The 68,038-nt window shown below is 43.4% G+C and overlaps 3 protein-coding genes across 6 annotated transcripts; 2 read left to right on the forward strand and 1 right to left on the reverse strand.

The window, feature by feature from the left end:
• Positions 1 to 14,480: 14,480 nt before the first annotated feature.
• On the forward strand, positions 14,481 to 19,987 carry FGF19 (fibroblast growth factor 19). Its single transcript, XM_035552135.2, has 3 exons — positions 14,481 to 14,739; positions 14,824 to 14,927; positions 18,138 to 19,987. Exons 1-3 carry the CDS (start codon positions 14,496 to 14,498, stop codon positions 18,468 to 18,470), a joined length of 681 nt encoding a protein of 226 aa, XP_035408028.1. The 5' UTR covers positions 14,481 to 14,495; the 3' UTR covers positions 18,471 to 19,987.
• A 3,217-nt stretch (positions 19,988 to 23,204) lies between these two features.
• On the forward strand, positions 23,205 to 54,256 carry LTO1 (LTO1 maturation factor of ABCE1). Of its 4 annotated transcripts, XR_007708430.1 has the most exons (7): positions 23,205 to 23,332; positions 23,522 to 23,627; positions 26,074 to 26,144; positions 28,397 to 28,514; positions 28,811 to 28,994; positions 37,292 to 37,364; positions 37,845 to 43,407. XR_007708430.1 is itself a non-coding variant. In XM_035552325.2 (5 exons), the coding sequence occupies exons 1-5, from the start codon at positions 23,265 to 23,267 to the stop codon at positions 28,877 to 28,879; spliced, it is 432 nt and encodes a 143-aa protein (XP_035408218.1). In that variant the 5' UTR covers positions 23,205 to 23,264; the 3' UTR covers positions 28,880 to 29,010. The 4 variants fall into 4 exon arrangements, 1 of the variants encoding a protein (XP_035408218.1); XR_007708431.1 differs by lacking the exons at positions 37,292 to 37,364; positions 37,845 to 43,407 and adding an exon at positions 52,612 to 54,256; XR_004779581.2 differs by lacking the exon at positions 37,292 to 37,364.
• CCND1 (cyclin D1) lies at positions 40,584 to 58,020 on the reverse strand. The gene is made up of 5 exons (XM_035552321.2): positions 57,502 to 58,020; positions 55,767 to 55,982; positions 55,106 to 55,265; positions 49,548 to 49,696; positions 40,584 to 44,018 (listed from the first exon to the last, which is right to left on the reverse strand). The coding sequence occupies exons 1-5, from the start codon at positions 57,697 to 57,699 to the stop codon at positions 43,863 to 43,865; spliced, it is 879 nt and encodes a 292-aa protein (XP_035408214.1). The 5' UTR covers positions 57,700 to 58,020; the 3' UTR covers positions 40,584 to 43,862.
• Positions 58,021 to 68,038: the final 10,018 nt, after the last annotated feature.

The raw sequence follows: 68,038 nt of genomic DNA on the forward strand, positions 1-68,038 counted from the left end.
AAATAATCAGAAAGACTAATCTAGTTTTTAATAAATAGAAGTCCACTACAACATTGGTAATGAAAATATGTGCAACAAAGCATATGTTAAAAATGTTCTGTTTTGCTGCTAGGGAGATTACAAGGTTATCATTTGTAAAATAAGCATATTCCTGATAATTATATTAAGGACACAAGCTGCATAAATCAATACTAATCACAGGAGAGAGGGAGAGGGATGCTGAGTTTCACATGTAATTTGTTTCTGGCTACTTAACAGGGCTATGACAGACATTCGCTAAGTAGAAAGCAAACATTCACTATTTAGCTCATCTATCCAGCTAACAGCTATAAGCCTCTAGTAGCAAAAGCTGCCTCCTTTGGCGCAGTGGATTGTTTGTTTTGAAAAACTTTTTACTGAGATGACTTTAAAAGAGCATTAGCTGATAATTTAAAGATGTATCTGCATTGATCAAGTAACAAACATACAGTTTTATACTTTATACTTGCAGTATATGTTATATTGCAATTCTGATTCAGGTCTACCCAATTGAGTAAGGAAGTTTCCCTTGACTTCAGTGGTGTGAAGTGAAGCTCTGTGGGAAAACAAGCCATACATCCCAAAGGAAGGGGGGAACTCCCTTATAGGGTTAACCCACACCCTGCTCATGCCTGTGCCTAAAACTTGCAACTTCAGCTAATGGCATTCAACAAGGAGTCTTGTATTAGGCAGGCATTAATGCAATGTTGCTAAATGTCAGCTCCAAAAGGGTAGCAGCCAAAACAAAGCAGGAGGAATGCTGTGTCATGGCATAGGCTGCAAACTGGCAGCACACCCTGAAAATAACGAAGTGATTTCACTACAGTTCAGTACAAATGTGTGAGAAGAAGGAAAGACTGACACACATGGATGGAAACTGGCTGTCTGAAAACCTATCTTGCCTAAGATACAGCACTTTTTTGGTCATCCATTACACTGCTTTTCAGAAATTAAAGAATAACATTGGAGATTCCTTCATTTTTGTGTTTATCATTTAAAAAAATAGCAATGGATGAGCACTTTTGTAGTTAAAGCATTGTTTAGATGGCATTTTTACATCATACTGAGTACAACAGAGAGATGAGCTGATGAATCATTACCATACATTTTGACAGTTTGGACTAAAAGGTCTGTAGATAATGTTTTAGTTGTGTAAGTGTCCATCCATTGCATTTTCTTTCTATTTCTGTCCTGGAGAGAATACAACAGGGTAATTAACCACAGGATATTTACCTGTCATATCCACCAAATGGTATCAGAGTTTACACGAGCTCAGATATGGGTTCATTGAACTGCTAACTGGGATGTGTAACTTATTGATAAAATCAGCCTTAGTATCAGAGGAAGGAAAGATAGCAAAAGTGATGTCTGCTTTTGAAAGACTCAAGGAAAAATCAATAAAACTAGAAATCAGTAAATAGTTTGCAGTGGTTGCCTTTTCAGAAGCAATTATGAAAAATTACTAGTAGCCAGAGGGATGAAGACAAAACAATGGTCAGGATGCCACAAAGATTTTACAGAAGAAGGTGATACTTTCTAGTTTCGGGCAAGTCCCCTTGCCCAATACTGCCGTGGGATAAGAGGGAAGTCTTGGAGCTCCTGCTCCCTGGATATATCAACACTTTAATGAGTGCTGAGCAAGTAAAACATTACTCCGCTTGCTAATTTTGTCTTTTTTATACTGTCAGACCATCATTTGAACACTGTGCTTGTATATGGTCTCCAAGAAGGACATAGGCGGGCTGTGCAGAGCGGTAGGTGTAAGGTAGACAGCTGGCAGTAGGAAGGTGGCCAATATAACAATCACCTGGCAAGACGAGGCCAGCTCTCCAAATCAGGCAGCAGCTCAGGTGCAACGATATTTTAGCCAAGTCTGTCAAAAAGCAATGATGGTAACTTCTATTTCTGGATAAGAAAGTACTGGTTTTGAGCTGTTACACTAAGTTTTTCATAGACCACAAAGCAGTTTTTGAATGGTAATGACATTTTGGCACTGCTCATATGGACTAAAGTTGAATCGCGGTGTAAAAGATAACTAAATAAAGGCTAGTGTGACTGAAGACTCGTGTCCAAACAGACCCCGCCATGTCTCCCTTGACTCTCAGGGTATCCCCACTCTCTCATGGAGGGCTGGGACTCTCAGCACCCATAGCAAAGCCTTCATGTACTCCTAAGCGGGTGTCAAGGCCAGCTCCTGAGAGCAAATGCCACCCGAGCCCCAGCTCCCCCACGACAATGTGGTGAATTCTGCGGTGCTCTTTGAAGGTGAGTGAAAGGAAAATGCATGATGCAGTCACCAAAGCAAGTTACAAGCTAATGATGTACAATTTCAAGCAAGCTGAAGGAAAAGAGTGTCACTTGTAAGCGGTATGTGTCTTGCTCTTTTGTAAAGCCAGCTGTGAAACGTAGCTGTGATGCCTGCTTATAGCTAGGTGTGCAGGCTTCCAGATGTGCAAGTATAAAGCCTGTGGACATCAAAAGGGCTAACAGTCAAAAACATTACCTGAACACCACCTTTATGTATTTCAAAGCAAAACCAGCTGAGCTTTCCCTGTAATCACTATCCTGTGACAACCCTTTAATGGATGGGGGGAACCAGCCAGCACAGGATCACAGTGTCAGTGAAATAAGGAGGGTTCTGGTGTTTTCTTTTCTCCTGCGAAGCATTGCTCATGTTCCCAGCATCCCTCATGGCCCTGCTGTTTGTATGGGGACTGAATAAGATTACACAGCAGCACCAGGTGGGAAACAGCAGACCGAGCAAAGCTGTTGAGAGGTAGAAAGGGCAAAATCTGTGGTCATGCACTGGAAGTGTTTGAAGAAGGCCTGAGCTCCAACCTGAGGGTAAGGGGAAACATGAGCTGATAACCCCTCGCAACTGCATCTGGTATTTTGTACCTTGGTAACTTTGCTTTCTGGAGCTTAAGAAGTCACTTCTTAGCTCGGGGTGGTCAAATATGCCATGACAGTAACAAATGTGAGTTTGTGAATTGCCAACAAACAGGTGATGACTCTCATTAATTAATTAACTTGTGATCAGTTGTTCAGCTGGTTGCTCATACAAGCTGGAGCCAGCAGACACAATACAAATCTAGGATTGTCACTGGTACCCTTTTCAAAGAGAAAAACTTGCATTTCCCATGTTTAGAATGTGCAAGTGTTTGGCATTTCCTACCATGCTAGGTGACTTGCACCATCATTCATATCCTGGCATTGCTATGCTTTGGGTGAGTAACCCTCACATTTAAAACTGACTCAGATGTGTGCTTCTAAAGCTTTTGTGATCAACTGTCCAAATGAACATTTTCTTCCTATATAGTGTTCACAGAAAAGTGATTTGGCAATTACGTGTGTAACAGTGAATAACTCAGTGGCCAAAAAAAAGAAATTAATGGATACCTCTTTGCCACTTTATCCATCTCGCCCTCTCTTCACTACTGTGGCACAGAACCAAGAAGGAACACAGTTTTTCTGTAGGATGTTTAAGGCCCACATGAGTCGCATCATTTAACAGAACCATTGAAGTAGTCTCTTATTCTGTGATCCTGTGGAAGTTCATCTCAGAATTAGCACTCCAGATGTGAGGTTAATCTTTTGGGCTATGATTCTATCTATCTTCAATATATTTTGGAGGGGCAGGACATGACACTCAGGACTGTAAGCCAGCTGTAAAGAGAAGCATCAGTGCACAGTATTCCTGAGATATGTGACCTGCCTTGGTTCCCCATTATGACTTGGTACAATTTGCAGCTTTCTGGTTGTATAAGCTGGCATTTTCCCAAGAGGAATTCAGCATTTGTGCCATGGATTTCATACCTTTAGATCCACATTTTTTTTATCTAGCAGCCTGCTTTCCATAGCTACCTTGGTAGCTTTCTCCCAAGTAAATAGGAAGCCAGTGATAATCCCCTACATAATTCCTTGTATCTACACTTCAGAAATTTTAGAATAAAGAGAGAGAAATCACCTTGTAAACAGAAATCAGCACCTACTAGGAGCAGGCAGCCTGATACAAAAGCTCAGGTGTAGGAACTTGTTGAGTTTTGGTTCACATTCTTCTCATTAGTCTAAGCTGTCAGGGTGGTGAATTGGGAGATGAAGGATGGAATCAAAGCATCTGAAGCGCAAAATAAAACATTACCATGTTTCTTGCCAAGCAAAAAAAATGAACGCTGTAGCAGAGTTTATCAAATGCCATGACAAGATTTGGAATTACTGGGCCTACTGTCTGTCATGCACAGAAAAAAAAAAAAAAAAAAGGTAGTTAAGAAGTAAAAAGGTGTGAATATTACAAATTGTCCCATAATTTCGTAGGTGCTGAGACCTAGCATCCATGCTGTACACAGTTAAAGAGGGACTGATTCAGGAAGTCTAATCTGGTTCCATAGGCCCTCAGCCCTGAGAAACAAAAGCTTATTTATTTTCCATTGCTTGTTCAGTCTTTAATAAATAATTAGTAATTAAACTAGAGTATTGTTTTTTGTTGTTGTTGTTTTTGGTTGATTGTTTTTGTTTTTGTTTTTTACTTCCATTTAACTTAAGTTTGTAGGGATTGGGAGAGGTGACTAAAGACCATCCATAGCTCAGCATTAATAAAAGAATCACAGAAACATGGTCTGATGAAATCCTAAAGTTCGAAGCACTCTGTGAGAACTCTGGAAAGAGGAAATGTTTTGCTTTGTACAAGCAGCTGCTGTCTGGCTCATAGACAGGCCCACAGTAGCTTGTTTGAAGAACATTGCAAACACTTTGGACAATGTGCATTTTATTAGGAAAAGGAAGCACTGAGGAATCAGCTATAATATACACAGCAGGAAAAAGTAAACGCATTAACTGAATTTAATGTGGACGAAAATGGTGGTGCAGGGAGAAACTCTGTTTCAGAAAGGTCATTCATTTGCCTCTGCATTCTTTCACCACATTTACATGCTGCTCACTGTATTCATCAAAGGTCTTCTTTATTTTTTCTTGGCACACATAAAACAATCACTTTCATATATAATGACATAATTACTCAAACAAGACAAATGGGGAAAAAAACAGCAGCTATTTACTTCAGATGTTAGCATTTAGCAGCTCTTCAGAAAACATATTTAAAGGACTTGTGCCACATATTTGAAATGGAAGAGTGAGCATCACCTAACAGGGCAGATTTTGATGACAGAAAGCACTGAGGATGCGTCCCTCCCAGCCTGACTCCCCCAGGCTGCCCCAGAGCACATCCCGCTCCCTGCGGACCTCAACAGCTGCAGGGAGCCGTGAACAGCTGCAGAACGAGGACGTTTTCACCGCCGTGCCCCCAGCTTCCCTGTGGTCAGCCCCGGCTCATCCTGCGCTCCCAGGGGCTTTTGGTGACACTAGGAGCTCTAGGGGGGCCAGGGAAACCCCACAACCCTGCCTTGCCTTTAAAGGCTGTTTCTGCTTCGCCATCTCACTCTGCTGTCCAAGCAGCACAAAGATCAGATGTAGTAGGGGGAAATCTTAGCCTGAACATTTGTAAATTAATTTGTAAATTAACTGCCTTCCGTTAATGTAGATTTGCTGTGTCTGAAAAGAGATGTGGTTCAAAAGGTAGGGTATAATGTTTCCTGTTTGTTTTGTAACTTTCTGTGCTATCATACAGTAGTAATGATGTAATCACTACCAGTAAATGTCACAGTCAGTCAAGGAGTCATTCAGAGCTCACATGATTACAGGAAAAATAGATACTGGTGTTGTTATGATGCTTATCAGTGCTGTGTCATATACATACCTATATTAATTATCTCAATTAAAAGCAGTTGATTCTGGGGCCAAGAGTCAAAGCATGAACTTTTGAGCCCTTCAGCACTTTTCCCTACAAGGGTTTATTCTGCTCACTGTTCACATATCTCTGTGAGCATGGATGGAGGATGTCTGCTTGTGTTTTTCCAGAGTAGCCTGCTGCCTATCAGTCCACCCTGCCTAGCACACTGCTTTGGCAGTGCCAGTAAATGCTCACAAATAGCACGCAGGAGTTTGTTTGAGGCCATTATATTCACGTCAATATACACACTTATAGAAAGATCTAGCTCATTTCCTAATTACTAAGCATTTCACACTGGATGGCAAATGAAAGGCTTGAGCCCCAGCGGGATCATATGTGTCTGACCCACAAATAATTGTTTGACATCAGAAGGTTTATTATCTCCAAGCAGGAATGAGAAGCATATTTCTTAATAGGTTCCCTACCCTGGGCAGTGCAAGCCTTCCTTTGAAGAGTGTCTCTATGGTAATTGATGTTAATGAGCAGCAAGCCAAGGAGAAACACTGGGTCACCAGGTAGGAAGCCCCCCAAGAGATAATCTAATTACTCTCCAAAACAAATTACTTTCAACCAAAACAAATTACTTTCAATCACTCTGCAACAGATAAGATCAGTGAAGAGAGCTCAAAGCTGATGACAGCTGGAGACCGAGGCTTCACGAGTTTATGGATTGATCGCTTGTCTCTTTGGTCCGTTTTGTTGAATGACAATGGTGTGACAGAAAACTGGAGCCAAGAACTGAGCTCCCTTTCATTTCATTCAGATGAATGCAGGGGACCTGCCAAGTCGGTGCTATTTGCTGTGTGGCTCATTGATCTAAAGTTGGAAAAGCTGTAGCCATGCATGTTCGCGTACATAACAAGCAAAACTCTCTAGGAATAAATGTACAGACTGGGAGACGATCAAATCCATTCACTGTCTGTGCAACGTTATGCTAGGAAGCCTAGGGTAAAACATTACATCATTGCTTATTTGTGCATGCACATAAAATGTGAGACAATTCCATTAGCATTGGCTAATTTCTTCTACAGTATTATACAATCAATGCCATGTCTGCCTAACTGAATCCAAGTCACGCCGATGGCAATATGTGACCTATTAGTCAAGAGAATGGAAAAAGGGCAACCTATTGTCCAGCAACAGCAGCTCTTCAGCAGAACAAGGCTGCAGTAACAGAGATCGGTAGCTGTGTTTTTACAGGCTTTATCTGCTAGAGACCTCTGATAAAGAGGAATACACAGGTCTCGGGAAGTCTGCGCTACTGAGTGAAGCCTTGGTGCCCCGCATGGAGCTGTGAGAGGGACTTCTGGAAGTCTTCTCAAATAGGTGAAACTCTGAATTAGTTGGGAGACCCATCTTTACAATCCCCTTTGCAAAATGCGTTCCCAAATCAACACACCCATATTCAAGTGTATGCAGACCAGAGGCCTAGTCCTGCCTCCGTATGATTAGTGGAATGTAAGTCACACCTTTCTGTAAGCCAGCAAATTTGAAACAAGCCATATGAAAGAGGCACCATGATTTCACTTTTTCATCCTCAGCACTTTGGTCAGCTTTGTTCACTTCAAGAACTGAGGTGTCCCTGTCATACAAGGGTCTTCCTTGTACCTCCAGCCATGAAAGAACCAGGGGCATTTTGGCTCTTGCTTTGGACAGTCATGTTTAAGGAACTTTGTTTCCAGTAAAAATTAAAAAAAAAAAAATTGAATTTAAAATTAAAACATTTGGGATTTAAAGATGGTAAGTTCCTTCTGACCATTATATGTATGATCAAATTTGTAAATACATATAAAAGAAATACCGAGTGTAATTCTGCTTCTTACTTCAGGTCAAGGTACATAATAACGTGCACAAGAGCCGGGTAGTAGGCGATTTCACATTCCATTTAATATTTGATGTGATGTTTAGAAAGATAAATCCCTCATCTTACTGCAGGTATTTCACTTCACTTTTCAGCAATGCTTCAGATTTTGTCTCAGACTGGAACAAGTTATTTAATGAACCTGAATTACTTTTAGAATCTGAATGTGCTACCTACTAGTTTTATCACAAGTCAGATGTGTAAAACCTAAACAAATGTGAATTACTTTCTAAAGACCAGACAGGCTTTTTCCATGCTGATTTGTTCTGCTTCTCTTACTTTCAAATGGCCTTTTAATTGGCCATTAAACTAGGAAATTATGGCTGATTAGGATCAATCCAAATGCAATGTTTTGGATGGACTAGCAATTTGAATACCATTCTTTTAGATCCCATGTTACTTCTGCTTTGTCAAATAAAGGTCAATTTTAGCTGCATTGGCAGGATGCTTCAGTAACCTTTGCCCTTCAGTTCTTGACCCCAAACGTCCCCCAGCCATGTTTCGTGGTAGCAAATCTGCCTAGTTAAGAAGCTGCAATAAGGAGCATCAGAGAAAGTTACTTACTATAAATTCAGTTTCCAGATCCTTGGCAAATCATGCAGCTACTCCACAGCTGTGGTATAGGCTGTCTTTCAGCAGAAAATTATTTCCTATGATATTCAAGTGGAAGAACAGTTACTAATAGTCTTCATCCCCTTCCTCTTTTGCAAAGCCACTCTCACAACTTTCTACATGACTAATGTCAACTATATTTAAGATTGAGTCTGGGTGTCTTGTGAAGAAGGAGGAAAGACATCACACTTAAAAAAAAAAAACACGAGTGAAGTAACTCTGTCTACTAAACAGGCTTTGAAGGAGTCATACAAGAATTTTATTACTTCTTTTTAAGATGTTCCTCCTTACTTTTAGGTACAAATTAACAGCTGAAATGAAAGGAAGGCATCTACTGATTCAACTTAATCACTTTGCTTTCCAGAAGCTGAGGATATATCTGTGTGTAAAATATTCTTAACAGTCTTAAAAGACGCCATCAGGAAACCTTATATCTTTTTTAAGTTTGCATTTGTTCAGAACTGTTTCGCAAAGCGTTTCATCATTTCACGAAGAGTCCTTCCTGCGGTATCATAATAATTAAAAGTGATGACAGTAGATGAATAAGCATTATACAAACCTCCCGCTTGTGGACTGAATTGAAACTTTGACACTATGTTCACCAGCATTCACTAATCATTTACATTTCTCTGTTTATCCAGTTCTGTTGGTGACTTGCAATTCCTAGGAATGATAAGCAGCAGAGTGTAACATGAAATAATAGGCAGCAAGAAAACTGAGTTTTTGCTGACTTCTTAACTCTCCTTCTCTCTTACTCCACAATGTGGTAAATTGTTGTAATGTACTCAGTACATACCTCAGAATCCTTTTTGCCTGACCTTGTACAAATGTTTGAAGCCCAGATCCCAAAACCCCACAGCTATCTACAGTGGAATATTAGCAAGAGCTCCCCAGACATGTATAATTCTTACCTTCCACATCCACATGCTCAGTCTGAACAGGACTGAGCAATCTGAAACTAATTTTTATAGGAAAAATCAGAAGCCATGCATTACTCCATGTCTGTCCACCAAGAAACTTATTGTGGCAAGTGTCTGCAGATCTTACCTATGTATTAGCAAGAGTGGGATTCTTAAAAAAAAAAAAAAAAAAAAAGTGCCAGCTTCATCAAGCTGGACTAAAAACCTTACAGAACCTTTAGCAGAATACAACAGTGATTTAACGCTAGTCTAGCAAATAAAGAATGTGTATTACTCTGCATCAGTTCAAACCTCTCACATCTTCCTCTCACATCCTCTCCCTTTCTTACTTCTGACCGCCAAAATATGACCACCTTAGAGTCCCGAAGTCAGCATCCTTGTTAACAAAGAAAACAATTTTTCACCTCCTATGAAACGAAGTTGAACCTACATGGAACAAACTCATCCCAGATATAACTCAGCAAAATTGCTTCATGGCCAGGTTTGTTTCAATGTGCCAGTATTGGGCTCATTTCTCAAGTCCTTGCACACTCCAGCTTCCTACTGTGTTCTTTAGCAGTAATTTCATGGCAAGTATCATTGAACAGGACTGATTAAAATCACCTGATTAATTCTGTCTCTGCAGGGTTTTGGATGTATTTGAACAGGACCACAGCTCTGACTACACACTCTTGTGAGTTTGAAGCCTCACTTTTGTAGGAAATGTTTATTTTTCTCCCATGCAATAACTGCTTAGAGTGAGGGAAAAAAAGTGCTTCTAGGCCACTTGAATCTGATGAAACTTTGGTGATCTTTAGAGTAGACTTAATCGCAAGATATCATTTGATTGTGGAAGTTTCAAGTCAATTCCAGACTAAATATTGCTCTCAGGAATGCATTGACTGATAGCAATAGTTAAGAAAGCATTAGATAACAGAACAGTGAGACATGTTTGAATTAGTTGTCTGGCTGTATTCATTAGAAAGAACCAGCGATAACGCATGCAACTACCAATTACAGTAGCAACAATCTCTCCAGAGTGGTGACCACTTGGTAGAGCAGTTTTAGAACAGGGACCCCTCCAGAAGTTGATTATGTGAAAATCTTTAAGTATCTGATGCATTTGGATCCTGCTAATTCACTGGGGACTGCAATCCACAGGATATCTGGGGAGAGCCTTTGTGAATTCCTGCAAGACATCCTGTCAGTGGGTGCATGCAGCAGGAACTGTGGAATCTTAATTCTGTGTTCATTTGCAGCCCAGGGAGAAATATTGTCACCTTTATGCCTCTTAGATTGCAGAAGCAGCTGGGAAGCAGAGCAGTCCTTGACATATGGCGGAGTAACCTCTCCTTCTTAGGCAGGTTTTTTAACTTGTGCTGCGCAGATAAGGCTCTTTATAGAACAACCCCGTGCTCAAATGACTGCATATCACAGTGTACTGTGTCTTCACTTCTGCCATCCCTCATTGCCTGACAGACTCTGTCCTGCCATCCCTCTGCCACTGGAGCAAGTAAAGGCTGTCTTTTTGCTGTTACTTACGGGACAGCGTGCAGGAACGATAGCAGAACTCAGAACTAAAGGAATTAGCACTGACACCCCAGCTCTGCTTGGGACCTTACTCCCCTCAGAGTACTTACAGCCTCTGTAATTCTTCCGCTTCTGAGTTCAGCGAAAAGGGGAAAAGACTTACAGATCTCTACTCAAAAGTAATACTGAATCACATTCATGTAACGCCTACTCCTAAATCTGTGGAAGATCCCAAAGATACCTCAGCAAGAGTAAAAAGTCTTTAAAATTCCTGTACTGTTTTTTTTTTTTCTACAATGACTTGTATACAGAAAGTTTTCACCATTATCTTCTGTAGATATTCTAAAGTTATTCTACTTTTGAACAGATGCCTCTTCATTCTGGATAGACCTAATTCATCACATTTTGACCCTCAGTCAGCCTTGAGTGAATCTCCTACGTAATTTTTCGTTTGATCTCCATCACAAGGTAGCCTCTACTCAGGGGTGGTTTCATGCCCTATGTCTGACCAGTATGTAGCAATCTTCTTTGGACTTATTTCACTTAGTTCCAATAATGCTATTGCCTACTAAGGCACAAACCCTCTGTTATCATTTCGGCATGCTCCAGGATCTCAGGATGTTTGACTTTTAAAACATAGGCAGTCATGTCCTTACAAACTAGATGCAGTTCGGCTTTAGTGTTACACAAAGATGTTACACGGAAGAAGTTTTCGTTCTGCAGAAATTACATAGGGCCACTGAAAACGGCAGTGGAAATAAATGATTCATTACAACAGGTGAAAATGCTTTTTCAGTTGTGTACTATTTGGTCAGGAGGTATTTTTATTCTACAAGACTTTTTCCTTTTTTTTCCTATCCCCAGAAAAATGAAAAGTCCTACACTACCAGGTTTCCTTGCTGCAGGCTCTGTTTATGTAGGGAGCAGATACAGCACTGGAAGTGATGGTGTGATTTCCCCTATAATGTCTCTGGAAATACATCCGTAGAAACACACAAAGACATGTATTTCTATTGAACTTTAGTAAAAGGATTCCAATAAATGATAAAGCTCAGTGATACAGATAGGAACTGACATGAAAATCACACTACAACTATTATATATTGAGAATGGTGAGATTTGTAAGCTCATTTAGCTCTAGCTTAAAATAAGGTACTGAATATGGCTTAATCACTAAGGCTTTTTTTTTCTTGCTTTTTTTTTTTTCCAGAGTCAATAAAGAAATAACTACTTCAAGAGATTGTTTAACTCTTATTTCTTAAAAAGCTGTTTTGAGATAGGAATGGTACTATCCGATCCAGGTAAGTACATGGAGGCTCTTAACCTCAGTCACTAGCTCCAGAGGAACTTGGACAAATGAATTAGATTGAAACATTACTATATTGAGAGGTAATTCCAGAGAGAGAGAGAGAGAGTTAAGCACTTCATTTTCATTTGATCTGATTTGAGACTTTAAAAATCAGTCCATGTAACATCAGCAATAGTAACAACGAAAATAACTTTTAAAAGCTCTCAATCATTAAGCAATTCTCACCTATAGCCAGCTTTTTCACTGATTTGAAGTATCATTTAGTGCAAGTGATTTGTCCTTCCCGCCTCAATTTTTGATCCTCATAAAGGAATAATACCATTAAAATGAATAAACAAGTCAAGCATCAATTCTTTGCTGCTTGAAAGAAGTTTGACATTTTGATGAAGAAAACAGTGTATATTTATGATGGTGAATATTATTAACATGAGATCGTCAGTACACATAAAATAGTTTCTATTCACTGGGATGTACAACAAAATGGACCAAAAAGCCTTTCAGATTCATTTCCGACCATAACCTCTGTGTCTGTGGTGGGTGCTCGATACCTTGAAGAATGCACATGCAGCCAGGATGAGTTACATGCACAAGTGCTGTGGGGCCCAGGGTTGTGAACTGCCTCTGTAGTAGCCATGTAATAATGCAGAATTGTGCAGAGGAAAAAAAATATATATATATAGGGTCTCAGACTCCTTGCTATTATTTACTCTTTTCATAATATTGTGAACTTGTGTGATGTTTGAAAGGACATAATTTCTCAAATCAGCCTGTGATTTGGAGGATGCAGCAGGAGACACCTGAAGGGGAGGCCATCCCGATTTTTGTTAATTACTCATCACCCATGCAGAGAAAACTGTGCTTCCTTCTGGGTCCCTCAAACTGACTATCAAAAAGGAAAAAGAGGTAGTCAAAAGCAGTGGTTGCTTTTGAAACGGCTGGTGACATATAATCCCTTGCTCCAGGGAGTTGGTGATGCAAGGCCCTGATCATTCAAACACTAAATAACCAATGTGGTAACTTCAGTGCTGTAAGGTACACATGATGATTATGCACCATGTAAGCATGTATACATGTGCAGGCCATCGTCCCACAGAGCTCTGTGATTTTGCATGGCCGTGTCTATATGCACAGCCTCACTGAGCTAGGATTAGTCATAAAGAAAAGTTATTTGTATGAGTGTTTACAGGATAGAGATGCAAGTGTACAGACAAAAAGATGAAAGTAAGCAGGTAGTAAAACAGTATTTGGGAGCTGACAGGAAGGTTTTGTTTGCTTGCTTCAGAGAAGTTGCTGGGGCAAGGTTATAGTTCGCTTAACTGTTAGTTTATGTGTCCTGTGGGGGAAAGGTTTTTTCTTTCTTTATGAAAGCCCATCGGTGCATATTTTCTCTCTTGGGATCTGAGAAAATTCCTTTAGTGCTTAGTTTGGATGGACAACAGAAGAGTCAGTAATGATCCCTCTGGCATGCCCCTGAGATGCTGAATGCACCGAGCAGACAAGAGGTGCGTGTCCGCTTCTTTCCATAAAAAGAGCCCACCTGGAAAAAGCTGCTGGTACACGGACCGGGACAAAATCTGCTTCATGCTTATGCCGGGCTCCTGGCCGGGGGCGATGCAGTTTTACTACACAATTTATTTATTTTTTTTCCCCCCGATTTCTAGGTACGAACGGGGAAGGACAGGAGCTGGAGAGCCCCCCATGCAGCAGCTGCCCGACGGCGAGGCCAGCCCGCACTCCGGGTGCCAGGCTCCATCTAGCGACCCGGCGGGGGATGGCCGGGCGGCAATACGGCCCGGAGCAGCCGGGGGGGAGCGGAGGCGGCGCCCCCCGCCCTGCCCGCGCCCGCCGGTGCCAGGCGGCGGCCGGGGAGACCCGGCTCCCTCTCCCAGCCAGGTCGCACAAGCATCCCCGGGGCCGCAGCCGCAGCCGCAGCCGCAGCCGCCTGGTTTCTGACCGGTTAAATGGGAGACGGGCAAGCGGCAGCGCCGAGGCTCGGCTCCGGAGGGTGCCCCGGGGCACCTCCACGCCTGCGGGTCGCGCACCCCCGGCCCCGTGTGCTTCGGGGCTCAGTTCAGGGCAGGGCTGCGGGACCGCCCGGCACGGCCCGATACGGCACAGCACGGCACGGCACGGCCCGGCACGGCCCGTCGGGGCAGCCCGGGGTGGCGGGGAGGGGCGCGGCCGGAGCCCCGACGGGGAATCTCGGAGGTGCGGATGGGGAGGGAGCGCCTTCAGGGTGTCCCCTGCGCCATGATGTCACCCGATCAATATTTTCGGGGGGAGTGCCCGCCCCGGCCAATTCCCGCTATGAAACGGGCTCTATATTGGAGCTGGATGCAGCCGAATCGATCGGGCTGATAACGGAGGCCTATAAAAGGCCGGGGGGCCGGCTTCGCCCGTGCTACATCCCGCGGCACCGCCAGCCGAGGCGAGCGCCCGGCCTCCCCTCCCCTCGCTCCGCGCCCCTCCGTGCCGCCCGCCATGGGGCCGCGCCCCGCCGCCCGCCGCGCCGCCCTGGCGCTGCTGGGGCTCGCCGCCGCCGCCGCCGCCGCCGCCGCCCGCTCGCTGCCGCTGCCCGACGCCGGCCCGCACGTCAACTACGGCTGGGGGGAGCCCATCCGGCTGCGGCACCTCTACACCGCCAGCAAGCACGGGCTCTTCAGCTGCTTCCTCAGGATCGGCGGCGACGGCCGGGTGGACGCGGCCGGCAGCCAGAGCCCGCACAGTGAGTAGCGGGGCGCTGCGGGGACGGGGCGGGACGGGACGGGACGGGTCGGGCTCACGCCGCTCTCTCCCCTGTGCCCCGCAGGTCTGCTGGAGATCCGCGCCGTGGCGGTGCGCACCGTGGCCATCAAGGGCGTGCGGAGCTCCCGCTACCTCTGCATGGACGAGGCGGGGCGGCTGCACGGGCAGGTGAGCTGCGACCACCGGCCCCGGCTCTGCACCGGGCTCGCCAGCTCCCCCATCCCCTCCCCAGGCGCCCCCTTTTCGCTGTAGGACCGGGGGGCGATTCTCGTCGCCTGAAGGGGGTTATTAGAAGGAGGCAACACGAATGCAGCGTGTCTGTTGTATACAGAAAATATAGTATAGACCAGAATTGGGGGCGTTTGAAAAGTCTCATCGATTGGTGGCTGCAGTTCTGACCCAGAAACAGATTAAGTCTGGCCATTGGATCTGAATAATTTCTCGTTGTTCAGCTCAGATATTCCAAAATATATATACATAAGATGCCTCCTTTGGAAGGGAGATGCACCCAGATAGCTGCCACACGGGGTTGCTGACCCCTAGGTAGTACCAAACAGAAACGGGACTCAGGGGCAGGAAGGACTAATCCCCGTTGTCCCACTTCTGGCTTGGGATAACAGCACACCTGCGGGACTCTTGGAGGTTGAGGAGTTTAGTGACTCACTGATCCCACACTGTTAGCTCGTGCTCTTCATCTCAGTACGCCAGCATATCTGCTGGACATTATCAGTGGTATAAACTCGGATTGGTAAGCCACATGCATGAGCTGCTAGGATGTGAGCTCAGAGTCAGTCTTCGTGTAACTGCTCTACAGGAGCCTGAGCTGCACGGAGCGATGGCATTTTACTGTGCTGTAGTAAAGATACAGCTCGGTTCTGCTTTGATAACTCCGGCAAAATTTCTGCTGATTTCAGTAGGGCAAGGACCTGGCCCATTGTCAAAACTCCCGGTATCTTTTATGAGAGCAAGGCAGATAAAGTTATGGACTGAGTATGCAACATAGGATTTAGCCTTTCTTTCTCAATTTCCTTGCTTTTCTGGGCTAGAATCAGACAATCGATGCAGTGATAAGGTGTATAGGCTCAGATGATCTGGTGGGTCAATTATTAGCTTAAAGTTTTAATGTAAATCCAAAGCAAAATGATCGATGAAAGCAAAACAGAGTCCGGGTCCTGCTCCCATTGGAGCTGCTGGCTGGACTTTAGCAGTCACAGAATTTTAAAATAGCTTTCAATAATACCATTTTGAAAGCTAATGAATATCCCTCGACTGGGTTTGTTGCTGTATAGTATTCATTGCAGGTTGTTGGCTTTTTTCTGAGAACACCATAGTATGTAGCCGTGCCATCACATCTTTGTGTCATGGACCAATTTTATTGCCTTATTCTGGGAAATAGTTTTATTGGCTTCAGTGACAATATTCACAGAAGTGAAAGGAATTGAATTTTACAGAGAGAAGTCTTCTCTTAAGAGACACATCCCCCTTTCCTATAGCCACTCTGCTCTAGGGGTGTATTTGGAAGGGAGAAATAGATGGCTTCTAGCATATACCAGCTATATTCATCCGATTGCCAAAGAAACACTGCTGAGACCGTGCCCAGTTCAGGCTGAAGGTGAGAAATCAGGTCGTTCACGACACCTGCTATCTCCTCTCTGCTATCAGCCGGGGCAGACAAGCTCTGCAGGGAAGCCTTTGCCTTATCAGCACCGTCTTCAGCAGTGGAAGAACGAAAGGGCAGATGCAGTGTCTGGGGACTGAACTCAGCGACCGCATGCCCTCCTGAAATGTGCCCCTTTCCAACACCATGTAAAATTGGTCACTGGGGTTGATTCTGAATGTGCAGTGTGCTGGGGCCTGTTCTCAGGAATTCAGTAGTTTAGCAGAAATCTGTTAAACTGCTTAATATACTAACATATTATGAATTCCTCCTGTGGAAAAAAAAAATAACCTGGAAATACCTAAAGTGCATTTGATACTTATTAAAAATAATGCTAGAGACGATCCCAATGTAGTCAAGAGGGGACAATCCAGTTGAGACACGGGGGGCTCAATCAATAACCGTTGTGGTTTGTTATGTGCACTTGCTCAAGAAGCTCTGTTATTTCATCATCCTCGTTAGTGAGGCTGACCACTCGTAGAAATAAAGACAGGCAACAATTCAGCCATAATTGCGTGCTTTTCTGAGATATATTGTGTGTAGAAGGACATATACCATGTAATTTATATTGGAGAAAATGCCTTTTAAAAAAAAATACTTGATTAGTTTAAAAAAGGCTTTTAAACAACAGCCAAATGCAAGCATTTAATTGTACTCCATATTCTTGATGATGTTTGAGGAATGACTGAGAAGTATCAGACGCGTTCTATATTTAGACAGGCAGAGCATTCGTGGACAAACACTTATCTCTGAAGACTGAGCCATTGTCAGCAATTGTCTTTTATTGACCGCGAGTTCAGTCACCTGTGGTGGCTGAGCCTGAAATAACACCAGAGCTGTAAGAAACGCAGTGCTTGTGAAAGGATCTAACCTGGTGATACTAAATCCTAATGTCGGCACAGTATGTCACGCGTGTATTTCTACAAATTCATACCTAAGAAAATATATTCTCCTATACAAGATCTTAACTTGCGATGCTATTAAATTGACAGTTCTAACTGAAGTCCAGTGAGAAAGCAACATTGCATGAATTGGTCTTTTGTTATTTCAATAAATGCTGAGTAAAAAAAAAAAAGGCAGTTACCTTTTAAGTATTATTTTAATCTCTGGCCACATTTGTGTAAATGCTGGTGTTGACAGTACTGCCTTTCTACTGTCCTGATTCCGAAGCCCTTACACAGGCGAATCTCTAACAGCACTAGAGTTTTGTACCGTAGGGCTGTTGGATTAAGTCTCAGACAAGTACTGTCAGCAAGTAAGGACAGTTTATCTAAATAAGCACTGCCAACTGAGGTTCTTTTTCCCTGTGCTCAGGACATGGCCAGTGTGGTAGCTGCAGAGAAGTACACATCCTGGTGCAAAGCATATCTGGTATGACAGACATGCACGAGCATGTCTGGAGTTCATTCAGGAGTTCTGCATTAGGTCTTCTAATGGCCTTGACACCTAACAGGCGTGCTATGTGCAGTGTGGGGAGCTTTAGACTTATCCTGTGGGCCTTGGTCCATAACTCAAAGATCAGCCATCAGAGCCATGGTGAGCACCACAGGTCCCACCTGTGTCCCTACAGCAGGTAGGCAGAGAGGGAGGAGGACTGGTGCCAGAGGTTTAGGCTGTGGTTGAGTACAGTGTACGGTGTGGTTGAGTACAGTGAATTTGTACAGCGAGTACAGTGAATCTGGTGGGCATGTTTGCAATCCTCTTTACTCCTTGCTTTCCAGCTCAGGTATTCCACTGAAGATTGTTCCTTTGAAGAGGAGATTCGTCCAGATGGCTACAATGTATATAAATCAAAGAAATACGGGATATCAGTGTCTTTGAGTAGTGCCAAACAAAGACAACAGTTCAAAGGAAAAGATTTTCTTCCACTATCTCACTTCTTACCTATGATCAACACGGTGCCAGTGGAGTCAACAGACTTTGGTGAATATGGTGATTATAGCCAGGCTTTTGAACCAGAGGTATACTCATCGCCTCTTGAAACGGACAGCATGGATCCCTTCGGGATCACCTCCAAACTGTCTCCAGTGAAGAGCCCCAGCTTTCAGAAATGATGCTGATTGCACACACGGTTTTAAAGAAATGTTGCAGAATATTGCAGGTTGTTAGCTTCTCGTGTAGTGATGTTTCAAACTTTTTTTTATATATTTCATTATGGAGCCAGCCTTTTCTGTACAATGTGTTGTACCGGTAAGAGATGAGTGCCCAGAGGCTATATTCTAAAGAATTGCCTATCCATAGGGGTTTTTTTTGAGAAAGAAGGACTAAATAAAAGCTTAATGCATTCATCGGAGCTCCTCCATTAATGTGGTGGTGATAAAATAATTACAGTTTTTGTACATCAAATTCATTGCCACATATGTTCACCTGTTATTTCTGCTCATGGGAGCAAATGCAGAAAACCTTTTTTGCTGTTCACAGGAAGGTTCACAATCTGGTAGTTTCAGAGGCTTCAAAATCTGGTAGCTTCAGAGGCTAAAGACAAACATTTGGAACAAAACATGATTAAGGAAGACCTAGCAAATGTGGTTATGTGAACTAGAGTTAATGCTGTCTCTTGAAAAGCTGCTGACAAGGTTCTGGGAAAACTTTCTATTGAAAGCATACCACTGAAAAACAATTCTGCCTGTATATTGTGCTTTTTCTTCCCTTAGGAAAGAAGGGACAAAAGGGAAATATTTCTTCCTTCCCTTATTGCTAAGGGGTACTTTGGAAAACTGGATCTTTGATTTCTTGTATAGGCTAGTTTATGTTCACTGTGGGATCTGCATCATCCAGCATAGATTTCTCATTAACATTAGTGGGAATTCAGCATGGGGGTTGAAGTGTGTACAGAACTAGCATTTCTGGTTTTCAGGTAGGGAATAAGCAGTTCAAATCTGTGTTCAAATACAGATTCTGTTGTATATATAAATGTATGTCGAGCAAATGGAGAAAAAGACTGAAAATGGATGATGCGTAGGTCACATCAATTGCAAAGCGGATTTTCATGTTTTATCTGTAACCATCAGCAATTCTTCTAAGTCCTTCCAGGCTTGATTCTGCATCAGTTGAAATCAGTGGAGAGACAATATAGTGATGTAAACGCTGCAGAACTGGGACAGCCATGCCATTCTTCTTGCAGGAAGGAATTGTGGCTACCTTGTGGCTAAAAAACATATGGCCGATGTCTTCAGTTCTGTTCTCCTCTTATAACAATTTGACAAAGGAATAAACAAACTGAAACCAAATGAAAAAAAATACTGTTCAGGGATTTCACTCATTTCTAAAGGTTCACTAGAAATAGAGATTTCTGTACAAAAGCTCTACTGGAAATACTGGTGTTTTTTCTGACCTAGCACTTCATTGCCAATGCAATATTTATAATTAATTTATTGAATACATACATCTGTTTATTTTGTTACTGTTATTTATGCTCAAAATTCTATTTATATACTCTTGAAAGTGGGTTTTTTAGTTGAAACAAATTTTGTGTAGTTTTGTAATCATTAAAGTTTAGGAACAATAGCTTTTTCTGTGCATTATCAGTAGTGTAATGTGTACATTTGCAATAAAAAATCATCTTCGACATGGAAATGTAGCTGACTCTTTTGTAACTGTGAGATAGACACTTCAAGGAGCTTTATCAAACCGTGGAGTCTGGGTCCACAGCACCTGTGTGGAGAGGTGCAACTGAGGTACAACACAGAGCGAGTTTCCCAAAGCCAGTTAGGGCCAATGCTGGATTTCGAGTCCGTCTGCTGCCAGTTGCTGATGAGCTCCACATGAAACTGCAAGTCTAAGAAAAGTAGGTTTGTTATGGAAGGGTTTTGGAAACAGCTCGTTCTTCAGCGAGGATTTGCTGATGGCTGCAGCCAGAGCGAATTTCCAGCACAGGCAAAGCTGCATGCTGGTATGCCAGCATCTGCGCACCGTGGGCTGGGCTCCTCTGTGGTCAGCATGAACCCAACTGAAGGGCATGATTTCCAACCAGACTTGAACCACACTACATGCTCCACGTGTTGATTTTTATATTAATACATCAACCATCCACCTGCAAAACACAAAAATTATGTGGGTAGAAGGCTGCTCTCTTTTACAGAATAGCACCATACTTATCAGTGCACCTGGGGGGGAAAATGGCTGTGTTGCCTGAAAAAGATCTTTATTTCCGGCAGGAAAAGAGGGACTGAACATTTCAGTTTGGAAATGCTGCAAGGGTGACTCACAGGAATTTCAGATTTCTTGGCTGCAAAACATCTCCCATGGTGTTTCACATTCTCCTTTGTGCTGAGCCACTGCCACACATCCAGAGGGTTCCTGCTCTTCATGTATTGGGAGATGCAGTCCTGATTTTCAAGTTGCTTTATTTCAAAAGTTTTTGAGCTTGGGGCATTCTGTTTTTCTGTTTTTCATTTCTGTTTTTGATCAGACACTACAGTTTCTTTGAGCATCGGGTATGCTTTAAGACCCTTTCATAAAAATCAAAAACCAAAAAGCAAAGTAAAATTAACATGAATATTTAGAAGTTGGTCAAAATGTCACTTTTCTGCTAAAAAAAAGTAAAAAAATAAAAATAAAGACAGTTTTGATGGGGAACACAGCAAATATCAGAATTCAGAGGGCACACTGTTTACATTAACCAGTGAGAGATTTTAAAGTAGATTTAACATTGTTGTGAATATTGTCAAAAGCACAAAGTTGAGCATCCTTACTTTTGTGAATAGCATCTTGTGACTCTATTTGCTGACACCTTTGGGTCTGCATCTTCCACCAGCAGCATGGTGTTCCTTACCGTAACAGCATGGTTAGAGGTTGGTTCAATATTTATTCAGACAGAGGGAAGAATGCCAGGAGCTAAATTACCCACACCACTTCCTGAAGCACTTTAGTTTTCCTTGGAGGTTTCCCATCCAAGCTCTGACCAGGCCTGGCTGCTTTGCGTATGAAAAGTGACAAGATCCCTGTGTGAGGTGGAACGATTACTGGAAAATGCTTTCCCTGCCATTAGACACCTGACTCGGTCAGGAACTTGGTGTGCAAAACCTTTGAACACCATTGTTTTCGCTCTGCGCTGTGTGAGCCTTGGCTGGCCATCGTCTCTCAAAGACAGTAAGGCAATTGACTATGCTTTCCTTTGCAGGAGTAGGTTTTACAGCCCTAAACGGTTTTAAAAGGTCAGGTGTCAAATGTCTTCTTGTGAAGTCTCAATTAGAAGCTATGATGTGTAAATACAAGTTGTAAGAGTAGTGAGAAAGCTATAGAAAAGGAGATACTGGGCATCTCCATTTCCACTCTGGGGAAGTGTGAAGAGCTGTAAAACCTTTATTCAGGAACCGCAGTATCAGTGTTACCTCTGCTCCAAGTACTGAAACTATGTTCATGGAAACCCTGGAACAAGGAGAAGGACTATATATAATAAAATATATGTACTTTCTTTCCTCCAAAATGTATGGGAGCCAACCCTCCTTTCAGGCAGCATCAGACGTGATGAAAGCAGAGATACGTTTGCCTTGGAAGTGAATGGAAGTGGGAAAAGACGTCATTTGGACTCTGAATTACGGGTGAATTTGTGACAGTCTAGGCATACAGAAAGTTTCTCAGGAACTCTGACAGATAAAACATTGCTAAGAACACGTAAGAATGCCCCAGAATGAGAGTAGTGTTTGGTAGACTTCTTGCTAGAATACTGTTATATTTGCAACACAGTGAATCAATCCACCTACCGAGATCAAAGCCCTTGTTTCACCTTAACTTCAAAAGATTTAAATTGTAGTCACTAGCTTCAGAGTTACCTTATATTTCCACTGGCATCATAGTGTTAGTGAACAATAGGTGTTTGTGATTGTGAGACAGTACAGTAGATACACACCTCGCAAAGCTTCAGTGATTTAATTTCACGTGATGTCCATCGACATCTAAGCATTAAATTAATGCAGAAAATGAGCTGGCTGACCGACTGCAGTCAATTCCTTATAAATCAATATAGCCTGTTGTGATGGAGCATTTTTAATGAACAGTGATTGGTGCATCTAGTTAGCTAAACCTTTACTAGTATGAATTTGATTTCATTCTAGTGCAGTTTTATTTATTCTGTAGACATGTCTCAGGATGTCGGAGCTGTCTATTCAATCCTCTGCCTTTCTGTGTTTCGCTAACAGACCGGCTGTACCGCTGTTCGGATTGGTGTCCCCAGAGCCACAGATTTCATGAAATATCTCAAGTCTAAATACCTGAAGAACAAATAAGTTAACATATGTATAAATAAGGACAAATGTTTTGCTTTACCAGTGTTTGTTTGTAATAATAAGTGAATGTTGTAATAGACTGGCATACTAACGTTTGGCCATCTAAATACATAAAAAATACACTGTTTGAAAATCAAAAGTGTTTCAGATCCGAACAAAATGGGCTTGTGGTAGTTTCCAGAACTACTTCTGTCAGAAGTTAGCCGTACTCATCACTCTTTGCATGACTTGGTGTTTAACAACCGCCAGCTAGGCTGACAGGAAAACAAACCCAAGGTGGGCCATCCAGAAATAAGGCCGATGGCATAATTAATGGACAATAAGGATCCTTCCCGGTGCCGTGGATCCCGGTATTGTCACGGGAAGGAGGCCTAGCTTCACCCCATCTCCCCGTTTCTTTTTCCCGTCCCACCCCCGCTCTCTCGGCGGCGCGCTGCCGCCCCCTGCTGCCCTCAGGGCCGGGCCGGGCCGTTGGGGCTCACGGCCACGCGCAGCGGCCGCCAAGCGGCTGCTCAGGGAACGCAGCGCCCCGCCCCATTGCCCGCCCGCGGCCCCAGCGGCTTGCCGTCCGCTCCCGGCGTGCCGCGCGCGGCGGGGCCGCGCTCGGGGCCTGGCGGCGTCATGGCGGCCGCCGTGCCTCCGGCCCCCGGCCCGGACATGTTCGAGGAGATCGTGATGGCCGAGCACAGGTAGGGGGCTCCCCGCGGGGCTGGCCGGCGATTGCTTTCTGATCGCAGGTAATTGCGCTCCAGAGGTGGCACAGCATGGGTTTCTGTGCGGGGGTTGCGTGTGCGCAGCGTGGGCTTCTGTAAAGTGGGAACAAATGTCAGAATATAAAATGGAAACAAATGTCAAAAACCATCCTTGTGTTTGTGCAGGTTTCACGGCGAGGGGTATCAGGAGGGCTACGCCGAAGGCTGTCACGTTGGAGCTGCCGAGGGAAGGAGGTATGGATCGCTCCACGGTGCCAAGATGGGGTCCGAGGTTCGTGAGAAGACGCTTTATAATTGCAGAGTTGGTTGGTTTTTTTCATGAGAAAATTGCTGTAGCATGGAAACCGTTGGGTGAAGCCCATGGGTATGGTGAGCTCCAAGGGCTTCATTCTAGGATCGTTCAAAGCAGTTTTTATGCATCGTCCTGAACCTGCTGGTAACATCATACAGAAAACTACACCGGAGGCATCCAGTGAAATTCGGGAGATTGAAATTGAATACATTCTCATAAGCTTTATCAGCATTATGCAGTTTTTTAATGAGAATGGTTTTTTTAATAAGGCAGTACATTTATACTTTTCACTCACGGCTTTATAGGTCTAATAACTTGCAGTGTTATATTGCTATGTCTGTGTCCAGGAGGGCCAACAAAACTACTTCAAAAATTTTATTTTGATTTAAACTATTAAATAGACGTTTTTGCATTTTCTGAGTCTATTTGTTCTGTGGGATTTTGATTTTTTTTTTTCCTGAAAGGAAGGATAAGAGAGAAATCAAATAGACCTGCTCAGAACAAATTGGTGGTGGAGTGTATGTTGACTTCTTTAACCCAGAATTGTGGTAAAGGAACCCCCTGGACCATCCTCTGTGGTTCAGCATTAGGGAAAACCGTGGAATGTTGGTTCTTCACCCAAGTTACTTTCCAACAAGACAATTCTGGTTGTCTGCATTTTGCTCTTTGCTATTTCTAACACTGGGAGGGTTTGTTGCTTGAATATTGCTACTGGGAGAATAGCAGCAGTGATGTTAATCCATTATGAACTGAAAATGGTAAACCCAGATTCTGAAGGGATGGTTATTGCAAAATTTTGGTTTGCACTTGGTGTGATACGGAGATGTATAGCGACGAAATATTTTCCTAGTGATGCTACAGCTCTGAAGTTCTAAGAAAACAGTGTTGAATAGCAACTTCTAAATACAGATGGCTGTATACAAAATTGTCCTATATAGGCCATAATGTAGGAGAAGTGCACTATCTACTTACGTTGGGAAGTTCCTGAAGACACTAAAATTGTAGATAGAGAGTCATGTGAAGGGATGAATTGGGTAGTCTTTGAACTGTCAGCCTCGAGCAGAATTACAGTACTGATCTGACAGGGGCCTTGCTTGATAGAGAATTAGAATAAGATGTTACAAATAAAATGTGTCTGTTGTCCATCACATCACTTAGGTGGTATTGGACACAGTATCCGCTTGGGCTCAAGCAGAAGATTGTGCCCCTGTGGTAGGGCACTGCTAATTATGCTGAGCATACCGCTGCAAAGCGTCCAAGGGCCCGTATCCCCAGCCCGCAGCAGCTTGGTGCAGCTAGGAACCAAGTCTGTGGGTTGTCTCCACTTAACCTGGGGTCTCCAAGAAGTTTTGGTGCACGCAGATGAAATTGCCTCACTTCAAATATGCTTAAGCACTTAATGATATGTTAAGTCCCAAGCCCATGTTTGAGCCTTAAAACAAATAAATAAATAAAATACATAGAATAACAAAAACTGAGCTGTGTACCTTATCAAACACAACTGCCAGAAGACTGGTATTCCCAGATATTCCCACTTTACGCTGAAGTGGTTTGAAGGTTATGGGAACTTCGAAGTTAAACCGTGTTTTGTACGTTTAAATGGCAGGTGTATACACATGCACATATGGACTGAAGTGGGATTAGGCTATAATTTTGGACTTAACTTCCTCAAAGTCTGCTCACTTATGTTTTAGGTGTCTGTGTTGTTTTTCTGTGAATGCTAAATCACTTTGGAAAGAGACTCCAGCAGACTTACAAGCTGGTGCGTTGAAGAACTTATATTCCTATTTGATTTTGTGTCTACAGTTGTAATGAAAAGCCTTCTGGCAGCAAGGCTAGCTTAGTCAGCTTCTTGTGCTTCTTTCGGATTCCATGCTACCCTCGTGAGTTAGGCTAGTAAAATTCTTTTCATATAAACTCAGAAAAAATGTGGTTTCCTGACTGGTTGACTTGGCCGCTCCCTCGGCCAAGCTGGTACAGCTTTTTGTGGGGCTGTACAGGAGCTGCTTAAGCTGACACTGCTGCAAAAACAAATACTTAACCAAAACATCTTAAATAGGTTGTTTTTGAATTGTTTCCCTGCTGCCATACTTCAGTTTCATAAATTTTGAGGTTCAGAGCATGTAAAGTATGGATAGTGTTTTGCAGGATTGCTGTTTATAATGCATTTTAAATATTCTTGTCATTAGATGCTAAACAGATTTCTTACAAGAAGTGTTCCGACTGTTGTACTGGGTAACACAGATATCCCTCATTCATCTTACCCTAATTTACTGAGCCTTTCAACATAGAAATGTGTTTGTACATGCAACGATTTGTTTCCTGAAGAGTGGGATATAATGTAGTACTGTTTGTATACATTTGTTTAATGGTTTGTATGCATATGTTTAATGATTTTTTTCATGGTATTCTTATAAATTCCCAGATTGGCAGCTACCTTGGCTTTGCACTGACCTGGCAGTGTCTGCTCTGCAAATGCACAGATGAAAAGAACAGGTAAGGTTAAAAAAAAAAAAAAGTGTTCCTTCAATAGTTTTTCAGATTATTCAAATTATATTGTTCAGCTTTGCCTCCTCCCAAGTTAAAAAAATATATTGAAAACCGGAAGGGTGAGCAGAGATTCATTAGGATTATATCACATTCTGGACAATGTGATACTGAAAAGAGGATAAGGGAACTTGGTTTCTTCACCCTGAGGAAGAAAAGACAAAGGAGATAGCTAATTTGTACTACTTAAAGGGAAGTCCTAGAGACTTATTCCTTGCAGCAGTGTGCAAAGGACAATAAGCACCTTTCACAAGCTGAAACAATTGAATTTCTGGTGGGGTGTAAAGAGAAGGTCCTTTACAGTGTGAGCAGCTAAGCACTGGAACAGGTTGACCAAATTGACAACAGAAGCTCCATCTTTGTAGATTTTCAAAATATGTTTGGAGATTGTCCCAAGCAGCCTGCTCTGGCCTTAAAATTAGTCCTGCCTTGGGCAGAAGGCAGGCTAGATGACCTCCTGACTTCCTTTCTAACCTATATTTTTCTATGACTTCCATTCTGTTATCTGTATGGAGAGTAAAGCTTATGAAATCCTAGTAACATTTAGCACTTCAGCATCACAAAGAATCAAGTGTACTGACCACTGATAGACCTTTTTTAATTACGTAAAAGGTATGATATTGTTAAAAGGGTAACATGTTAATAGCTAAACAATATTATTGATTAAAAATTAGAATATTTCTTTGGGGTGGAAGAATTGAGATCGTACAGAATCAAGTTATCTTGCACTGCACTTTTGCTGTGTGGTTTATATACCTAAAGGTAGTGTTTATTATGGTGGTGTGTCTCTATTCATCACCCATGTTTACTGTGTTTTCATCAGTAGCTTTCATAAGACAGAGGAACAGAGTAGAGACTTCTTCGAAAACAACAGGAAAAAAAAATCTTATTACATTGATTTATTTGAGGTCTTTTAGCAGCTGACAAAGCTGGTGGCATTAGTAGTTTTTTAATATTTCTGTAAGGTGCTGTGTCCATATGCTTCATGGCATTTTGAAACTAAATATATTCAGGTGAATTAAAAATTTGTCTCTGAGTTCATTGTCTGAAGATGAAATGATGATTTGTTTCCTAAGGATGCTTTAATAGGTGAGAGATACATTTGGTTGAATTCAGTAAAACCTTAACATTTTTAACTGTTAGTTTTCAGCAGATTATTATTAAATATACAGTTTAATTCTAATACAGTATTCTTATCATCTATTTTTTTATTTCTGCTAATTCTTTTTAATTTTATTTAACTGGACAGTTGTAGTGTTTTCCTGACCTATTAAGAAGCTGTTATTTCTGAAATGCTCTAATAGGAATACAAGACTGCATTGTAGGAAGACACCTAATAAACTGTTATGTATGAACAGTATTTAGAATTTGTGAGGACCTGTGTTGAATACTCACTGTGGAAGCATTATATCCCCTAATGGGTATTTTGTTCTCAGAGATACGGTCATCCTGTCATCCAAGACTGACATTCATGTTAAATTGCTACGGTGCTCTTTTGAAGGAGCTGCCATTCTCTCTCAGTTACATCTAAAATTACAGATTTGGTTTCCCTACACCAGTTAGGGCATCAGTGTCTCATGAATAATTCAGATGTTTTTGGTAAGGCTTGCAGACTTTGCCTTCCACATCACAATCGTTATGGTCTCAGCATATTTCATTTTCTGTCCACAGCACAAATAGATCTTGCTACATTTTTTTGCTCCCATCTTCCCCCCTCATTTTTTTCATTTCCTCTGTGTTTTGCTACATAGGTGCATATACTTCCATGTATTGATTACTTTCCTTTGGAAGAACCTAATCTTTTATTTTCTGTCCAGTTTTGATTAATTTATTTGAAAGAATTGCCACTATGCTTTCAGCTATCTTGATATGTGTTCTGGTGAGCTTTTTTTTTTGCATTTCTTTATTTCACTCAGTCATATAATTGGTCATTCCGATGTTTCTTGAATATATCTTCATTTTTGGCAGGTAAGTTAAAAACAAAACATTAAATTTGTCAGTAGTGCTACAGCTTAATTTCTGACTATGCCTTAAACGTGTATTGGATACACACTGAGTTAAATGAGGGAAGTTGAAAGAAGGATGGAAGACCGGATTCTATGCTCTGAATTATAAAATATTAGTATTATTTTCATACTGACAGAAAACTTCTATAGCAGGCTGATTTTTATTATTGTGTTTTGTTTTGTTTTGTTTTGTAGTAAAAAGATAAAGGCTCTGGATTCGTTAATAGGAATGATTCAGAAGTTCCCATATGAAGACCCCACTTACGAAAAGCTTCAAGAAGATCTGGAAAAAATCAGAGGAAAATTTAAACAGGTTTGTAGGATCAAGCTGGTATTTTTAGCACAAAATAGTATTAATTTCTGCAAGGATCTCTAAATCTGTTCAAAAAGCAGTCACAGTATAAAAATACTTAGAATTGGAAATTCCCCAAATGATAGCAAATGCAATTATTTTTATTTTTTTTTAATGAAAGAAATTAAAGGAAAAATATTATTTCAAAATGAATTAGAAGTAGGACCAGAAGAAGAGAAATGGAGGAATTGATAGTTTTATTGAGCATTCTTCTGGAAAACAGACACGTTGAAACACTTTCATGTATTCTTTTTTAGGTTTGTTCAATGCTAAATATTCAGTCTGATTTTAGGGTCAGTACTGAAAGATCTTCACTAACGTTTTGAGTGTAACAGATGAAGATAAACATGGATGAACAAAGAAGAAATATTAAAAGAACAGATAACTGGAAAAGTGCTTACTCATTTTAAACAAAGCGAAGATCTGCTAAATATTAAAGTGGTAAGGGAAAAACAGTGATCTTTTAATAGTTCTTCCTCATATGTCCTTTATCATTTATTCTCTCCAGGCTTTACTTAGGATCATGGAAACACTAAAAACCTGTTAAATAGAAGTGTCTACTTTAATTCATCACTAGCCCTTTCCTGAAAAGGAATGTATTTGCGAAGTTTCCTTACTTAAAGGATGTATGCTATTTAAAAAAAAAAATCTATGTATGTAGATCACTCCGTTTACACGATGTGTAGGTATTTTAGGTGAAGTAAAATATAATCAGTTGCCTGCAGACTTTGCAGTAGCAACCACTTCTGTGGGTAAAGAGTAGAATGACAAGTAAAGTCAGAATGCAAAGGAAGAAGATTTTAAGATACTAGTTCATAAAGTAGCTGCAACTCTGAACTTGAAATTTGCAGTTTGTACTAGTTCTGCAGACTGATCTGGGTGTGGGGAGGGGGGGAGGGGGGAAGCAAAACCTAGCAATTTAATTGATCAGTGATAGAAACATGACTACCACAAGAGTTGTGATACTGCTATCAGTATTTACTAGTACCTTTTATCAGGGAAAGATTTCATTTTCTACTCTTAAATATGCTGTTTAGTCTCTATTTATTCAACTATATTAGTTTGAAATACAGTCAAATATTTTACCTGAAAGTTGTTTTAGGTTGGGCTGTTAGATGTCTTTGCACATTATTTGCAATACAGTCATACAATGAATTCTAGAAGGCCTTTCATCAGCTGTAATGTATGCCTGTCTGGCTAAGTTTACATGGCTTAGTTTAGCTTCATGATGAGAAATTTGACTAGCATGCATATTGGAAGCTATATGCACAGCAAACGCTCTCAGGTGAAGGAAATGTGTTAGTATTGCCATATTCTTGAATGGCACTTGGTGCCATCTAGACCTCATGTCTGTTTTACTTGTATAGCTTTTTTTATTATACAAGAAAATAAGCAATTTGAAGTTTCAAAATGTTTATTGTGCATTTGCATCTGGGATGTGAAGGCCATATGTTCTGCTTTTTATTTTTTTAACTCAAAAGTAAAAATGTTTTGTTAAATATGTGTGCATATATATATATTAATTATATTTCGAAATCATCTTGTTGTTGTTGTTCCTGAGTATATTACGTTGCCAATATCAGATGCCTTTCTTAATAACTAGTTGCAGGTGTACTTTTTTTAGCTTTGATGCACATAGTGCCAGAGCCATCTAGTGGAGGAGGTTTTTATAGTGCGTAAAAACGGCCTGTAAGTAATGCTTCTTGTAATAGTTCACAAATATTTATATAGATGAAGTTGCTCAAGTAGAGTACAGAATATATCCATGCATGATACAGCTCTTCTAATGACGTGGTGAATATCTTTGAAATAAAGTAGTATTGAGGTAGGATTTACTTGTAGCCTGTTTCTTCATTTGGGACTTTGGAAGTGACATGACAGCATTGATGGTCTCTTCATTTACGGTAGTTTAGGTACAACTTTTAATTCGTACGCAACTTAAAACTACTGGGAAACCAGAGCAAGCTCAAAAGTGCAAGTACTTGAAACTTAAGTGGAAGCACGAAAGAATAGCATACCCTGTAATCTCTGTAAAATAAATAGACACAAAACAAAAAGATCATATACTAGGGAAATGTAATTTGACTTCATAATCACTTAAGAGAAAACCAGATTTGAAAAAGTTGTCTCAGGATCCACAACATAATTTATTTTTGCAAATCAAAGTATTTTACCTGTTTACTTTAAGGCAATGAAGTGGTACTGCTTATTCGTTTGTGATTGACTCAAGATGTTTTTTGCTTAAAACATAATTCAGAGATTTCAATAGAGATCCCCCTGCAAGCTGGTTCTTGGTCTCAAAAAGGCACTTTTGATATTCTTCTCAGTGTACAAAGACAAGTAAACACTGGAGGTCTAAGTATTCAAATTTTATAATGTGGCCTTTTTTGGAATCTTTGTACATGATTTGCACAAATTATGGAAAAACAAGGGTAGGGATGTGAGAGTTCAAAGTCAGTGAAGCAATTGATTACTAGAAATGTATGATATGTAAGTCATATGCAAAACGCCACTCTAGAGATTGTATCAAATAAAATTATTCTTGTTATCTTAAGGATTAAAAGGATCTTTGCAGACCAAACAGATAATTACTTACTTTGAAAATTGTTTTGGTGGCTAAATTTCTACTATTGGTTTACTATTTCATATATTTAAACATTAATTTGGTTTGAAAAGTTGTAACGTAAACATAAAAATATATATTTAACCATAAAGATTAACCATAAGGATTTCAAACTGGGATATGACATCTTTAGGGTTGCCTACTAGGCCTTTCCTTTAGCTACTTATGTGTGTTCATGCTAATGCAATCTCTTATTCCAAACACATCTGTATTTTTCTGAATATCTTTTGTCTCAAGTCTTGTATGGGCATGATGGTGTGTATTAAATGAGCCACAGTTAAAAATTCTGTTGGATATGTAATCATGTACTTTCTTAAGTGCAAAGTTTTAAAAATATTTTTGCAACAGATTTGTGGGGTTTTCTGTGATGTTTAGAACTGTAACAGCAAACCACAGAGGGGTTTTTATGCCGTACTTACAGCTAAGGAGCTAAAGCCCAGATTACATCAGGAATATTGGTTTGCCTTAACCAGTGGGACTCCTTGCAAATAATTTTGTGTTCTCAGTGCTTGAATACTTCAGAATGTGCTACTAGTTAACACTGAGTGGCTATTTACATGTTTGTATTCTTGGCTGTTCCTCAGGGGAGTTACCTGGAAGATGAGGAGTATAGGAGTTAGCAAACACCTGTGAAAGAAAGGCATGTGCTTAACTAAACTACAATGCTACTGAAAAAAAATTTGAAATCAAAATTTGGCAAAACCACTGTTCAAAGGATTATTCAGTTTTGTGAGTCATAAGCATATGTTTTCTCTTTTCATGCCCTTGCTGTTTTGTTAACACCTTCCTGAAATCTGGAACAAATTAAAAAAATACATATAAATGGCTTCATTAATGCCACATCCTGGTTACTCATCCTGTCAGGACTCTGGTGGAAGCAACTACTAAATTGTAATTAAAAACTATCAGAAGATCTGTGTATGGAGAGGCTGAATAAAACTGCTGTGGGACATGGTCATTCAGACATTTCCTGGTCTGAATGCTTGATTGTATAACTTGCATATTGCTTTTTGTTCTGGGAGGGAAAGATGTGGAAAAAATGCAATCGTGTAGATTATAATATTGGTTATTAATAAAGTAGGACATGGAGATTGTGGCTATGTGCTGTATGGTCAAACAGGTTTAACTTTTTCTGGAGGTACTTGATCTGATAAAAACAGTTAAGATGGAAAATTTCTGCCAAAATTATTGAAGTTACTATGTCTTTAAAATATATTAAAATATATTGCTGTATTTACCACCTCTAGTTATGCTCAGTAGTTATAGTTAGGGAGGAATGCCTGAAACATTTAACTCTCAAATTTCTGACTTGTCTGGACTGTGTTCTAGCTTGTTTTGTTTCTTCATGATGTTCTCTCAGCTCAAGCTGTTGATCATAGGTTTCCATTAAAAAATGGATGCAAAGCTAACTATTGCTAATGTACTGAAGTCGTTTCAGTCCAGAAGACTTGCAGTTTTCATTTCCATGTTACGTGATGAGTACAAGAGAGAGTGAGTTTTGAGGCATCAGTGGGAAGGTAAGCTCTGACTGCAGAGAATTAATTCCCTGTGGAATTCCATGCTGATTTCAGTGCTGTCTTACAGCAGTGGGGTCATCAGCTGGTAATAACCAAATCAACCATTACTAGCATGTGTAAATCTGACTTTGTACATTATCTGTGTCATTGTACTACGTGAGTACAGTAAAGGCCTCTTTACTGAGGCTGCATTTCTACAGACAGATTTTTAGAATGGATATAGAGAAGGAGAACAAAAAATAGGATGGTGATTAAAGTCTCCAAGTTAAATTCATTATTGTAACACTCACTCATTCATTAAGTAGGCATGCTTTATTTCCATTTGTCATGAGCTGTAATGTGAATGGGATCGATTTCAGCTCTGAAGATATGTCTCTAATGAACAGAAATGCGTGAAATCAGAAAAAAAATACATATATATATCTGTATACGCAATTTCTCACTTAGAAATCAGCCTTGTAGGATCCTATTATGTTTTCCTGGTTACGATAAATTACATCTGGATTTGTAAGGAAAGTCTGACTTCCCAGTTTGGCATATCTTGTTTGGTTATGGTTATGATCTGATTGCTATTGAGGTATGAAGTATATAAGCAATAGTGTGTTCTAGTCTGTGCATAGAACCTGTGCAAACTCACGTTGCCAGCTTTCTGGATATATGACATCTAGAGGAGAGAAAATAGAGGCTGGTTTAAAAACTGTTCAGTCACAAAATCATAGAATTGCTCAGGTTGGAAGGGACCTTAAAGACCATCCAATTCCATCCTCCCTACCATGGGCTTTCTTAAACAAGTTCTGCAGTGATAGCAGTGTGAAGCACTAAATATTTTTGACAAAGTGTTGGTGTTCTTAATGATCTTAGGCATATAGTTTGAAATCTGCTGAAATACTAGAATTACCTGAAGTGAATCTGGATTATAATCTTTACTTCTGAGGGCACTCCAGAGAAGGTTGTAAAAAGCTGAACCAGGCAGGTAGAATGACGTGTGTGATACATCTCATCACGACCTTCTTAAAGAGAAACACTTTGGTTTATTATAAAAGGTTTAATATTTCTTATGATGTTACAATTCTGCATATTCTTGGTGCTTCCCAGCATGAATTTTGGTGCCTTTTGATTACTGCCCTTCGCAACTTCTCATGGCTATGGGTTCTGGTCTAATTACAGCCTAAATCTTCAGCTTTCATAGTTTGACAAGTAACCGCAAAGATTCTCATTTTACAGTCTGCCAGAGGTTTTGTGTTTGTTTTTAAGTGGACAAAGTTATGACAGTACGCTTTACCACAGAAATGTATATATCACCAGAGAGAATCTGGGAGTTCTGTGGCAGGTTTCCAGTTGGAAGTTTTGGTATCCAGGATCGACATATAAAGGCTAACTGGAGCAATCTGGTACTGAGGCACTTCACTGTCCTTAGTTCATCTGGAACTAACTTGAGTATCTCTTTGGCTTCACACTGGATATTCCTCCTTAATCACAGGAGTGTTCACTTCTGAAGTGTAACCATTATATTCTTGCAGCATTCTTCATCCTAAGATTCTGTACTTTGCAACTCTTGAGTAGCACATAGCTCTGTCAAATGAGGTAGTACTCTGCAAACGGAAACATGGTCATTCAGTGCACCTGAACATAGCGAACATACAAGGCTTGGGAAATCTTCATTAATACAAAGTAGTGCCTGTTCACTCTCATATGAAATATATGAAAGCCGTAGTGTCAGTTGATTTATTTTTGTTTATATTTTTAATTGTTCTATTATATTTCATATACATAAGTAATTAACCAGTTCCACAATTCTGTGTGTCTGTTTTTTAGCATGACAAAATTGCCTGCAGAAGATTCCTGAATAAGTACAAGAAATAGCGTATAGCTTTTGTACTGAAACATTAGAAAGTTTGATTGTAGTGTAGAATTTGTATGGATGGCATCTAGAATAGTAGTGTACTGTCAGAAAGAAATAAAGTGCTTTTAGTTTATAGTAAAATTACGGAGTTTACTTTTAACAAAAGTCCTGTTTAGGCAGGAAGAAGATTGCTTATTCAGTTTTTGCATCTCAGCTCTGCACTAAGCAGAATCAACATCAGTATTTGTCTTTTTTCTTTTTGATTGTTTAGCAGCATATTTTGCTGCTTTATCTCCATGTAATACGTAGTTACAATTTGTAACCTTTAGCATCTTCAGGATTCTGTGGAATAATCAACAAGGCATGCAATCTTTCTTGATTATAGGAACTGTGAGTCAGCAACCCTTTAATTTTTTTAGTTGCAGCTATTGTTCCAGCAGCAAGCTTTACTGCTATTGTCCACTGTTTGTCCAGCTCACGTTTACTGGACTGTGGGAACGGATTAGGGTTTCATGCCTTTTTTTTTCCTTCTTGCATAAACTCTTGATCAAAGACATTCCTTGGATGACAAAACACTGTATACTGTGTCACACAGTCCTGACCAGACTGCACGAACAGTAGTTTAAAAACACATGCCTACATTGTTCTCTAAACTAGCTTTTTTTTTTTCTGTAGCGTATGTGCAGACACTGAATTTTTGAGACCCACATTTACCTTTAAAAAAACCACATAGATAAGTTATTGTTAATAAGCACTTGTTAGTTTCTGAAATACAAGTGAAAATGAATGAATATTAGAAACTAAAAATCAATATAATACTACACTATTTTTATAGGAGAGCTAGAGGTTGTATTTGCAGTGTATTTTCTTCTTGACACCTTGGTTGTGGTGCAGTTAGTCAAGCACATTGTCATCCTAAAACCATGTGGACTTCAAGCATCATTTTATGTCATATCCAGGACAGCTGAGTAAGATGAAGAATGATTTGAGCACAATTTGGGAATGCATAAACCAGTTTCACTGTAGGTACACTGCCGGAACTGTATGTTGAGGGTGTGGCCCATTATATTTGTATGTCATGCTTAAGTTCTCTTATGCAATAAGATGAGGACAAGCTTTGCAAAAAATCCAGTAGCATCAATTAGTTTGAGAAATAATGAGAGAGAAACAAATAACGTTAGAGAAAAATCTGGAGAGAGATTTTCAGTGAGCTTTTCTTGTGATTTGCCTAATGATGCTCCCTTGGCAGAATCATGGGAGAAGTGGCAAGAGCCCCGAATACACCTGAAGCATGTTTACAGAGGGGTTTGAAAACATGGAGGACTATATTTAGAAGTTCAGAAAACTGTTTGAAGATGAGAGAGCACTTGTGTTCCCACAGGCATGCAAGAGTTGGCATATACTTGTTTGACTCTACAACTCTGTTGAGCATTATCATGCAGGAATGAAGGCAGGTGAATAGTTTCACTTATATTAGAAAGATATTGTAAGGGAGGAATCTTTTTGATCCTTCACAGTCCAAGGGCTGCCATGAAAAGAGAAACCAGAATTAATACGTGGCTGGTAAATACGTTGCCTAAAAGGAACAAAGTGATCCTACTTAATGACTGAAACAGCTGCAGGTATATTAAGTTGAAAACATGAAATAAATGTAGTAGGTTAATTAGAAATAATATTTACTTTTGAGTAAAAAGCTGTTGATTCCTTCTGGAAAACTTAAAGATGTTACGCCTGTGCACGTAGAAAGAACATACCTATAATGAGTAGCATAAATTTGCTGAAGAGCCAGTCTCCAGCAGTTAACGTAGCCAGCAACCGAATGTAAAGAACTGTGGCCTGTGTGTGTTCAAGGAGCAAAAAAGCTGTTCAAAAATAATACCATGTCTTCAAACAATCTTTAGTGATAAAATCTAATAAAAGGAGAAATAAAACATCAAAATGCTCAATTGTCTGTTTCAGACAGTTTACCGTCAGAGCTGTGACTTAGGACACTAGGTCACTTGTGTGGTGCTGGCTCGGGCGAGTTGTCGTAATGCTCTGGTGGTGACTTAGTGGCCTATGTTAAATGATTTGCCCATCTCAGCCCAGCTCCTCGAAGACTGATGCTAATATTGCAAGCGACATCCTCACAGGCCACGGTGACTTGTCAGCTGTCATAGAGGCCGAGCAGCGGTGTACAGAATCCGTACATTTCGGATTGGATTCGGGTGGATTCAGGCAAGTGTCACAGGGCAGTCAGGTGGGATGGGAGAAATAACAAAGCCAGAACACTCAGCAAGATACAACCCAAGATTTAGTTGTTTAGGTTGGGAATGGTGAGTAGATGGCGATTCTGTTCTGTGATACGCACGCACCCTGCATACAAATCCAAGCCCTTGGCCTTTACCACATGGGCCCAGGGGAAGAGGACTCCTGCCCTGACCAGTCAGCATGGCAGGTCCTGGCTTGCAGGTTGGCCCACGCGTGGGGTAGCTCCACCTTTGGTTCTGCTTTCTCGGTGATGTTAGATATCTGCGTGTGGAGCCCTCTGCAGCCCCAAGGGGTGTCCCTCTTAACCAGTTGTTTCTTCCTGTGTTTGATTGTCCGCATGAGCAGTCCCAGGCTGCTCTGTTTGGCTTTACCTGTATCGAAGGCATGTTACTGCTGGGAAAGAAGTTCCCATCACCATACGGTCTCCCACCCCAAACGTGTTACCAAGTGTGAATTTAGAAACATTTGCCTGATTAAATCCATACTTTGCTTCTTTCTTTTCCAGTTCATGCCAGTTTAGTCAGAGCTGAGCAGGTGTAGTCAAAGTCTTACTTGACTGGGCAGTCTTTGGCTTTCAGGTAGGCTTCACAACGTGATGGACGTGTTAGCAGGGAAGATTGTACTGACCGACTGTCCCTTAGTGTGCATTGTGAACGTGAGAGAGTATGATCTTCTGTTTCTGTCCTCAAGTGAGTGTGCAGACTGATGTTCGGTTTCTGAGATGGGTTGCTACATGTGTGTTTTATTTACCTGAAATAAACATAACTGTTGTATTTCTTCAAGGATATTATAAATGAGAAGGTAGTATAAGCCATAAGTAAAGTGAGAAGAGAGATGAAATCCGCACAAATGGATATTTTTTTTCACACTGTGTAAGGGGCAATACCTCTAGCAACCACTAATACAACCTCCTGCATCCAGAGATGCAACTTTTTGAGAAGTAAAGCTGCTAGTATTAATCTGTGTACGGTAGTGACTGCTCCAAAAAAAAATGAGACTGTTCTGTGTAGGAATTGGTGCTCTGAAGACCACATTAAAGCTCTTCTTATATAATACAGGAGTTCAGTGGAAGTGTGCACAGCCTGTGTCCCAGGAGCAGACCGTGCACTGCGGGTGGTGCCTCTGCATCAGGAGGGCACGTGCAGAGTTAAGATGCTGTGTCTGTGCCTTATTCCTGATACACTGCGAGCACCCAGTCTTTCTGCCAGTAGTTCCCTCTTCAGGTAAGAGCACTCATGAAAATTATGGCTACTTAGTGATTTCTTAGTATGGCTATGAAAATGCTAATGGGATCATCAAGAAACTGTTTGTTTTTGTTATTGAATGTCTATTGTGCTAAAGAAGCAGAAGGGTAACTTCTGCCTTGCTCCTACGTTTGTATTCCTTGAATCAAAAGAGCAAAGTCAGAAGTCTGGCAAGCCTTATGTTATCAGTGCAATCCAGTCAAAAAATTTGCAATCCCTTTCTCATTATTATATAAGAATATTTTGGGGGAACTCAGTCAAAAGCCAGATGGGAATCTTATATTTGTCATGCTGCTGTAACTACCATTAGCAGGTATGTTTGACGGATCATAAAAACACCATGTTTGTCTGAAAAGATGAATTTCCCATAAAATTATGTTGGTGTGAATTCGTTATAATGCCATCATTTATAGCTTTACGGCCTTTGTCCCATAGTAGCTTTTCAATGCCACTGCTAGGAATCTTTATCAGAGTATCTAGCCCACACACCTGGGTCATTTCTATGGTCCTTTGAATTAGTAGCTTGAAACTTCAATTTCTCTCCTATGTTATGAAGTTTTCCATCACTTAAAATGCCAAATACACTTGCCTGTAAGTAATTTCAGGTTTTTACATTTAACAGACCTTTTTTATTGTTTAATAAAGAATATATGAACTTAATGTTTAGTAAAGGTACAAGCTTTGTCAGTCTGAATTCAGCAGTGGAATTGAGGATGTTTTTGGGAAATTTTTGGAGGTTTTTCTACGTATGTTTCTCAATCTGATGTTAATACAGTATATTTGCTTTAAATGAGCTAGAGCATAGCCTAGCTGAATGTGCATATTTTTTACAGCCTATAGTAAATTGTTTTTCTTGCTACATTCTTGTCCTGTCCTTTCCAATGTGAATAATATTGGCACAGTTCACCCAACATTCAAATTTAGGAGGCTGCATTCAGAGATGGTGTTTCAGAGAAGGAAAATGTAAATAACAGAGCTGACTGTAGGCTTAAACCTGTTCAAGGCACAGAATAACCTGTCAGTTTAATAGATTAAAAATACTCATAGAAAAGGCAAAAACCACTTAACATGTTCAACAAAATGCAGGTTGAAATTTCTAATTATTTTTTTCAGCAAAAAGCTTTTTGTCCCAAATCAATATTGTATGTATGTCCTCAGTCAAAATATTTGAAATTAGAAGGGTTGGTCATCAGTGATACAAAAGCCTTTTTCCTATTCTTTCCTTAAAACATGCTGAAATTTTGCAGAAGACTGATATGAGATCTGTGTGGGGACAAAAATGAGTTTTTTGTCCAATTTAAGCTTCAGCTTGATCTGTATTTAAAGTCACTATAAATCTCGTTTTAAACCGTCTTTCACTGCTACATGAATCTGCTTCAGTGGCCTGCCTGTGTAACTTGACCGTATAGAGGAGGTGCCCATGTCTAATGGACAAAACTATGGACCCACTATGTACCAATAGGAACCTCCCCATCTGTGAATTTAGGGTAGGCCAGGTGGTTTAGGTTTCTGACTGAAACGGCTGGGAAATCAACAAGCTAATACAGGCTCAGCTGCGATTCTTCCGATACAGGGGGCTTCCCGTCTATTGGTAACTGCACTAGGACAAGCTGATTTAGCACTAGACTGTGTCCAACATGCTCGTGTTAACTTACAAGTTTTCATTTTTCATTTTGTTTACTGTAGCTATTGCATAGAATCAGTTGTTCTGTGAAGCTCAGCCAGTGGGAAACTCAGAAGGCAGATAAACAGGTATCTGATCTGAGAGACGAGCACTTGATATTTTACGTGTATTTTATTTTTTAGCCAATAATGACATCACATTTTCATAGAGTAAATAGTCAATACATAGGTTAAAAGCTTGACCATTCACCACGAAGAATATGCTGTTTCTGGTGTGTCCAGTTGTTGCAATTGGTAACATGCATTCCATTTACACGTTTGGGACACAGCTTGTAAGTTTTTCTCATTTTGTTTTTATAAATAATCATATGTAATTACTGTTATATTTTTGTCCTTCTGAAGTCCAGTTCTTTACGTATGTTTAGTAGCTCTTAATTTTTTATTATCTTAGTCATGCAACAGTAAGAAGCGTAAGCTCTGTAAGAAGTAAGGGGAAGGAAGATAAAGCTGTTTAACTTTACTTCTTTTAAAACTAGTTTCTGTTAAGGTATTCTAGGACACAAAACCTTACACTGATAAATAAATACAGACAAGCATTCTGTACCAAACACCTACTTTATTTCACCTTTTATTAAAAAGAACCACCAAATGGTATTTTACTCTGAGTAATTACCTTAGATGTTTAAAATAATCTTAAGCAAATACTTGTTTTGCTTTTTTAAAATACACATTACCGTGACAGCCAGTCACCTACCCATTTCTAAAAAACGCCTACACTTTCCTAAAATAATGATAGAAAATTTTCAGCATTGCAACTATTAAAGCACGGAGAGTCAAAATGAGAAAATGTCATGTGGCTTACTCATTACATTAGGTAGTTACTGCCATTCAGCATTCATGAAAGTAATAAAAAGACACAACAAGCAGACACTGGGTTTTACCAATTTTATTTCTAGACTTTAGGTTGTTGGTTTTTTTAAGATTTTTTTTTTGCTGGAAACTTGTCTGTTACAGGTCTGTTGGTGAAAATGTGCATTTCAGACCAGTGATGCCAATAAGTACAATATAAAAATGTACAAATCTGAATTGCTTGCTTACTACAGATTGTTATAATAATGTGACAAATAAAGCATCTCTGTTGGCACATGAACCCACTTATCTGGATTTGGCCTTTTAGTACATACAATATTTAAAGAATTTTGCAGTACACACTGCCACTCAGTGTAACACATAATATAACTGACAACCACTAACTCAGTAATCACGTTTGGTTCAGAGACACAGAGATGCCACGAACAGAAGTGTTTTATGAGGTAAGCAGTAAATGTTCCTGAAATTTGGACAGAATGTATCCAGTCCTCCTGGGTCCTGCGACTGCTAGTAGCATTGCAATGCTTTGTTTATGCACTATGTAGGATCTTAACTGCATTTGCCTCAAAGAGTTCTAATTCTGTTTTGGTTTAGCAGCATACAGGCAACAGCTAGATTATTCTTCAGCATACAACTCTGTTAGCTGGCTTATTTATGAGATTTACAGGCGTTTTAAATTAGCATTATGCTATAATTAAAAAAACAAAACAAAACAAAAAAAACCTAGTATATCATAACAGATTAAACACACAAAATACTTAGAGTTCCAGAAGATAACCTATCATACCAAATGATGTGTCCCAATTGATGGGAAAACACATCAGGTGGCATACAAGAGTTATATTATAATGCACCTTTCATATATCAATTGTGGCTAATAACACAGCTTAAAACTACTATGATAATAAATCCCAGATCAGACAAAGAATCCAGCTTTATAAAATGCGCAACAACAAAAAAACTGACATTACTTGATCTTCTGAAATGTCTGCCGTTTTTAAATTAATGCAACCTAGTTGCAAATCGCGAGACCCATTCAGAATAACGTTCGATGCATTTCCATTTGCAGTAGAACTATGAGGCACTGTGTACGAACATTAAAACCTGGTCTAGACACGGTTAACTGAAGTATGAGGTATTGTGAAACAGGAACCTTTTTGGAATAGAGCAGTAATCACATTAAGTAAAAATTGATCACATAAAAAATCTACAAAAAAAATGATGTCAATAATATAATTTTCTATGAGAAAATTAAAACCTATAACATGGCAGTATATGACATTGTATAACAAAAAAAAAAAACTGATCCACAAAATAGCAGCAAAACACAATGACAAAGATACAGAAAAGCAATGTTAATTTTTTTTTTCAAACCATGCTGGGAATTTATCCATAGCAGCTCAATAAAAATGGAGCATCCGCTCCTATTCTTTTCTCTTTTTCTTTTTTTCTTTCTTTTTTTCTTTTTTTTCCTTTTCTTTTTTCTTTTTTTTTTTTTTTTTTTTACAATCAACACCTTAGCGGCAGTTTTCTCACATACATTTCACCATCACATTCTCCTCGAGCATCAACTTCAACAGCTATGTCCACGTCCCTTCAGCTACTTCCTAAAATAATAATAAAAAGATACATAGCCAAGATGTGCAAATTTTCTATTTGTAGCTAAATAAAAAAAAAAGGGGGGGGGGGCATATACTGGAATAAGAACTTCTTTCAAGTACTCCAATTTTCGTATCTATTAACTATGGCGTTTTTTTCATGGTTAGACTGCTACTGAAAATGTATAAGGGGCCAAATAGACTGCTTTGTTTTGGGTTTGTTCTCTGAAGCGTGTCCTTTTTTCTTTAATAAGCTGTGTTAAAACTGCAACGTCAAGGGTAGAAAGATTTTTTTTTAAAAAAGGGGGCGATTGCATTATTTTACAAATCATACTGGCCTTACGAACATCCTCTGCAATAAATATTCTTTTTAGCCTTAACTATAAATTATATATTTTAGTGTTTAAAAACCTTCAGTTGTAAAACATCTAGAGACAATCCTTAAACTATGTGTCCTATATGTGAACCTTTAAGGCCCCTAATTTATAAAAATGTGTTGGCACCAAAGGATTTCTAAACTTCAACTTTTCTATAGAAAAGGATAGGAAGATATCCTGGCAATTTGTGAATGCAATTTCTCTCACTGGAACACAACCTTCGGAAAAAAAAATCACCTTTCCTCTAACACCATAGTTAAATGCACTTGCCTTGCAATTCCAAGTTTGCGAACAAGCACTTAATATATTTCCAAACCATTCCATTAAAAAAAAAATTCCCACACAATAAAAGAATGTATTTCCTATATCTAATGGACTGAAAGTGCTTTGAATGGAATGGTTTTAGAATATTACAAACAACAACAAAAAAAGACTAAACTGTGGATTGAACCTGACCATAATTAGGCTGAATATCTGTGGGGTCAGACCAGCATTTTTACACAGGTAACTACAAAAATATGAAGATTACAAAAATATAATATATTATGTCACTATTTCGGTTTCTCTTTATAATAGAGTATCGTATGAGTAGTACATTGGCCTTTCCCAACAATGCTAAGCTGGAACCCTACAAATGCACAGGCAATCCACAGGCACACACACACACACACACAAAAAAAAACAAAAGATTAACATATAATAATGCTGTATACTAACATACACTAACTTATGGGTTACGTTAACCATTTATAAGGTGAAGAGGATAAAAAAAAAAACTAAGGAAATAAAATAAACATTTACAGATGAATTATAAAGTGACTAAATGCATAAGCAAGCAAGATACAGAAAAGCCTAGAACTGCGTTAAAGCTATGCTTTTTAAAGAAAAAAAAAAAGAATATTTCATTTACTATCTAAAAAAACCCTCTTCTACTTTAAAAATGGTTGGTTGGTTTGTTTTATATGTAAGAAATCAAATCTAATACCTCCCCTGGAGACATTTTGTGTGTTAATGCCTATTTTTACAACATACAGACAAGAACACTTTAATATAAAAACTAGTTGATTATTATTGTATAAAATCCTCTATTTTTGTAGCACAAACCCCTGGGGGTAATGCAAATACTATTTTTTTCTTTTTTTAAGACAGTTTTTGGGGTATTTTTTGTTTATTTGTTTGTTTGAAGTCACAGATGGAAGGGAGACAGAGCAAGAAAAAATATAACAAGACGGGTTTTCCCTTCTGGTATAAAAATGTCCTGGAGAAAAGGGTTTCTGGGGGGGAGATCCTGATGCTGATTCCTTCTCAGATGCCCTTTCTTTGTCTGCTTCTCTTGCCAAGCAAACCCATTAGAAGAAGTCCTCTTAAATGTTCACATCTCGCACATCAGTAGGTGTGCAGGAAAGGTCTGCTTCATCCTCTACAGTCTTTGTTTCTGAAGATACGTTGTGCTGCTGTGCCTGGCGTAGACTGGATTCAAGGAGGGATTCAATCTGTTCTTGGCAGGCTCGTAAACAATCCTAGAGAAGATTAAACGGAAGGAGAAAAAAGACCGAGGGTCCTTTAGAAAAATACTAAGACCACAGACCACGTACCATTTCTTGAAAAGCCAAGAGAAATACAATGACGTTATCTGGGAGGGCAGCACACTCAAAGGAGTGCGGGAAGAGCAAGAGAAACACTAACTAGTGAGAGCACTGGATGAGCTACCCAAATTTCTGCAGGGTGCTAGCCCGGATCCCGCCCTCAGCAGCTAATTCCTGCCATTTATTTCATGGCCAGTGTGAGTGTTCTCCATACATGGCCCTCAGGACAAAGGACAGCTGTCAGTCTGCTCTTAGTCTCAGCACGTAAGGCTACAGGAACACGATGAGCACTCCGCTGCCATGACACAGGCACTAGCTTCCCTGGCAGGACCTTGGCACAGCAAGATGTAGCTTGCTTGTTGGAGCTTTGCTGCAGTGCTTCTTGCCTGGGTTGTTAACACTTCAGCAGTTACATGCAAGTCCATTCATACCATCTTCTACCTCAGTCTTTTAGACCTTTCAAAAATATAAGCTCTCTGACTGGACAGCACTGTGAATCAAATCATAATTAAATGAACGGAAAAGACATAAACTGGGCTGGAGTCAGGGCTGGTCCAAGTATTGCTGATGCCCTCATGATTTCTACTTTTACTGCAAAAAAACACTTCAGCAGGGCACTCTATTAGAAGTGATGGCCATAAACGGTGGTTTCCCCAGGCTGAGGTCTGATGATATAAAGTTCTTAGATAGAAGTCCCATATATATATATTTGTATTTAGATCTACGCGCCCAAAGTTGCCAACCAACCACTACTATCTACAGCAGTAGGCAGCTCAGGTTAGCTGATTTCTAACTCAGAAAGCATCTGAACAGAACATAACCGACCGTACAACCCCAAACTGGAGAGATCTAGAAGCACCACTGACCATCTTCATAACCATGCATTATAAAGTGCTGCCAAGCTTTCAGTTTGCTCCTGCATTCACCTTGGCAGCTCAATTTGGGTGAGAACTTTTTTCCACTCATTTCACAACCGGTTTCTCAGCCCTCAGTGTCCACACAACCCTGCCAAGTGCCCGGGAGGGTGCAAGGACCTCGCTGTTGCACCCACTTCAGCCTGAATTAAAAGCACTAAGTTCCCGGCACGATCAAGTCTCCTGTGGGAAAAGGGACAACTTCCTCAGCCATTAAAGCATACCCAGAGTAGGTACAGCCAATTCTACCCACTGGTCCACAGCAATGAAACCTGGAGAAAGCCTGCTAGCTAAACCTGTCCAACTTTCTGCACGTTATGGCTCTGTTCCTCAGCGCCACATACATCCATCGCAAGGACACACAACTGGTGCCTCAAACAGGCAAAAGAATCACACTACATTTTGCCAAAATTCCTCCAGCGTACTGTTTACTCCTATCTTTACAACAAACATCATATGCTTTCTCCCAACATATTTAACTCTGTGTATTAAGGACTTTGAAGTTTCCTTTAAGTATTGCCTTTTCTGATTTAACCTATGACATGTGTTAGCCCTTGCGGTGAACCCAGTCTTCCATGATAAATTGCCGTCAAAAGTGTTAGGATGTGCATGACTGAGAATGAATGTTGTTTTCCTGAGAGGGTGACCTGCCTGCTGTTTTCTTTATTTCCCAGTTTCAATTCTGCCTTCATTCAGAGGCTTCTTGTGTGATCTACCAGCTTTTCACTGATTCCACTACCACAGGAATCTCCTCTGCCACCAATAAGGGCACATGGCATTTGGGGTAAAATAAGATTAGAAACCCAAGCAAACAATTCTCTGCAAGTCCTTTCTGAGAGAGAGGGAGGTTAATCCTACCTCTAAGCAGATCAGACCATCAGTTACAGCTCACTGAAAACACATAACCTATGACCTTTTCTGGTTTAAACCCTAGTGTAATATTTCCTCTTGACAGAGACACACAGCGTTTTAAATGACAAAAAGAAACGCCTCATATCCTAGAGTCATGATGCCTTTGGCTCCTACATTCCTCTGGCCTCCACAGTAAGATCTCTATGAAGTCCCTTCACCCTGTCGCAGGATATGACAGACCAGTCGTGACTGCAAGGCTCCTACTCGTGCATCCTGCAGCATGTACCTCAGTCGCACTTGGGTGTATCAAACAGTACGTGAATAGAGGTTTGGGGAGATTTTCAGTTTTACAAATCCAGGCACTTTTGCAGATAATTCTGTTATAACGAGGTAGTGTGCCAGGGTTCCAAATTGAAAGCCAATTTATTTTCAGACCAAAGCAAATCCCGTTTTTGGTTTGGTTTTTAATGCTATTTGCATATAGCATGTTTGAGCTCTGAAAACTCAAACCATTCAAAAGGATTTCTTTAAATTACCTATTCTTCTTCTCCCTCTGGACTCCAATCATGAATAATTACATAGGACTACATAATTTAAAGGTAATTTTTGACCACAGCTTTTTTTTTCCTGTGAGATTCTCAGAGTACAGCCTGTTATAACTGTATTTTTGTAAAACAAAATCCTTACAATTTATTATGAACTGTAGTCTTACATTACAGATGATGGAACTTTTTTTTTTTATTGTTTTAGGCATTTTGGTTCAAATCATTTTTTATTCAGATAACTATTAGATGAGTAGTTTGTCTACAGGAATCTTAGAACTAGCAAAAATAACTGCAAAATATAAAATTCACTGTGAACAACTTAATGAAAGCTTTTTCATTCTTAGCAAGAATACTTCTTAACACAGAAAAGCAAATACTAAACTTGTGCATTATTCTGATAACTTCTCCCAACAACTTTTCTGCTTCACTACCCAAATTTTCAATGCCCACAGTTTGTTCAAGGTCATAAACCCTTCCTGGATTAATTAAGCTCCTCAGTGAAAAAAAACAAAGAAAAGAAAAAAAAAAAAGACTAGACTTGCTAGCTTAACTGATGTGGTCAAATACCTTTAACACACAAGACATGATCAGACTCCAGGGTCAGATACACTAAAGGAAACAAACAACAACAAAAAAGAAGCTGCTTGGAAATCCTTTGTTACTGCCTGACCCATTCTGGATAACAAGCACATGTCTGAAGGTGCCTCTGAGTAGGGGCAGGCAGGAGACGAATTCCAATGTACTAACAGACAGCATGGAAACCCAATCTAATCTAGTTTAGCAAATTTCTGGCCTGGAAATGAATGTCAGGTAAAATTCAATCTGTTTGGATGATGGGGTCAAGAATAGAATGATGGAAGACAGCCCAAGACTTCTAATTGTGATTATCTGACTTCTAATTACCCCTGATCAAAGGCAAAATGGGAAATTGGACTCCTACCAATGTAAACATGAACCATAAAGGAATTCCAATCAGGTGATATTCATTTTACTTTAGATTCAGCTTCCTTTGAGACTAAAGGTAAAAAAGTGTAATTATGTAACCTGAAATCCAACAGACCAGCTGCTCTAGCTAATAGATAATCTGGGAGAATGTTAGCCATGTTGTGAATAAATGCATGCTCCTAATATTTCAAAACAATCCAATACAAAGCGTATTCAATCGTGCAGTCTGACAAGTGGAACCATCACCGTGGAGTAACAAACTTCATATAGATGCTAGTGAAACAGGTACTACCAATAGCAGAGTTACATGGGCTGGTCTCGCAGGGAATTTTCAATGCAGAAGAATCGCACTACGTATGAAACCGAGCAATTTTCTCTATTTCAATAAACAGTAGAGAAAGATACTCTACCCTTACTATGTTACAAACACGACAGCATACATGTACATAAGGTAAAGTTTTATGCTGCTTATTTTCTGTAGTAACGTATACAAAAACCCTTACAATTCTAACTCTAGCTGCTCTAACACATAAATATATTTAGCAATAAAAGCTGGAAGGGAGTTACTTCCTTTCAAAGCTCTTAGTTTTAAGTTCAGGTCATACAGATTGTGACCTTACAATGACTCTGGACAATAAAAAGAAATAAGCATTGATTCTCTTCTTGCTAAAACTTCTTTTTCTTTTAGAAGAGCTCTGTCATCAACTAAGTCAAGTCACATAAGGACATGCTGTTGTTCTCCAAGATGTGAGAGAATTTATTTCAGTGCTCTCTATCAGGAATGATTAAGTAATATATTTGTTTGAATCAGGTACTGTCAGTACTGATAGCTAGCCTAGTATTTTTCCCCAGTACCTGCTTCGAATATCTAGCACTGGATAGAGTGCCATACACTCAACCATACACTCACATATCTACTCTGTTCACAAACTCACTAAAAGTATTACATGTGCCTACCAAACTGAGCAGCAGGATATTTACAGCATTTGATTTCAGCATTTGAAGTTCCTACAGTATTTAACGTACCAGCAGTGGATCCATACTGCTTTAGCTGCAGTAATCTAAATAGCAAAAAATAACATGCCAAATTCTGAAGCATGGTAAAGGTGATCAAAATAATAGTCTGTGACACGGTATTTGTCAGCAGTTGTTTCACATAGTCTAACGTAAAATACTCTTTTGTGAGTAATTCATTATGATGCATTTGTCTTTCCACAAATCACTCAATCTTGTCAACAAAGTCCAATTACACAAAACTAGTTTTGAAGGGTCTGGACTAATACAGCTCTCTATGCATTTAAATTATTAACGTGTAAAACAATTTAACAGCATCTCAAAGGTTCTGCCTAACCACAGAGTTGTCTTTATTTGACTCATTGTCCAGCACTTGGAGACCTCACAAGAACCTTTTTAAAGCATCTATTTATTGGTCTTCCACATTGTTACAAAACAAAGCTCAACTCTGCCCCAACTTCACACACCATTATGACATGGATCATTGACTTTAGGTCTTCCTTGTAGGCTCCCTTCCTGGCCCATTCACTCATGAAAGGTTTATTGCTCACTAGTTACTGATGTGCATCTCCTGGAAGCTGCAGGGCAAAATGAGAGTCCTGTGAGGACCATCTACCTTGTCAGAAAGTCGTGGGACAAACATTTGTTCCAAAAAGGAATTCAATACCAGCTACTGTGCAGGTCTAGCACGTAATAAACCAAATTAGATCATTAGAACTCTTTTAAGAAGGGCTTTTTCACACCACTTGGCACAATAAAAGGCCTCAAGAATGGTCAAAGATAAGGTCAGAGATACCACGAGGTCCATTTATTGCAATCTTAGTAACTATTTCCTCGCCTTATTTTAAAAGTTTTGTTTTACACAGACTGCTGGTTTCATTACCTACAAGCAAATACAGCTTCTGCAATTGTTCAGAATCAGTTCAGGGTTTCCTCTGCATTGTCAGATACACCTCTCACGAACATCAGAGCTGGATGTGGCACTCCTATCAGTGAATGCAACAGTGTAATCACTGATTATTAATGGCTATAACGACGGCTAAGTAACTAGGACGAACAAAAGTGGAACACCTTCAAAAAAACTCTGAGGTTTGACCTTTATCAAGATTTACTGCCCGATTAGCTACTACGCAGCAAGCAGACATTCATTCTTAAACTCTAAGGCAAGAGATCAACTGAGAAGAGTCACTTACCGGATCACATTTGATAACTTGTGATAGGAAATGTGTGAGGCATTGATAGGAGAGGAAAGTGTTAGTGTTCCCCAGATGCAGGCCTTGTACAGCTGCTACCACGCTGCCAGCTGCGATCATGGAAGGTGGGTTTGAAATAAATTTAACATCTGTATGAAGAAAGAAGAGGGAAAAAAAAAAAACTGAAATGATTGCTTTAAGAGAAGCCTGCCCATACAGATACGCTCTCCTCTACCAGCGTGGCTTCAGCTGCCAACTGTTGCATCCAAAGGAAGGGAAATGGTGAGCAGAAGCTGCCTCCTGCTCCGCACCGTTACAGGCCCCAACCTGCAGACACTCAGCCATGTGAGCAACTGTGCTGGAGTGAGTAGCCCTGCTTAGCACGAAGCCTGGGAGGCCATCCATCGCCTCCAGGGATTTTTATCATAAGCAGGGCCCCCATTCTTCAAATGTTAAAATACTTTACTCATACAGATAATGCCACCAGGGTCACCAGCGCTATACATCGGAGAGAACCTGTGCTCGCGTGGTCAGACCCTAGGTACGCTCTAATCAGGAGTCCTCGGGCCGTTCAAAGCAGAAACCTTTGTACTGACATTCAAAGGAATATAGCTTTAATGAACAGCAACATCGACAAAAAGAAAGAAAGAGAAAGACTGCTTAGCCCTGTCAGGAGGCAGATAATCCATATTTAAATTAAGGTTTCATCTTAAAAATGCTTTGTCTCAACCTAGTCTCTTGTCAGTGGCTGCCATCCATCCTGGCAACAGGGATTTAATGTAAATGTGGCATAACTAAGTGACGGGGGTCCCAAGAATTGGCGGACAATCAGTTACATTCTGATGTGACACCATGCTGACAAGAGGCTGGGCCCCCTTCCAGACGGCATTGCTGTAGGTCTCTCCACAAAGCCACTCCCATGATTCCTTAAGGGGCTATCTCTGCCATTTAGCATGTTTTTGGTGTGAGTGTGTGTGTGTGTTTTTAATAAGAATAATCCACATTTTAATGCTAAGACTCTTTCTGCAGAACAGGAATGCGTTTGATCCGTGGCAGCGTACACCTTGGAGGAGAATCGGAAACAAAAGGAAATAAGTGGCATGAGTAAACATCTAATTTTGTGTGGAGAAGTAAGGGAAATGCCACATTATACACAAGAACCTGAGATACATTCCTTCAGCTTTTATCAGAATACAACTTCCTCTGGGTCGAAAAAATATAAACCATCTGTCAAACCCTTGAATGAAATCAAAGGCATGGACAGCTTAGAGGGCTCAGTGGAACAGTTTAAGTATTAAATCATGCATCTCCTTTATTATGATAAAATAACTTTTGTGTAAATGTTTTACCAGTGAAACTAAAGACTTTGGGACTCTATGAAAGTCCTCTCTCTGAATCTATTCAGCTATCTCTGATGCTCCATTGAAGCCCAGACTGATACCCACCTTCAAAAGGGCATTTCGCCCCACATTCTATGAACCTTCAAAATTAAAACCAGTACAATTAATGGTGGCCAAACTCTTGTGATGCACTGCAAGCTACAAGGCAAGCTTGATCTAAAGCCATCTCACATACGCTACCGTGTTTAAAACACATGTAATTTACCCCTTTTTCCTAATCCACCTATTTCCGGACAGACAAATACACACACCTTCTGGCAAGCTTCTATCGTTCCCCAAAACGAAATAGTTCAGGTCAGTTACTGACAACACATGCATTCCAGAGATGGTCCCCCAGCTGACATACTGACACACAGCGGCAGGTAGACTTCAGCATTAAGGGGTTTCAGCAGGCAAACGTGAATGCCACCAAGATTCAGGTTCCAGGGGATGCAGCGGCAGTGACTTCACGCCGGTGTTTACTGATTTCCACAAACAGAAGGTGACCAAGATGTGTCAGTTTAAGGGGTCTGTCCTGGCAGGATCACGTTTGGCATTAATATTTGCGTTCTTCTTTTAAATGGAGCAGTAAACAAGAACATGAATTCATAGTCACACCCTCATTCTTTCCAAGGTGGAAAAGTGATAATGAAGTTTAAATGACCAGTTTGTGTCTGTCCCTATAACCACTCCAGACAAGCAGCATGGACTGCCTTTTTGTTGCAACTCAACAAGGAATTATTTGTGGCAGAGGCCACTAATTTCAGCATATTAATCAGGGGGCCCCTCTCGCCTGTAATTGGATGCCCCCAAGTGAAGAGTGTGGCATCATTGTCAGCCTCCATCGCCTCATCTTGCGCTATTGAGCGCCCAGGAACAAGGGGGCTTCGGTGAGATGAATTAGACCTGACACAGCCACAATGGGGTAGGGGGCCCCATCAATTGAAGCACACATCCCCAGTAGCCTATCTGAGACTTCATCCAAAAAGAATAAACAACTTCAGCGTTGTTAAAAAGAGAGAGAGAGAGAGAGGGGAGGGGGAGGAGAGAGAAGAATGCCAGCCACCCTGAAGGGAGGACAAAGCAGGCATATAGGCGCTGCAGCGCTTTAAAAAAAATTCCTAACAAGGCGAGTCACCCCTTTTCCTTTTTAAATGGAGCAGCAATTCCATCCGTCTGGAGAGCTGGGGGCTATGAATGAAAATCTTTTCATTGAGGCAAATCAAAACTGCGAACATAAATCACTTGCTGCAAGATGCAACAGGTTCCAACTGGTCACATACCTTGAGACTCCCAATTTTATAAAGGCCAGAGAATAGGAGAATTGTAACACAGTTGTTTCAAAGGGAGATCTCTCTTTCTCCATCCGAAAGGAGGAAAGCAACAACAATAATAATAGCAATAATAATAATATAAAAGGAGCCCGGTATGTTTTGATAACCAGAGGAACATAATGAAATGCTGAAGCTCCAATATTTGTTGCTATTCTTTGTTATGCTTGTATAGAGCTGCAGTTCTCCCTCAACACTGGTCTTAACTTGGGCCAAAAGAGGCCTGCTTCCTTTTGAGCTCTCCCTGCCTTGCTCGGCCATGCCAAAGCCCCATTCATTAAGCTCAATTATGTGTTAACTTCAAACAACCCCTGGTAATTTTTTTTTCTCTTTTTTCTCCCAAACCTACCACAGCACAAAGACATCCTTTGGTGAAAATGGATTTTTCAAAACTAAACCAAATCAAACAGATCCACTTCTACTAGCCAGACAACTGAAGAGAGAGCTTAGAAGGAATTCCCCTCAACTTCACCTTGCAACGTAACCTTCTCTTTCTGGAGCAAACACGCATGCACACTCATCCACGAACACTTCCACAGCCTTCGCCTTGTTAAGCCAACTGGCCAAGGTTTTATTTTCTAAGCAAGCATTATTTCGCCGCCTCTTCTTATGAGCCCCTCCTTTGGTGGAGGATGCAGGCTGTACACTTCAAGCTGAGGATATACTGCGCTTGCCCCCGAGGCCACTTCAGCGAGTTTCACAGTGTTTTCAGTGGACTTTGGATCGGGCCCCGCAGCATCCAGGCAGCACAACGCATTTGCAGTCCATCTACGTTCATTTTGGCAAAAGGAAATACAACACAACCCAGCAACAGCAAAGCAAAGTCCAGATGCTACTTAAGCCACATGTTATCTTCACTAGCCAACAAAGAAGTCATGAGGAAAGCAAGAGGTAGAGAGAATCCTGACATCCAAAAATAACAATAAAAACACAGAGCCTAGTGGCAGCCTTCCTGAGCGCTCTTTCCCCAGGCAATATTCCCAACTTCAGTAGGGAGCCGAAGAGGGCCCCAATTCTGGTGAGCTCAGCGCTGTTTTTTTAAAAGCTCAGTAAAACTCCCAGAACATGGTTCTCATTTACTGATCCATTCTCCATCTGTGGCGTGTAGCAGTGTTAAATAAAGGCTCTGGATGTGCTTCCTAAAAGAAACATAACAACACTGACAGTAGATCAAAGTACTGGACTCTTAGCAAGTCTCCAACCTTTGAACTACTCTTGTTTTCATCCCTGTCATTGCCAACACAACAACCTAGGTTAAACATCCCCATATCCAAAGGGGAGGCCAGGTAGCTGTTCTTTTTAGCAAATGGCTGAGGTGGTGTCAAACTTAGCAAATTGCACCTTCAGAGTCCCAGAGGCCTTATCTGGTAGAATCTGTCATGGAGAGTAGGTCCGATTTTCCCAAAATGTTGCTGCAGGTAGTTTGAAGGCTGTTTGAAGGTTGCAGTGCTCCGAACACGGAGCATTACTGCAGGCAATCTAACTTGGGAGCTGCCCGCTGCTCGGATGTTAGCCCCAAGATGGAGAGCAATGCCAGTGTTTACAGATGTCTCCGTTAAGGTTTGGTTGTTCTATCTTTAGGCTTTGCAGGAGGGCTGATTCTGTGAAATTGACTTCTTCCAAGTGCCTGCAATCTTTCTTCAATCTTTTTTTTTTTTACCAAATCCATCTCTGGAAAATAAACTACGCAGCGTTAATTGGGTTCACTGACCGCACACATCCCAACAAGGTTTTCAAGCGCGGACACCGCATGTCCGAATGCAGGCTCGATCTCTTTTTTAGTACAGCTGCTACTGAGCATTAACATTTAATACAGCGCTGTATCTCCTTTACACTACATTTTTATCAGTGTTAACAGAGTGTCTGGCATTCCTCTTTACGTGCTACTGCAAAAGAACATTTGCTTTGGCTGCTTCTTCTTCCTTATTTCTTTGCCATTCCTGGATTTGTCTTGTCACACAAAAAGCAAATGCACCGAACACGTTTTGTTTAAACAGAGTATCTTCCCTCTAGGACTTCTTTTGTCCCTGCTCCTCCGCTCCGGCCTGTGGGACGCGTGAGATCTGGCGATCAGAAAGGCTCTCCCAAAACGCTTTTCCTTCCCACTTTGCTAGGGTTCAGTGGGTAAAGCCGGTACACGTACAAACACACACACACACACCGCATGCAAACACGGAACTTCAAAGGAACAGCGCGCGCAGGCACGGTGCCCTTGAAACCAAAGATCAGGCCTCTGCAAACCTGGCCTAGCGAGCGGTCGGCGTCTTTGGCTCCTCTGGAGGCCGCCCCTGCACATGGCTCCAGCTCAGCACGTGGTCAGAGGGGTGCAGATGGCAGGGGCTGGGTCCGGTGCCAGGAAAGCCTCCGCGCCGCGTGGCCCTCCTCCAACCCGCTGCCACGGAGCAGGGGGAAGAGGCAACTCAGAGAGGGAAGTTTTAAAACCCCCACGCAGAGCTATTCACAAGCACAGTCTCCCTCCTCCTTTAAAGGCCGTCTCAAGAACGGATCCGCATGGAGGGATTCCCGGTACAGCCAGCAAGCCTTTTGCAGCCCCTGCACAAATCCTGGCGCGTGGGGCCGCACTCGGTGGCTTGGGGCATGGAGCAGGGGTGCTTCTCACCCCGGCCAGCCAAATGCATCCAGCTCAGAAGAAAAGTATCTTCTGAAAAACTTACCTCTGCAAAGTAATCCACCTTCTGCAAACAACAAGGGCAATAATCGGGGCTTAAACTACCTCCCCGCAGCCCTGGGGGCTCATGGTAGGCCATAGCTACGGGAGGCATTACGAGCCGGGGGCTGGGCACGTGTAGGGGAGCAACACGCTTTGCTTAACGTGCAGGGCTCATACCTGTAGCGCACAGAGCCACAAAAGTCTGAGCATGTTTACGGATGATCTGCTTGGTGTCCTCTGCCAGAGGCATTTTAGTAAGGAAATGTTCAATGAAATCGTGGGGGGTCATTGCAGCCAGATTCCATTTCAGCTTATTCACCAGCAGCAGCTCCATTTGCTGCGAAAACAAAAGGGAGGAGAGGGGGAAGAGGAAGAAGGAGAAGAGGGGGAAAGCGTGGTTAGCTCCGCTCAGCACCGCACCGGGGCCGCCCCCCGCCACGCCGCGGCCCGGCCGGGTCTGAGCCCCGATCGCAGCGGGCGGCCAGGGGGGGCCCGGCCGCCCCCCGCAGCTCCCCGGGCAGCGCCGAGCCCCGCGGGGCCGCCAGGGGGCGCCCGCGCCGCGCCCAGCCCGGCCCCGGCTCCGGCCCCGGCCGGGGCAGCCCCGCGGGCCGCGGCCTGGGGAGGGGGGGGGGGGCTCGGCTCGGCCCGGCCCCGCTCGGCCGCCGGGGCCTCGGCATCCCCCGGCTGCGGCTCCCCGGGGGGGGGCGGCGGCCGCTCGGGACCCCCGGGGCGTTGGGGTCCGGCAGCCCCCTCCCGCCCGCCCCGCTGCTGGGGGGTCCCGGCCGGCGTCCCGGGGGGGGGCTTCGTTTGCGCCTGAGCTGCCTGAGCGTGCAATTACCAGTAATTCCTCGGGTCTGATGGAGTTATCTGTGTAAATGCACAGTTTTTCTGCGGTCAGAGGAATAGTTTCCTTCATTTTTGAAGCCACAAACATGCAGGTAGCTCCGAGCAATTGCAAGCGGCTTTTCTTGAGGGGTTCGAACGACAAAAATCTGTCCAAGTAATTCATCGCCAAGGGGAAAACTTCCTCTTCGCACTTCTGCTCCTCGCAAACCTGCAAGAGGGAGAGAGGTCGTTGAGTGCTGAATGCAACGGGGGCGAAAGCCAGGCGCCCTCTGCCTCCCTGCCCCGGCCCGGGCTCTGCAGGGCAAGGCTGGAGGAGGAGAGGGGGGCGCGGGGAGTAACGGGGGCGCGGGGGGAGCATCAAAGGAAATGAAAGAGAAAGTCACCGGGGACAAAGTGGGGGGAAACGCGGCGTTAGAAACCCGCGGGCGATGCGTGGTAAAAAGGGGGGGAAGCGCCGAAGAGGTTTGGCCCCGTCTCGGCGGCCCCTGGAAGGAACAACGAAAAAGGGGAGAATCGGGCTCGGGCAGGGCGAGGGGAGCCCCCCCGGCTGGGAACGGGCTGCGGGGCCGGGCTCGCCCCCGGACTCGTTTATTTGGCGTGGGGTTCGCCATCCCCTTCGCCCTTGTGCCGCCGATTCCCCCTCTCCGGTCGAGACACAAAGGTGGCGTCCAGCCTCATTTCCCCAGACGTCATCTTTTCAAAAAATATTTAAAAATATTTAAAAAATCCCCCGGGCTCCGAAAAAAGGCCGAAACGAAGCGGCGGGGGTCCTTTACCGAGCCCGGTGCCGGGGGCCCGCCGGGGGGGCTCCGGGGGGGCTCCCCGAAGTGAAATCCGCCGCCTCCCTCTCCCGCCCCGCAGCGCGGCCGGGCGCGACGCTTCCCAGAGCGAGGCAGGGCGCTGCGCTTTCAAAAATTAATTAAAAATAGATCGCGGGCGCCCAGGGCCGCCGAAAAGGCACGAAAATGTAGCCCGGCTTCTGGGGCTCCCGCCGGGAGCCCCCCCTGCCCCGTCGCGCCCCGGCCCGAGGGCCTTTCCCCCTCGCTTTGCCCGGCCGACCTCGCAGCCGGGCTCGCTGCCGCGGCACAGGCGCGCCGCGGAGGGGGCACCGCGGCTCCGGCCGCCCTCGGCGCCGAACAAAGAAACTTTCACCCCGCCGCTCCCCGGGGGCCGCCGCAGCCCCTCCGGCCGTGCCCCTGCCCGCAGCCCCGGCGGGGTCCCCCCGGCCCCCGGCCCCGGCCCCGCTCCCCCCGCCCGCCCGGCCGCCCTTGGCGCGCTCCCCGGGACTTTCTAATTTTCTCCCGATTAATAAACACTTTTTGCTTTGCAATAAAAGAACAAAGATGGCGCGTAATACTGGCACGGGCAGCGCTTGCATACGTGTACAGGGATATTAATTTTAAAGAAACCCCCCGGCAGCGATCAGCCGGCGGCGCGTCCCGCCGCCCGGGGGCTGCGCGGCGGGGCCGGCCCGGGGCTGCCCGTCGGGCCGGGAGTGGAGGCAGGCGGGGGCCGCCTCCGGCCACGCTCAGCCCCGGCTCCCCTCGCACGGCCGCCGGCGGAGCGGGGCCCCCGCGGGCAGGGGGTGCGCGGCCGCCCCGCCGGGGGAGGCCCCGGGGCCGCTCCGAGCAGCCCCGGCCCCGCAGCCGCAGCCGGAGCGAGGCGGGCAGCGCCGGGGCTGAGCGCGGGGGGCGAGGGCGGCGCAGAACCCCCCGGAGCATACAGACCTCCAGCATCCAAGTGGCAACTATTTTCCTCATATATGGCAAGATTTCCTTCTGCACGCACTTGAAGTAGGACACCGAGGGCGAGCAGGTCTCCTCCGCCTTGAGCATTGTCTGCAGCACCCTGTCGTTGAGGAGGTTGGCATCCAGGTAGGCTCGTCGGATGGTCTCCACCTCGCAGCACAGCAGCTGATGTTCCATGTCTGCCTCCTTCGTCTCGAGTAAGTTTTCTCAAGGACTGAGTCAGTCTCTCGCTCGCTCTCTCTCTTCCCCTTCCAGGAGTCCCTTGGATGCTGCTTCTGCTACTGCCGCTACAGCCCTCTGGAGGCTGCAAAACTTTCTAACTTCCAACAAAACTCCTGTATAGTCCCTGTGACGTTACTGTTGTTAAGCAGAGATCAAAGCACGAGAGAGAATGAGAAAGAGAGAGAGAGAGAGCCAAAAGCAAGGGGCAGAGCCCTAAAGCCATCCCATAGGCTTCAAGTCCTTCCCCTTTGCTTAGCTTATAGAGAGCAGGGTTTTAATGCAAATGCAAATGAGACAAGGGCTTGCTTTCTTCAAGGGCAAGGGAGAGGTGGGGGAAACCCAAATTGTCTCTTCAGTGTATCATGCATAATTTTAAAAATGGAGAGAGTTCTGCAGTGGGAGCCAAATGATGAATGGGGCTAGGCCACACACAGGCACACATGGATATAAATACAGGGAGACGTGGTTGGTATTATTTTACTGGGGGCGCCAAGGAGGGGGAGCCGGGCAGCACCAGCGCCTCACTCTCCCTTATCAATTATTGTGCCTGCCCTCACCAATGCGTACCTGGAATATCTGTCCTTTAAACACACGCGCTCCCGACCTGGACGTGCAGCCTTTGTAGTCGATCCCAAGGGAACAGCTTTCTCCTGTTTCCTCATTCTTTTTTTTTTTTTTTTCCTCCTACCCAGCCCCTCAATGATTTTGCTGCGGGTCAGAAATTTAAAGGAGTTGGGGTCTCCCCCCCTCCTGCAAAGACGGTGCTTCTCCCTTCCTTCCTTCCTTCACGCCTCCCCTTTCACTTTCAAGGTTTTACCCTCCCGAAGGGGCACGGGGGTGGCAGGGGACACGGTGATAGCCGACTCGAGCCGCGGCGAGTGGCAGCGCACGCCGGGCAGGCCGTGCTCAGCACCCCACCCCCACCACACACAGCCACCCAGAAGAAAATATCCCAGCAGAGCAGCAAAATGGTGGCCAGGGCTTCCTCCCGCACCTACGGGGAGATGAGCCGGAGGGGGGGGGGGCAGCAGCCACCCGTGCCCACCAGGGCCGCCATGCCGTGCTGCGCCGTGCCATGCGGTGAGGACAGCCCGTCCACGTGTGACATGCGGCTGCACGGCCCTGCTGTAAATAACTCCCGGCCCCCAGCCCCGCCGGGCTGCCTGTACCTGAGAACGCCTCGCTTTGCTTTGTTTCTGGTAAAAAGCCTCCTTTAAACTACTCCTCGCTTTTCCACAGGCTGATAGGGAAGCTTGGGGCCCACTGGAAAATACCAGAGGCGAAGCCAACCCGGCTGTTCCCTGGGAGAAACGACTGGGCCCAAAGCAGAGCAGGAAGGCCGTGAACGAGGGGGGCTCACGCTGCCTTGCGTGGGCCCACCCTGAGCACAGACATCAGTTCCGGCCTGATCCCACCTTGGGGGCACCCACCCGCGGCACGGTGCTCGCCGAAGCGTTGCCGGCGGGCTTTGCGGCGGTGCCAGGGTGTCATGGCTGCAGCGCGCATGCTGCGGGGCCGCGCAGCATCTCTAGTGCATGACCTAGGGGGAAGCGGTGCCAAGGCTCACAGGGCATGTTGGTGCACGGCTGCGTGCTTACGTAACCTCTTTGCACGGAGTATCTGCCCGCCGTCCCAGCTCAGTGCTGTGCTTGACCGCTCGTCTCCATTTTATCTTCGCCCGCGCGGAGCGCGCGAGGCCCATGGAGCTCAGTTCCCCTCACGCTCGGCAGCCTGTGGGGCCGACCCGGGGGGTTTCTCGGTGAGGAGGCCGTTCCCCATGCCTGTCCCTGCGCCTGGCTGTTGGCTGCGTACGCGGGACACGCAGCTCTGCTCTCGCAGCGTACGGAGGCCGGGGAGGTTTCGATTTTTAATAAAGCAGCACGTGGTGACCCTGCAGTCGCAGGCCTGAACTGAGCCTGCCCACGACGCGCAACTCGGGGATCCCGTTTAGTCAACTCAGGGAGCCCATTTAAGCTCCCAGCGTCTCCGGAGTGAGCGGCTGGCTGGGGGTGCCGGGAGGAGCCGCCTCCGGAAAGCGCTCCTGCTGCCTGCCCCCCGCAGCAGCCCGGAGGTGCCCGCACCCCCGGCCCCGCTGCGGGTGGGTGCCGAGCCCCCCCCGCCACCCCTCAGGAGCCGGCGCTCCGCTCACACGCGGGGCGGGAGCGGGGCCGGGGCCGGGGCCGGCGGGAGCGGCGTTGGCGCGGGGCCCGGGGGAGCCCCCGGCGCGGCGCGGGGCGGCGCGGCCGCAGGAAGCGCCCATTAGCACGGGCCAATGGCGGCGCCGGGCTGTTACCGGGCGGGCCGGGCAGATCTCGCCGCCCGGTCCCGCCGACACAAAGGGGACCGGCCCGGGGGGCGAGGGCCGCACGCGGCGCCGCTGGGCTCCCCGCGGGGCTCCGCGGCCCCCGGGCCCTTCCCCGCCCGGGGCCACCCCGCACCTGCCCGGCCGGGTCCCGCCCCGCCGCTACCTGCCCGCCGGGCGGGGGGGGGCGGCGCCCTAACGGCCCCTAACAGCCTCCTAACGGCCCTTAACGGCCGCCCACGGCCAGGGGCCGGTCCGTCGGACCGAGCCCGGGGCTGTCAATCAGTCAGCCGGTCGGTCGGTCTGTCAGTCAGTCAGTCAGCGCTCTGCCCCGCTGGTCGTGCGCTGGGGCTGCCGGCGGCGCTCGCTCCCCTCCCTCCCGCCCCGGTGCCGGTGCCGGTGCCGGTGCCGGTGCCGGTCCCGCTCCCGCTCCCGGTGCCACCGCCCCGCCCAGCTCCTCCCCAGCCCCGCCCCTCTCCGGCACTTTCTCATGACGTCACCCCGCCCCGCGCGCCGCCGCCGCCTCTGACAAAGGGAAGCCGCGGGTGCGCGCATTCCTGGCGTGCCGCCGGGCCGCGGGCACGCGCCTCCCGCCCCTCTCTGCCGGGCTGTCGGCAGCGCGCCTCCCTGCCCGCGCACCTGCCGGCGGGGTGCAACGGGCCGCTTCTAGTGGGGCCCGGGCGCTCGGCCCCGCAGCCCCCTGCCCTGCCCTGCCGCCCCCGCCCCGGCAGCGCACCGGCCCCGCAGCGAGGTGCGGGTTCTCGCTCACCTGGCTTGGGCACAGGGGGAGAGAGGCCTCTGTCAGCACCTGGTGCCCACCGAACACGGGCTGGATGCTCTCGGCTTTGTGTTGACTGCAAGAGCGGTCCCATCGTTGGGGAGCTCGTCTGTCTGTGTGGGAGTGCCTTGGAGCAGGCTGTTGGATGTAGGGTGGGGTGGCCGCGGGGACCAGCAGAGCGTGCCTCTTACCACACGACGCCTCTTACCACTCCGCGTCCTCTGTCAGAGGCTGAGAAGCGAGGCTGAGGAGCGAAGGACGCCTGCTTCACCAGGAAGCGGTGCGTCAGGCACTATAAGTGACTAAGGACAGGATTTGGGATATCCCACTGACAGAGCTGTGGTTAAGGCAGCAGTGACACAGGAGATCCTCTTTAGCACCTGGTGGTCCACGACCAACTCCTGCTGTTTGAGCAGCCGGCACCATGGCGGTCCCAGTGGGAGGAGCGCCGCGCTGCCTGCTCGGGGACACCCAGAGGCTGGCACTGCTGTGGCACCCGTGCCCTGCCGGTGTCCCTCGGCACCCTTCCGACAGCATGGCCTCCTCCGCTGGGCTCCCCGGTGGAGGGTGGATCAGCGCTTCTCTGAGGGGCAAGCGTGCGCTCTTTGAACCTGTAGAGATCATTTGGCTCAGAACCAAGTCGAAAACACTGGGTTATAATTCTGACCTGAAGCATAGATGACAAAATGATAAATTTGCAAAACTCAGGCATTTCTTTCAGAGCACATGAATTCAATGGGAGTATTACCATCAACATCAAAGGGAGCAGGATTGAACCTGTAATGTATAGCACTAATGACTACAATCAAATAAACTTACATTGCCTGGGTTTTCTGCTACCTTTTGCCTTGTGTGTGTGCGTGCGCACACTTTTATGTGCGTGCCAAATGAGTGCAGAGTGGATCTAGGATGCTACCATTTTGAATCTGTGGCTGTTACACCAAATTGGTGAAAAATACAAATAATAACATGGGGTGACAAGCTGTAGGGAATCTCATCTGTTTGTTTCCATAAATCAGTAAAGGAAGTGAAGAACTGAAAACCCTGACAGATGAGATTATAATCCTAGCGAAGACTTAAGAAATGTTTATGCCTAATTTGATCTACTTGTGGTAGCTGGTATTTTTTACATGCTTGCGGTGCGGCTCAATTTGATTAAAAAAGAGTATGGAATGCTCTGTGAAACGCACAATCCTATAGTTACATCTTTGTGTACTATTTATTTTATATTTACCATCTCTTGTTTGGAATAGCGTGCTACATTAATGGATAGCTGTTTGTCCCCTGTGGTTAGTTCTTACCTGTCTCACTAGGACAGTAGAGAATGTAAGGTATGATAATAGCCTCCTATTTAACTCAATTGAATTTCTTTTGTTGGCTAATTTTCATTTGTGTTTACATCATTTAGTAAATTGCTCAGATTTACAACCTTAAACTGTGGATGCTTCTTCTTGGGGGGGGGCGGGGGAGGGGTGGGGGAGGAATTGTCATTCTGACCATGTATTACATTTCAGAGGGATTCAAGTGAAAAGTCAAAATAGAACATGAATGACTAGCTGCTACATCAGAGATGCTTTGTTTCCTGAGTATAAAATTTTCTGTGGTATTAATGTTATCTTGGCCTAGTGTTTGTACAAATGTAGCAGCATCACTACTTACTTTCAAGGTAAAGAACAATCAAAATTACAATGTGATGGCACTCCACTCTAAATTGCCTCTATCCTTTACATTTTCTTGATTCCTGGTTGGAGAGCCAAGTGGTTTTATCTAAGTGCTAACTCTGCAGCTCTCTGTTGGTAGGGCCACGGGTCACTCAGCAAATAGTAAGGCTCAGTCAGCACGTGTAACACCTCCACGCACTTGATGATGGCAGGGAAGTCTGTCATGATGCTGAAACCTTCGGGGGGGGCTCTCATGGGATCCCCTAGTTACACTTGCATTGGGCTAAGAGGACGTATGGATGGATGCAGTGAGGTTGAGATCGTCTGATTCTCCACTGGAAAATGATACAGCAGGCAAAAGCAAGACTGCAAACACCTGAAGGGAGGGGAGGGGCGGGGAGGTAAACCTTACTATTTATTTCCAACCCAAAATACACCCAGAATCTCTGTTAGGCACAAGTTGTGTTCTGTGCATGTGTACCATGGCACAAGCACTAATACTGGTGTCTTGAAACAGGCAGGCAATTTCCCAGAATATTATGGTGAGAAGGGAAGGATCTGGAAAAGGGGAATGGCTACATTTTTTCTTGAAATGCGCAATAAAGCCCCAACCTTATCTTTTCTTTAAAATGTGTATAGAGTTTGAGCATATTTTGTCCACAACCAAGGCATTTCATCAAATCCCAGCTTTGAATTCAGGCTGGGGCTGGAATTGGTTAGAGAAGCTGAATCCTAGTGAAATGGTAGGATAACATCAGGAAAACTGTCTCGAGAAATACTGAGAATACTTTTTCCTACTTCTGGAGCAATCCAGTGATGTAATACTATGATTTTCAGTGATGGAAATGAGGCTGGATTGCAAATGATTTAGAAGCTCATTCAGTAAAAGATTTAAACACATGCTTAAGTCAAAATATGTAAGTACACCAGAACTACTCATATGCTTAAAAATTAAATACATATTTAAATGCATTGCTAAACTGGAGTCTTAGAGTACAGTTTGAAGTTAAAGTTAAACTAGTCTAGATGATATCTGTTGCCAGAATTGATTAGTCTTCTAGTTTTCTTCTTCTCTGAAGCGGCTCACTGGAGTCAAACGGTGTTGGTACCTCACAGCACTGGTTGCTTCCTCAGTGACTTTGAAAAGTATTCCTCTTCTCATAAAAATACAAGTCTTAGTTAATACTAAAAATCGGTGGAGATATGCTGGAGTCAACATCTGTACTAACATGTAATCCATGTTTGATGTCACAAGCCACAGCCTGCTAGAGAAAGAGCTAAGGGGAACCATTCCTAGGCTGGCTAAGATGTATTTCTTTCTTTTACTTATGGGCTCCCATATCCTCCTGTCAATAGCAAGGGGTGAGGAAGCAGAAAACCAAGTACGTCACCAGAATCCAGATGGCTGCAACGCCAACAAGAAGAGACAGAGTGTTTTGAGGTGCTTCTCCTTCAAGGTAGGAGGCAGAGGGCATTGTAGGCCCAGCAGCATCACTGGTGGGCTCTTGGCCTCACTGAAACAAGCACAGAGAGATTAGGATTTTGCCACTTCTCTTTGGCCCTCCATGAAGGTTTTGCTGCGAGCAGGAAGACCACATTATCTCCTGGCAAACCAATAGAAATTTTTCTGGAATAAATGAGACTCACGGCTCTTCAGAGGACCTGAGACAAAGGCAGGTGGGCCCCTGGGAAGGTTAGGGCTTCCTGGACCAGTTCTCTGGAAGTCATGGGCTTGGTGAGATGGTGCTTGCAGAGTTCTCTGCATTTTTCAGGGTGGTCAGATCTGGGTGTCTCAGTACAAACACTTAAAGGCAGTGGAGAACATCCTTCTGGCAAACTTTCGTGGAAGTAGGAAGACTGGGCCCTGCGGATTTCTGTCGTTTGTGCTAAAAGCAAGCACTCAGCTGCCTGACGGTGCTGGCTTTGTGATAGGGCTCTGTACAAAATTCCATCATACTTCTAATCAAATGTTTCCATTGGCTTTAATATATTGTACCCGTCAGATTACAGATGCTCAGTGACAATCCAGCCTTCGACACACAGCCTCATGTACCCTTGTTCCTGCCACGCACCCAGCTCTGTTTTGCTGGCGTTGGTTCAGGTTGTGCAGCCCATAGGGATTTTGGTGGGGGGGTGGCGTGTTGGAATTAGACTGATTTGAACAACTAGGCCAAGGAACATCAAGCAGTAAAATAAAGTCCTGATGACATATTTGAACTCTTGTAGACCACAGGTTATCCGATATGCAAGGTCACTGCTATTCTCTGGGAAAGTTTAAAAGAATCTGCTCCTGTTTCAAGCTTAAAGGGCCATTCTTGGCAATGCAAGGATGCAAATTCACTTTGTCTTAAGCATAGGCAGTTCTGCGTAGGTGAATGTATCAGACCATTACCAACTGTATGGCTGTATGGTTTTTGTTTGTTTGGTTGGTTGGTTGGTTTTTTGTTTTGCTTTTCTTTGGCTTTAGCAGCTCATCAAAGGCAGGCAGGGTAGAGATAGTTTTAATCAGCAGAAGGAAAAAGCAACTCCAGTAAGGGTACCAAAACCAAATGAAATGCAGAAAGGAAAAATGTATTGTAAAAGTGAGAAACCTAAAAAGAACTTGAAAATTTGTCTTAATAATTTAAGCTGTCAGCAGCAGCTGAAATCAGGAATTATATTTCAGACATAACTTATATCAGGCATGTCTTAAAAAGAAAAAGACAAAGACAAATTGATAATGCCTGAAGAAACTGTCCCTGGGAATAAAAAAGTGCAGGATTAGGCCCTGGGAAGCCAAGCATGTTTTCCACCATTCAGTCTGTAAAAAAAAAAAAAAAAAAAAGAAATGATGGCCCTTGATCTTTAGCGATTCTAACAGATGGACTTGGGGAAGCAGTAGGAAAATAACATCATTAGAAGTTTTGTCTTTCTGTATTTATGAAAAGTCAAGTTGTGCCTTGCTCAAAATGTTTGAAGCTATTATATTACAAAGATTTGGTATTAATATGATTAGGTTAACAGTATTCTTCTGTAATATACATCATAAAGTCCTGTCAGAATGAAATTTAGTGCTAAAAACATGGAATAATAACTTTCACAGACCATTAAGGTTTAAGGCTACGGCGTGGGAGTTTATTACAAAAGGACCCTGAAATGCTGCATGCTCTTACATCAGCATATACTTTAAGGTAGAGGTATTTTACCCCCAGGCTTTATTTGCTCCAAAGTATGATGTAAGTTCTTGCTCTGACTTTGTTTACATTCATATGCAGACTGACTTAGCTTTGCGTCAGGGTTGTTGCAGTAAAGCCAGGGTCCTGTAGGAGGGGATTGATGAGGCTGTTCCTATCTTTCCACAGGAATCTGAACATGCAAATGCTTGGCCACTTCATCCTCGCTGGCTGTGGCAAATGATCAGCCCCATCTTTAATTGCCCCTTTGTTTCCCTGTCTTACGGTAGCAGCGCTGTGCAGCAAGATGAATTATGGCTTTCCCTCGTTTGTGTCCTTTGTGCCACTCTGTGTACTGCTGGGAATGGGGATAACTCATCCCTCCCCTCAACAACTGCAAGCTTAATGTCCTTAAGGAACCTGTAGTTTATCCATCCAAAGCTGTGCTCTACCTGTACCAGTAAAATTTCCTATTGGCCAGTAGAAATATGGATTCAAAACCATTTATTTGAGTCTATGTAGGTATCTAGGTTTAAGGAAGGATCCTATTATCTTGCAATTATCTCCTCAGGATGATCTTATCTGAGTGTGATTCTGCAGATGCCCATAAAGCTACTTCAGAGCAGGGAAATATTCAGTGCGTGTACTCAGTGAAGTTAGATTGATAGCAAAATGGGCCTTGGAGTCTTCGGTGGGAATGTCTACCACTCTCCATCGATAAAAAGTTTGATTAATTACCAGTTTGATTATATTACCCTTCAATTAAGCTTGTAAGTGCCAAAGAATGGGGACTTCAGTGTGGTTTTCCTTTGTTATCTCCTGACCATGCCTCTGCTGGTGTGATGTTTATAGATACTTTATCTGCTTAGGTCCATAACGTGTACCCTGTATTGAATGTAAAAAGTCTTGCATTGATCTCCCCTTACTACAGTTGCTTCCAACGGGGACCTAAGGTCATATTCTTCTTAGCTGGTGCCTCCACAGTTGGAACCATTTTAATGAAAAGTAAAAATGTGGGCGAAAATGTGTCGGTTTCATTTGTATCACAGAGTTACCCTCCTTTACCTTGGATTCATTCCTCAGCTTTCCCTGGAGCTCTCAGGGACCCAGACAGACATCCACGGGATCTTCTTCCACAGAAAACTGCTGATGCTAACCACTGACCTACAGCACAGACAGCTGCCACCTGTGGTTTCATCCCAAGCCACAGGAGCCAGTTCCATCTCTGGTGGGAAGCAGCCTGGGATGGCCAAGGGCCAGAAGGAAAAAGGAGAACTTTATTTCTGAACATAGCATCTGAGAGAAGAAAACATCACACGTCTCAGCATGGCTTCCTGGAGAAACAGAGGGTGCTGACGATGCCTGGCAGGCTGAAGGGCTTTCACTGATGGGCCCCCACAGGCCTTGGATCTGCTCTGATGTTTAACTATTTTAACCATGTAAAGGATTTTAAAACACTTTTTTTTCCTAGCATTTCTGATGCTTTTCACTGGATCACACCTGTGGCTTCAGTTCTAAGCAGCCCTTTTGATGGCTGTGAGAGAGCTCCCAAAGATCTCTCCAATTCCCATGGTGCAGTCAGCATGAAGGGAAACAGCCCTGACCAAAAGCCCCACTGCCCCGTGCGCACAGTTTCTGCACCGAGAAGTGAACATTCAAGTGCAATGCCTGGAATTTGCAAGTGCAGCCTCCCTGCTTCCTAGCCCGACTTCTGTGCTAGGCAATATTTTTGGCTGGTGGTTTTTATCCTTGCAGCAGCAAAGTCAGAGCAGCAGAGCACAATTTGCTGAGTCAGGGTTTTAAAGGCAAAGGGTGGGCACCTGCTATCAGGAGGGAGCTCAGCAGTCCTCGGCCCAGTGGCCAGAAGCATCCTCTGGCTGTAGGTGAGGTACTGCCAGGTGCAAGACTTAAAGCCGACCTGTCTCCAGCAGTCCCAGTTGTGTTACACTGGTTGGTGCCATCACCAGTGCCCTGCTCTCAACCATGTGGTTTAGCCAGTTTGCTCCAGATCGTCATCCCCCTCCAGGGACCATGCACTGTAGGACTAGATGTTGAGGCACCTGTTCTTTACGTACCTGAGTCCTGCATTGGATCCAGTCCTTTGTAACTCGGATGCTACAGCAGTGAGTGTGCGTCAGTGCCTAAACACAGCTAAAATCTGACTCTTAGACACTTTTGCAAATCATTCGCAGCCTGGCAAGAACCAGCCCAAAACAGAACAGACTGAGGCCTTTGATGCTATCAGCCTGGAGATAAGGAGGAAGCTTCCAAACCAGCTGTTGGCTTTCATTGCATGCCTGGTAGCCAGCCCAAAAGGCATCTCTCAACACCCTCAGGAAAAGTCACTTTGTAAAGATTTTAGCTATAGTGCAGGCGGGTGTTGGAGGCGGGTAAGGAGGAG

This window comes from Cygnus atratus, chromosome 5, assembly GCF_013377495.2.
Source record: "Cygnus atratus isolate AKBS03 ecotype Queensland, Australia chromosome 5, CAtr_DNAZoo_HiC_assembly, whole genome shotgun sequence".
Taxonomy (NCBI): domain Eukaryota; kingdom Metazoa; phylum Chordata; class Aves; order Anseriformes; family Anatidae; genus Cygnus; species Cygnus atratus.

What these genes read in the sequence shown, in the direction of transcription:
- FGF19 (XM_035552135.2), top strand. Translation starts at nt 14,496, where the DNA reads ATGGGGCCGCGCCCCGCCGCCCGCCGCGCCGCCCTGGCGCTGCTGGGG. An exon ending in CGGCAGCCAGAGCCCGCACA is followed by an intron (nt 14,740 to 14,823) that starts GTGAGTAGCGGG and finishes TGTGCCCCGCAG; the next exon opens with GTCTGCTGGAGATCCGCGCC. An exon ending in CGGGGCGGCTGCACGGGCAG is followed by an intron (nt 14,928 to 18,137) that starts GTGAGCTGCGAC and finishes CTTGCTTTCCAG; the next exon opens with CTCAGGTATTCCACTGAAGA.
- LTO1 (XM_035552325.2), top strand. Translation starts at nt 23,265, where the DNA reads ATGGCGGCCGCCGTGCCTCCGGCCCCCGGCCCGGACATGTTCGAGGAG. An exon ending in GTGCCAAGATGGGGTCCGAG is followed by an intron (nt 23,628 to 26,073) that starts GTTCGTGAGAAG and finishes ATAAATTCCCAG; the next exon opens with ATTGGCAGCTACCTTGGCTT. An exon ending in TCAGAGGAAAATTTAAACAG is followed by an intron (nt 28,515 to 28,810) that starts GTTTGTAGGATC and finishes ATTCTTTTTTAG; the next exon opens with GTTTGTTCAATGCTAAATAT.
- CCND1 (XM_035552321.2), bottom strand. Translation starts at nt 57,699, where the DNA reads ATGGAACATCAGCTGCTGTGCTGCGAGGTGGAGACCATCCGACGAGCC. An exon ending in TTGCCACTTGGATGCTGGAG is followed by an intron (nt 55,983 to 57,501) that starts GTCTGTATGCTC and finishes TCCCTCTTGCAG; the next exon opens with GTTTGCGAGGAGCAGAAGTG. An exon ending in TGTGGCTCTGTGCGCTACAG is followed by an intron (nt 49,697 to 55,105) that starts GTATGAGCCCTG and finishes TTCTTCATACAG; the next exon opens with ATGTTAAATTTATTTCAAAC.